This window comes from Pomacea canaliculata, linkage group LG13, assembly GCF_003073045.1.
Source record: "Pomacea canaliculata isolate SZHN2017 linkage group LG13, ASM307304v1, whole genome shotgun sequence".
Classification (NCBI taxonomy): domain Eukaryota; kingdom Metazoa; phylum Mollusca; class Gastropoda; order Architaenioglossa; family Ampullariidae; genus Pomacea; species Pomacea canaliculata.
The window spans coordinates 14,312,714-14,384,369 of NC_037602.1; the positions used below are offsets into that span (position 1 = coordinate 14,312,714).

General features: G+C 39.8%; 4 protein-coding genes across 6 annotated transcripts; 3 read left to right on the forward strand and 1 right to left on the reverse strand.

Annotated features, from left to right (window-relative positions):
* The first annotated feature begins 10,347 nt into the window (after positions 1-10,347).
* LOC112554205 lies at positions 10,348-26,141 on the forward strand. Of its 2 annotated transcripts, XM_025221857.1 has the most exons (6): positions 10,400-10,415; positions 10,720-10,768; positions 12,719-12,907; positions 13,152-15,426; positions 21,885-22,063; positions 23,337-26,141. In XM_025221857.1, exons 3-6 carry the CDS (start codon positions 12,805-12,807, stop codon positions 23,657-23,659), a joined length of 2,880 nt encoding a protein of 959 aa, XP_025077642.1. In that variant the 5' UTR covers positions 10,400-10,415; positions 10,720-10,768; positions 12,719-12,804; the 3' UTR covers positions 23,660-26,141. The 2 variants fall into 2 exon arrangements, with proteins under 2 accessions (XP_025077640.1, XP_025077642.1); XM_025221855.1 differs by lacking the exon at positions 10,720-10,768 and having other exon boundaries at positions 10,348-10,415.
* Positions 26,142-26,786: 645 nt separating this feature from the next.
* LOC112554021 lies at positions 26,787-29,534 on the forward strand. 2 transcript variants are annotated; one of them, XM_025221589.1, is made up of 3 exons: positions 26,787-26,821; positions 27,785-27,875; positions 28,223-29,534. In XM_025221589.1, exons 1-3 carry the CDS (start codon positions 26,801-26,803, stop codon positions 28,963-28,965), a joined length of 855 nt encoding a protein of 284 aa, XP_025077374.1. In that variant the 5' UTR covers positions 26,787-26,800; the 3' UTR covers positions 28,966-29,534. The 2 variants fall into 2 exon arrangements, with proteins under 2 accessions (XP_025077374.1, XP_025077373.1); XM_025221588.1 differs by lacking the exon at positions 26,787-26,821 and adding an exon at positions 27,310-27,405.
* Positions 29,535-43,611: 14,077 nt separating this feature from the next.
* On the forward strand, positions 43,612-47,014 carry LOC112554051 (pancreatic triacylglycerol lipase-like). Its single transcript, XM_025221631.1, has 6 exons — positions 43,612-43,796; positions 44,113-44,411; positions 44,729-44,954; positions 45,203-45,319; positions 46,115-46,234; positions 46,459-47,014. Exons 1-6 carry the CDS (start codon positions 43,742-43,744, stop codon positions 46,680-46,682), a joined length of 1,041 nt encoding a protein of 346 aa, XP_025077416.1. The 5' UTR covers positions 43,612-43,741; the 3' UTR covers positions 46,683-47,014.
* A 7,094-nt stretch (positions 47,015-54,108) lies between these two features.
* LOC112554118 (gonadotropin-releasing hormone II receptor-like) lies at positions 54,109-59,552 on the reverse strand. Its single transcript, XM_025221719.1, has 5 exons — positions 59,305-59,552; positions 58,821-58,940; positions 58,175-58,238; positions 57,229-57,320; positions 54,109-56,911 (listed from the first exon to the last, which is right to left on the reverse strand). Exons 1-5 carry the CDS (start codon positions 59,399-59,401, stop codon positions 56,829-56,831), a joined length of 456 nt encoding a protein of 151 aa, XP_025077504.1. The 5' UTR covers positions 59,402-59,552; the 3' UTR covers positions 54,109-56,828.
* Positions 59,553-71,656: the final 12,104 nt, after the last annotated feature.

A 71,656-nucleotide genomic window follows, 5' to 3' on the forward strand; every position in this document is an offset into this window, starting at 1 on the left:
AATTTTAGAATTGAAACTATTATCATATATAATATCTGTTTTAGGTACAATGCAGATATGAACATGTAAAATAGACATGTGAATTTGTAGTGTCCCGTCTTAACAAGAGAGCCTCCTAACCCTCAACACTTGCCCATGCCTGTTGGTTTTTTTTTGTCATTGTAAGATATGTCTTGATAATTTCCACATTACTACATCAGTTTTGTGGGAGTGGATTGCGGGATGGGTTTGGCTGCCTTGATTCCATTCACGATTGCTGTCAAATTTGTTTTTATAGTCAGGTTATAGCTTTCAATTTGTTTCTGCTTGGGATTTTGTTTTTATTCTTATCATTTACAGCCACCCTTACATCCTTAGAAAGAGAAAAATAAAATTGCTGGGAGTAATTGCAGACAACTAGACATAGCCACGAGGTTACTGTAAATGAAAAGAATATTCTCCAAATTTGGGTATGGATTTACACAGGTTGCTCAACCACTGCCTGCCATACGTTCTGCCTTATTGTTAACATTATTATAAGATGGCTATTTAAACTGTCTAGACATTTTTTTTGGCACATGCTGGAGCAACTGGAACCTAATTCGCCTAACAGTCCAATGGGTTCGTGGACAATGCTGCCTCTGCTCCTGGTGCAGCCTCCTCTTTGTAAATTACAGATCCACGTTCAATTCTGTGCACGAAAACTTTTTTTGAAAAGCTATTGGCTTTTGATTTCTCGGCAGTTAGCTTCTAGATCCTTTTCCTAATTGCACTGACTCAGAGAGAGTAATTCCTATCCAATACAGTCTGGTGTCGTTACAGGCACACTGCAAGATTGGGTCCTTATCTCTTCCCGATGACCCCATTTGATAGTGAAGTTCGCTGTTAACACCATGGTGGGAAAGCTCTTTTAAACAATGAGCAGTACTGTATACCTAAGTGGGCTCTACTGGTCACCTGTGGCCTGGTTTAGCAAAAAATAACTTTCGCTGGTTAACCATTTCAAGGGTCTTGGGAATACATTTGATGATCTCAGCTGAGACACGTTGTTTGATATCTATTCTCAGAATGCTGTTCTGTGAGTTTCTCTTTCCCACACACAAAAGAAAACATAAGCCACGTGTCCTAAAATATCTTGAATATATACAAAATAAACAATCTGATCCCAACAAATATTTTTTTGATGCTTTTTCTCTTCCTTTTGTTTCTTTGGCCACGGATGACTTGGCTGATTTGAGTCTGTACTTCTTTTTTGCAGCTGGAGCAAAGAGAAGCTGTGGATGATGGAAGACACTTCCCTTTCTGTCCTGCAATTTAAAAAAGTTGAAACTGGAAAACCAAGTATAAGATAAACAAATTTATACAACAACAACCACACAAATGGTTTTTGTTTTTCTGACTAATTTCCACGTGTGTGTTGCTCGTCGACTTTTGATCTTGTCAATTTAATTGTGAGTCAATTTATGTACAGCATTAGTGTCGTGAAGCTTGTACTCTATGGTGCAACCCCCAACCTTCTCTCAACAAGTGCATATGTTCCTGAGTGGTCGGCCATGCAAATTGCTTATATGCTTCCCACCACTTGATCCTATTGCTGGTAGAACAACTCTCTTTCAGTGTGCGATGAAGTGAAAGATAAAATGTTATTCGCGTCCTACACAATGTAAAAGTGTAATTATTGCATCTGTGGCCAGGAATAACAGAATGGAGATTTTGCTCAAAAACAGATACACTAATCAAACCGTAGCTAGCATTCTCAGATTTTAGTGGAATTGGATATAAAGGTTGGATTTTGGATCATCTATCAACATTACCTCAAAAATGCACACACATGACATGCATGACACAAAGGGAAAATATTCTTCTGTTTGGAAAGACGTAAGCAAACGAATAACTCAAGAGACTTGAAAGAAATCAAATATGCACTGGAAGAAAACTGCAGTGAATTATTTTCTCTAACATAATTGTTTTTTTTTTATCCCAACAAGAATTTAAATAATCTCAGCTACTAAAATACTAATAAAATATTAAATTAAACTCGCATATGGTACAGTATCATACTCTTAAAGATGCTCATTTGCACATTAACTGAATAAAGTGATGTATACGTGTGTCATTACTACCAGTTTAAACATGGATTGAATAATGTATTCCCATAATTCTGAAGAAAAGGATTTGCAGGACTATTAATCATAAGTTATTTACTAGATTGTTCTATGATCATATTAATGTAAGGAAAATTCTCTACTGCAAGCCCAACATTCAAAAGTATCACTTCTTACTTTACTCCTTTTCCCCAGGCTATTTATGCCTCAAAATTCCTATACAAATATTCAGCTTGCTCACCTGACCAATTGCACATTGCTCGACGTTTTTGCTCTGTTTCAAGCTCCCGGAGATCTCGTTCTTTGCTGTTTGTTACCAAGACAAAGGAATTATTTTCTCTAGCTGCTTTCCCTGCCGCTTGATTTTTCTACTTGTCGTTCCTTTCTCCATTTTTCTCTTTTCTTCTCTCTCTTTTCTTATCGTGTCTGTTCTTGTCATTTTTACCTTTGATAATTCTCTCTTTAAGCTCTGGCCGTAGGTCAAAAAATGAATGCTCTTTTAACAGAACATGAAAGCTTGTCACTTGTCAGGTTAATGAGTCACATGTAATGCTTGCACGAAAAGAAAAAAAAAAAGGATCATCTTTAGAAAAAAAAAAAAAATACAGCAATATTTTCAGCTGTATTATTTAACAGCTTCGTTTTTTGTTTTTTTGTATTACACTTGGTATTTGTACAACTGAATGGTGCTTTGGTAACTTACCTGAATTTTCTTCAGGTGCAAAGTGAGGCATACTAGACAGCGCCAGGTATGATTTCCTTCCGATACAATAATGCATGTTGGATGATAATCTTGACTTCTGGCATGGACTGAAAACATATGAAATTATTACATATCTTGTCACTTCAGTTAAGACACTTGACATCTTAGCTATTAAATACAGTCTCTAAACTTCGAACTGACTTAGAAGGACATGCAATACTATGGCTAAAAAGATACTTTGTAGCAGAGATATATCACATGAAGTGTAACTTCAATCATAATAAACCCTATTGAAGGCTAAGAAAAACAGTGTTTTTATAAGCTTTGCATTACTTCTACATACTCATAGCAACAGCAAACTTCACACGTCCTGACATGCTTTAATCAAAATTATCTAATCACTTAATTTAAACCTCATCCAATTTCAAGATTTATTAATGATGACTGAAATTTTCATAATTAGGGAAGAATCAATAACTTCTTGACCGATTTCACTAAAAGAAACTACTCCTGGCTTTTGGGTGTGTAGCATAAAATTGAAGAACAGAAAGCGTCCAGCTTGAAGGGGAAGAGAGCCTGCATCATTTTGTTTACCTCTTCATGGCAGATTTCTCTTGCTTCCTCTTCTTCCTGATAAAACAGCTGATAAATGTTTGCAGAGATATGTTCAAACCAATGGCCTTTCCAAGACAGTCTTGCTTTCTAGAATAGTTCACACATGCTTCCAAGACAGTCTTTCATAGCTGATATTTGATAGGGTCTGGCCAGAGAATACTTTTTCTCGTTGCATCTCTTGAACTCAAGTCAATAGTCTCTCTTATGCATTGATAAGGAAACGTAAAAGAATGAAGGTACTTTACCAAGCCCCAGTATCAACCCAGCCTAAGGAAATTATATAAGCAAATTCCCCCTAGTCCCTTCTACTATAATTCACTTCACAAAAGTGTAGACTCATGGTTAATGATAAGTCGAAAAGTGCCTGCTGCACAGCTATAGCAGGTTAGTTAGCAGCATACAGGATCAAGGTGTATGGTGAAAATATTTTTCTGAAAGAATGACTTCAAGAAGGTCGCAGAAAGGCAACTTTTTCAGTCAGATGGGTTTAAGATACCAATCTTAAATATTTATGAAAACAGTTTCGAAAGAATGTCTTTGTCAGGTTTTCAAAACTTTAAGCCTGTGTTTTAAGAGTATCTTTCCTGTTCATAAATTTCGATCCGAGGATATCTTTGCTTTTCTCTTGGTCCAAGTGAAGTTCTCTTCTTAAATCTCAAACACTTCTTTCCTGTCAATGTCTTTTCGCTTACGCTACTAACTCATACTTATGCCTCCATGTACTACGCATGGGGCCAAAGACTTGCAGAAAAAAATAAAAAAAAGAAGAAGGATTTATATGTGTGTTAAAGATAAATCACTGTTCAGCGCTGAGCTGTGAAACATTATGGGCAATTGGCGGTTGAGTATAGTAGGTGTAAAGTAGCTAGCCACATATTAAAGCGGGTTGCTGTGGAGGTCCACAATTAGTCGGGCGGACTTGTTTTGCATCGAGTAATGAGATTTTATTTATACGACAGAGCAGAATGGAAAAGGGAAACATATAATTAACTGGTTGCCCCAGCATTACTGTCCCAAGTTAAAATAAGGCGTTTGCTATTTTTTTTTTGGGTTGTTTCAGAATATCGAAGTGAATGTGGGTCAGGAAGTTGTGGGGGTCGCTCTGTAGCCCCCAACATGTTTGCTTCGAGGGCGGCGCAGTTTTTGGTATAGTTTGTATATGATGCCCCTGGTGTCCTTAGCGGGAGCAGGGGGTATCAAACACACTGGCCTGCAGGCCACATTCCAGCCGTCAAAACTTTTACTGGCCCGTGAAAGAATTTTGTTAATCCTGTTAATGACCCGGCGACAAGAAATGCAAACAACAGAAAAGTTCACGTCGAACACAGCAAGTTGATGTGATGATTGTGAGAAAACATGTTTTCCACTTTTAGTGAACACCACACATGCATGGTCTCAAGTTACCACGCTCTTGTTAATGAACTGAAAGTTATGGCAATGAGGTGGCCCATAAATCTGAGCTGCGTCACGTGACACGCTGGCCTAAACAGCACAGCAGCAGGTTGAATGATTTTATGAATCTAAGATCACAGCAGAGAATTTTTCACTATAGTAACAACAACAAAGTGAAGCTGCTGTGAGAGCAAGTTTAATTGTGGCGAGAGGAGATCGCTGTCAGCCGGCTGACACAGCGATACTTTTAACTAACACTTTAGAGTGTAATCCAACTAAATTTTCATCTTCACCCCAAAAAGCTCCAACTTTTTACTCTGCAATAATTTACTAAACACATTACCTTATCTTTGATGCGTTGCTTAATTAACTTCAAGCTTCATTGTAGTTTCTTCTGAATATTTTCTGGAGCTGTAGAATTACAAAAAACTTAAAGACCACTTCCCATTGCATAAATTTTAACTGTCTTAAAGAAATCAAACTGCAAAGTGAATAAATTCTTTGGTATCGTGCAGATATTTTTTTACTGTCTCTTACTACTCTGTAGAAATGTTACCATTATATATACTATATTACTAATACATATTTTCTGTGGTCTTTGCATTTTAAAATAGGCAGATGAAGTAAGTGATCTCCACAAACATCTTCCTCTTTGGTGTCTAAGCAACTCTCTCCAGACATAAGGGCTCATTCTCTCTACTTAATCTTTTTTTTTTTTGTCTTTAACTACTAAGCAATGTAAGAAGTGGACAGTTTGTGATTAGACAGCAAGTACCCAGTCTGTAGAGGCCAAGAGAAAACTCAGTGAGGTAGATAAGATGGCCCCATAACACATGGGTCAACAAAACTGATTACCCAATGACTGCAGTGTTATGGACTACCGTTCCCATGTAAAATAGTGTTGTTTTCTCAACTAATAGCATAATGATGGGTGAGTAGAATTTAGTGGACATTTTACTACAAAAAATCTGCATGTTTAATTCAACACTGAATCAGTTGTTGACCAGCAAACATTTCCGACCTCTGAAAGCTACCTGAACGAACTGTGTGGTCAAGTCAATGGGCTCTCCAGAAGACTGTTCTCTGGCCTCAAGCTGCTGCTGACCTCACCACTCATGCAAACCATGACTTTTGGCTGCAGGCTGGCCTCTTCCATTGTGGAAAATCTGCTTCTGAAGCTAATGTTAAACCAAAAGTTTTAAATAAAAAAAATGCAGAATGCTCACACATCATGATCAAAGGACTATCATAAAAACTTCTTTCAGAGCTGATAAAACTGTTATGACCCAGCAGTATTTCTTTAAGAAAATAGAAGTTCGCCAAGTTTTGCACTACCCTGTAATTAACTGTAGCCCCTTCTGTATATAATCAATGGAAACAGCAAGCGTACTCCTTCACTTACACCTTTAGGAATTATCTCCCTTTCCCAGCAGCAGTGCTCATATTGCTCCCACTAACAGATCAAAAGAGAATTGGAATCCATGCCAGTAGCACCAGCATGAGTTTGCAGCGCAGAATAGCAGAGATGATGTAGATCTTTTCCTGACCAATTAACTCACCTTTTCTTGCCTCTCAAATGTGGATAAAAAGGAGTGGTGCATTTTGAGGGTGAGACATCACGAGATGCATCGTCACTCGCTGTCAGTCACTTTCACTTGAAGCTAGCAACTGAATACAAAGTTTCAAAATAAAAAATTTTCAAATTAATGTTTTAAATTAATTTTCATGTTCTCATACCATCAAGAAAGTTATAAACATTCTCCAGCCATTATTTTAAAGTGCAAAAATGTAAAACAACTTACTAGTGATACATTAACTTTGCAAGTTGTTAGCTTGTCCAAAATCTTTCACCCAAATCAGCCATGAGGGGAAGAATCCACGACAATAACTGTTTACTCTGAGGTAGGAAGTTAAATGCATGAGGAGAAAGTACGTTTCTGTGTTTGGTAACTTTTGTGGTCTGTATGATGGTACCACAAATCATTTTTACATTTGGAGATAAATCTCTTAATTCCTGTTTAAAAAAAAAAACAAAAACAAAAAAAAAACAAAAAAAACACTAATACAAAATAGTGTCATAAAAAATTCTTTTCTCTAAAAACTTAACATAATTAAATTACTTTCTGTATTAAAAACTCCTTACCTTTTATTTCTGGTATTAAATCCTCACGTGAACCGTACTTTCTTTTTTAAATCTGTCCTTCAAATATCACTTTCAAACCTCACCCTTCATGCTTGTGTGCAATAGAGGAAGAGAGAAGAAAATAAACCACAACATATTATTTTTTTCCTCATGATTTAAACAAAGGTAAATGTAGCAGTGACAAACTTATGTTGCCATAAAGTATCTCATTTATTTCATAGGATTATTTAATTACTCATGGCATCTTTAAGAATTTCAAGTAAAATATCCTTTATCAAAAATTCATTCCCAACTATTAGTGACTGTGACAGTAGAATCTTTTTGTGCAACATGTTTATGAAAAAAGAAATAAGCTAATGGTGTGGATTTAACCCCCAACCACCGCCCCCCCCCGCCCCCAAAAAAAAATCCATGGTTATACAAGCTTTTAGCAACAAATTATAAGCCCTGGAACATGAAGCACAAAAGCAAGGGACTCTATGGTTATTAAAAAAATACATTTTAAAAACATGAAAACCACAGGTCCATAATTAAACTTTTAAATGGCAAATCTTATAAAAACAATTTCCTTTAAATTACTGATTAATAAATTCCAAAACCTCTGTGTATAAGATGTACAGCATCCTTCTTAGCCATATATATTTATTATGCTGTCATTAAGGGCAATGTACAGACCAGATGTTTCTTTCTCTTTTTCACTCTTTGTATTGCTGTATTTGCTGCCCTATCATCATCAGGTGGAATCAAAAAGTCGGAGCATACATGGCCACGCACTCTGGAATATAATATTGGCAATGTATCAATATATCTAAAGTAGAAAACACTTCTGCTTCCAAAACAAGTGTTAATTAACACATCAAAAAATATGTGTACTTATGTTTACAAGGCAGGTAATACCATGCAATATTACTAACTGTACGGATTACTATTCTTATTTTTTTTTCATTCCAAAAACAGGCACCAATGTATTGGTGATCTTTCCCCAACACCATATGATATCTGCTAATGTTTAAACGAGGCTATTCTACTCAACTAGCTTTATGCAAATGTTCCTTGGATCTAGTATCTACAGAGCATGAGGAACTTTATCATCCAAGTATTCTTAAAATATTTACTTTGATGACAAATTTACTAGCAATTAATGACTGACTGACTGACCCACAACTTGATAACCCAACAACAAAAGCTAATAGAATCTGAAAAAACTAAATGAGTTACTTATCACAATATTTTCTCACAAACTTTTCACCAAAGAAAACCACAGATATCACAGAAAGTTTATAAAGTACCTCTTCGCTCTTCATCACTCGGAAGCTCACCAAACATATCAACATCTCCGCTTTCTTCTTTCCTCTTCACTGTCAGAGGTTTCTCCCCCTGTTTGCCATCCTTTTGCCTGCTGCCTTATTTCTTTTTACATCTTTCTTGCTGAAGGAATTCCTCCATCTCAGCCAGTTTAAAAAATTTATATCATCCACAGGCGTCCTTTCAGCTCTTTTTGTTGGACTGTTTGATATGAAGACATTTTATAATATATATATATATTATTAAACTAAGTTCACATGGATGTGTTGATCAATGCTTTTATGAAAAACAGATTTTTGATTATAGCCTAAATCTACACACAAATCAGTTGTATGTGTAGATACAGTCAGAAATGATGAATATGTTACTACACTTAAGTTGCAGTGACAACAGCACAAGCTATGGCCCCAAACTTTTTCAGAGCACGAAACAAACTTACATAACTATACCTTTTATCTTTCTTCTCGGCCACATCAAAGCAAAGTCGATATCATTTTCATCATCAGACATTCAAGTCTCCCTATTTCTTGGAGATCACTACCCCGTCCTTGAATAATCTTCATCATCAGAGTCACCATCTGTAAGCTGAGTGTCGGGATTTTTCCTCATTCAGGTCTTTTCTTTATTTGCACAATTTCATCTCAGTATCATCAGTGTCTACATCATTTATCTCGTTTTTCACTCAGCTTCGTAGAAGGTTCTGCTGGTGATATTCCTTTGTGATGTGGTGTCAATTTTGGTTTGCCACTTGCTTCTGACAGCTGAAGGACAATAAGCTTTTTCCAGATTTGATATAGCCAAAGTTTCTAAGAGACCCTTTGCTGTTGAATCATTCTGCAACTCCAAGCTGCTGCCACACCTGCTATCATCAAAATTATCTATAACAGGTTGTCGTTGACGTACACGGAGCTGTAAGTGCTATCGTAATGCGGCAAAATTCATACACATCTTTGGTTACTTTTTTTTAAGAATAGAGGCCCATTTTTGCATCTGGTTGATTCTGGAAAAATATAAGGAGAAAAAAAGTCACAGAATAAACTTTTACCAACAACAATAAACAAACAAGTTATGAAGTGCAGTTCTGGCCTGAATGTGAACATCTGAATGTTATTGTCTATTTTTTTACATTACATAGCTTTAGAGCAATTACACTCTTACTAATTGTCTAATGCTCTAATTATTCACTGTACCTTGAGGACTAATCTTATCTATTGAATATACTTTCCAGCTATTTATCAAATTTTGCTTCCTTCTTCTCCTTAGCTACTTTCTGCTTTGCTTCTGAATTTGGCTCCTCCAGTCTTACAGATGAGGTTTGTAGTAAAATCACCACCATCAACAACAACAAAATAAGTGCCAGCAAATATTAAGTGTCCGATCCAGATGAAACGGATATTTTTTTTTTCGACCAAGAAAAATATACATGGGGTTTTGATCAATGTCCCATCCACTTAGGTACATATCAAACATATACACGTGAAAAACCACACAAACCATGCAGTCCCGAGAATAAAATGCGATCAAAAAGAGATCTTAATATTTCAAAAGATGAAACTTTTTAGCCGATATTACTAACCCAAGTCTGTCGTCTTTTTTTTTTTTGGTTTTTTTTTTTTTTTTTATTTGGTGTTTGGTTGTTTTTTTTTGGGTGGTGTCTCTTTTTTTTTTTTTGGTTGTGTTTTTCTTTTTGTGTTGTGAGTTGGGTGTTTTTTTTTTTTTTTTTTTTTTTTTTGTTGGGTTGGCTTTTATAGCTTCAAAATCTTGTAGAAACGTTAGACACAATGCCTCTAGGAAAGCGCCCATGTTACGGTCCGTGATAGCCGAGACTATTCTCCACTAGAGCTAGAAAGTTTAATAGAGAGATATCTACCTCTCTGGTTATACTTCGATTTAATATTCCATATGATTTATGAGCAAATATAAGACAATTCTTAAATGGATTATTAATGATAATATTAAGTGAAATAGTTTATTGATGTTTTTCAATGAAACGTTGATCGAAAACAAAACTTCAGTATCACAATGGGAGATAATTACATATACACTGGGAATTCCATCCTCAGATCGAAGAACGCTTGTGTGACTCGGAAAATATTAGCGTGGTAAAACGCTCACTATAACAGGAAAGAGTTTTCTATGGTGGCATGTTTCGGAAAGAGAATTAGGTTCATAGGTAAGAAGATAAAGTGCCTTTTAACTGAACTAACGTATTGTTAAAGAAAGTGTGGATAGAACTTCCTGTGTACGAACCTTATGTGGCTCAGGCTCTTTATCGAAGTGTGTGGTGTTTTTCAGCAGCTAAGGTTATTTTTGCGTTATGCGTGTTTGCTAAGGAGAACATGATAATTTCCATACAGACAGTGACTTTATTTCATAATTACACTGTACTGTAGTTGCATTTAAATAACATTCTAAATAAACTAATCCAGTGTTAATATTACTTTCAGTTTACTTAAGTTTTTGTTAATTTTGCACAGATTCAAGAAATGTTACAGTTTGCTTCAAACTCGTTGTTTATAACATAACGTGAGTACAAAGAAGTAAAGAAAATAGGTGAAGAAAGCTATTTTAGTCGTTAGATTTTTCACATTTAAGTTAGCACACATTTATTTTCATTCAATTTCGAGAACCAGCTTTAAAAAAATTATTAAAAAAAAGTTAAGAAACAAATTTATTTCTTAGGAGCATTGTAATAGCTATTAACTTTTCTCCTCTCTGTTCAATAGGATCAACCTATGGCATCCTACCATTACTCTATAAGAAAGTTCTGCCTTAATTGCTAGTAGCATGTAGAGAAGAATTATCTCAATTTTTCACAAATGTCTGTTAAGCCTTAAGTAGTAGTAGCAAAAATAATAATGAGGATTTATATAGCACTCTTTCAATGATTTTTTTCAGAGAGTGCTTTACAAAAATAATAGACAGACTGAATCATCAACAACCTTGCACCTCTATTTGCATATAACAGACATGCTCACTTTTACAACACACCCACTCATACACAAAGCAAATAACAGACACACATTATGCACGCTCATGGTCAGGGAAGGGTCACAGTGAAGTTGCTGTTTTGAAAAGGTGCGTCTTAGGAACAATTCAGTAAGAACAATTTTATTGCATGAAAATGATTTGGAGAATTTAACAGTGTCTGAAGATAAGGAGAATTTAGTAATAGATGTTGGATAATAGAATCCAACTAGTGCATCATTGTTACTCAAAGTTATAATTTTTTGATTTACAATTGCTTGTTGATGTTAAGTGTGGCATTAGCAATATAGGACAGCTTCACAAACAAGTGTCATCCCTGTAAAATGAATAAAGCATTTTAAAATAAATGCTTTTATGAACTTTTTTTCCTTAGGTATGACTATAACACTTTTGAGGGAATTAAAACACAATAAAAAAAAAATATTGTGGGCCTATGCTCCTCAGATGAGCAACAAGGAATAAACTAACTAAACAAAAATTAGGCTTGATGAAATAATGCTAAAGAGCAATGATTTTTGGATCTTCTGTAGCCACATCTATGAAAATCCAGCTGTTTACCAACATGGAAACAGTGTTGATTTAGAGAAGGTATTGCCTTGAAAAATATGAGAAGAAAGCTGATATACGTATAAGTTCTTTTAAACGCAGAAAAGGAACGATATTTATTAAAACACTTGCAAAAGCTGTAGAGATACACAAATACTTTATACAATTGTTTAACTTGTTTGCAAAGAAGTTCTTTGATTTTAATTAAGAGGTGGATATTTCTGGTTGTGCTTAATGATGAATAATAATATTTTATCATATGATCTTTTAAATAAGCAGAATGTGTGTCTGATCTTTGATCACATTCAGGCTGTTCATTGGCACAACCATGAGCACCTGTCACCAGTCCAAGACTGGCTGTCCTGGGTTCAGATCTCATCTTTTTTCACTGATCTTTTTCAGCATGTGGCACTCAGCTCAAAGACTTCAAAATATTCAGCTTATAATTGTGTCTTTACCTTCTCAGCCTTGATCAATGGCACACCATATATTACTTGTCAGATACCTTTGCCACTGTTTTAAACGACATAAATCTGTCAGTAGCTTAACGAAGAAAGATATTTCCATATTGTTATTGTTACTCTCTTTTAATTCAATTGTTTATGCTAACTTGTATTATTAACATGTATGTTATGAATTGTAATATTTTATTCTCAAAATTGTTTGAGCTGTGCTCGTATTCTGTGATGGTGAGGCGGCATGGCCTGAGCAATAAATTTTGCTCATTTGTTTGTTATCTCTCACATACACAGAGGTGGCAGGGAAAGAGGGGAGGGAGCAAGTCTGACTCAGTCAAAGTGATAGATCAAAAGATGGAAAATGTGGAAGAATTAACAGCATAAAACAACCCTGGAAAAATACAGGTAGCCAGTAGGTCAATAATGTGTTCACATGTATATATGTGTGTGTTTATGTGTTCATTGTAATTTGTTTTGATTTCAGTGTTCAGATTCTGCTATGGTTTATTCATTTTGAATATCAAACATAGAGAAACATTTGATAGAGGTATGAGGAGAAAAAAAATCTGAATGGCAGGACATCAGCAGACTGACCAGATGGCAGCATCTCTTGCATCACAAGGATTACAAGAAGATGCAGTTCCTTTTAATTCAACACCTTTGCATCAAAATGGTGAGAAGCCATTCTCTTTTCTTATACTATGTGCTCAGACAGAATTTATTCTTGCATGATTCTCTGATTCTAACTGGGTATTGTAGGCTGTCTTGATGTTTTTGTAACTGTGAAACCTAGGTTTGTAGATATGAATGAAAGGAAAGTTAAAACATAAAAACAGAGTGTAGATGTATACATGAATATGTAGGTACGTGTGTGAGAGAGATATTAAAGAACTTAACTTGTGGTTGGAACATTGCAGTTCCCCAAAGAGGAACAGGAATTGACCTGCAGCAGACAAGGTCATCCTTATCATCAACACCATCTTTTGCTGTACCACCACAAATGCGGACTTCGAGGACTGCTATATCATCGAGTCTTCCATCCCAGAATATGCTGACACAAGAAAGTAGAAGTATTTCTCCAGTTAACCCAAACTCAGGCAGTGATGCATTGTCACTGCAGCAAGATCTTTTGAAGCAAGTTGATCCAAAAGCTGTAAAGGCTGTAACTGGAATCATACCATCCTCAGGATCTTCCATTTCACCATCAATGTCAAGCTCACTTACTGACTTGCCTTCCCTGAAAAAGACTCCGTCTTTGAAAGTTGACGATATCTCAGATGAAGACATTGAGAACTACAAAAAACAGTTTCCGAAGGATATTAGATCAGATATATATGATGCTATGATCATTCATCAAGATGAAGATGTACAAGAGGTATTACAGTTTTTGTCACGAGTTAACAGTGATGTTCAGCTCAGCCAGGGAGAAAAGGCCAAGGTTGTTCTTTATACAGATGTTAGGCCAGATATCGGTACTCCAATTGGTCAGTTAGACGAGAGCTTATCTTTGTGCACATATGTTTTCCTTTATGTCACCAAAAAATTCTGCTCAGATGGTTGGACAGAATTTTCCAGCCAGACTTGTCTTATGGATGCTATTTATAATTCAGAGAAAAAATGGTCAGTGGTTCCAATATTTACTGAACCCAGAAGACAAGCAACCTACAAAATACCAGCAAGCATTCGTTCTCTGAAAGGCATCCAGTACTGGAGTGAAGACAAATTTTATGCAGATTCCCTGCGAAAGTTGCTGGATGACAAGCTGTATGTGCGAAAAAGTAAAGAGGTTGAGCTGAAGCATAAACGAAAAATGTGGATCTTGAAGAAAAAAGCTGAAGAAATACGAGAACAGGACAGAAGAGAACAGGAGACACGGCATGCAGCAGAAGAAGAGATGCTTACACAGTCAATGTATGAGAAAGCAAAGGAGAAGAAAGAATTTCAGCATGTGAAACGCATACAGCTTCTAGATCAGTCACAAATGGAGCAATTGTGTCAAGAATACAGCAGGCATACATATGAAACAGGATATCTGCAATATCTTTCCAAGTGTTTTACAGCACCAGCTAATCTTGATAGCTATATGGGTGCAGATGTTCCACCTGTGTTTCATTCAAGCCTGAGTATGCCACACAAGTCAGCTGTACAAACCCCTTCAGGCACATATCTACCTCGAGAAATGACACAGAGTCTTGAAGGAACCAGCAGTTACATCCCACATTTCACTGTAAGTAATTTATCATCTGACTCTGAACTTTCAAAGAGCATGGATGATTCAAATACATTTCCCTCTTTGACAGCACCACAAGCCCAAATATCAAAATCTTCAGGTACTGAACTGTGTCCTCTATCTGTATCGTCAGACCATTCGAGCCCATTGTCATCTGGGTCAGGGTCAATGTCAAGAATTTATTCACAGACGCATTATAATAACCCAAAAGTAACAACACTGGGTACGGGTAGTGAATCTGTCCTTAGAGGCAATGAGATGGATAAGCATTACAAATATTTTGATCTTCCAGCTACTGATCATAATAAAACTATGGCAAGTCCAGGTAGCATGGCTGTTTCACAGAGGCGTGGAGGAAACAGCCAAGAATCCATCTTGCATTTAACTGAAGATACTTCTGCACAGCAGCAAAGAGGGTTATTACTGCCAGCTGGTTCAGAGAGATTGTCGGCAAGTCCTGACATTGAAGAGGATATTCCTCCAGCCTCTCGAGTCAGTACTGGCAACCTAGGAGAGGTACAAATGCTTCAGCAAGTCAGTGGCACACAGATAAACAGTGCTAATACTGCATCTGTGCTACCTAGACAAAGTCACTTACCATCACAGGCTCCAGGGAATATCATGGCTGGTCCCACAAACCCATTCACAGAACACCAACATGGCCCACATGTTGGCAGTCATCATTCCCCTTTGATGGCAGCATCTCAGTATGTATCAGGTCTTCAGTACATCCCACCTGAAAGATTCCCAACCAGTGCCTCAGTGCCAGGGCATTATAACCCTTATCTTCACTTGGGTCAGCAGGTAAAGGAGATTCACCACCACCACTATGTTAACCCCTATGTGCCTCCAACTATCAATATCAAGAAGGTGGAAAATGTAATGGTGGGAGAAACAGTTCAGATTACCCAAAAAGACAACAGACGTGGGAGACATAAGGCAGATTATCAGTCACCAGTCAGGTGAGCAATATAAACATTTTTAATAAACATGGCTTGGCAGTAAATGAGTATAGAAACTATTGGAGCATTTTTCAGTGTAAATTTTGATCCTTTTTTTGCAAATTTTTAAATGTAAAGAATTTGATCACGAAATTCCCAAATATAAAAATCCTTGATGAGGAATTAAAGAAGCGTATGTAGATAGTAGTTCCAGATCATGTGTGCTGGATCCTGCTCCTTCCTTCTTTTCTGCATGTAGATTGTATTGATGTCGTGTTGCTTGTAGATTGTCTTGATGTTCCTGTTGAACTGGTGAGTTCAAGTCTTCTGTTGTTTACTCACTTATAAAGGAGTCAGGGTTTGTAGATTGTATTGATGTCGTGTTGCTTGTAGATTGTCTTGATGTTCCTGTTGAACTGGTGAGTTCAAGTCTTCTGTTGTTTACTCACTTATAAAGGAGTCATCTCAGGATCAGAACTGTTTGAGCAGTTGCAGTCCAATTTTAGACGTCTTTTCTGTTCAAGATTTTGGACAAGATTGTTTTTTCTCATTTTCTTGTACACGTGGAACAAAATTTTCTTCATAATCCATTCCAATCTGCTTACAGAAAGGGTCAAAGTACTGAGAATGTGCTCTTCTGAAGATAATTATCAGTGATCTCAGGGTTCCCAGGTCCTTGCAAGGTCCTTTTAAGTCCTTTTATATTGAATTTTCGCCAAAAGGCCTTTTAAGTCCTTTTATTTGCCATGCGGTCCTTTCAAATTCTCACACAGGTCCTTACATTTTCTCTGTGACCCTTTTAAGTCCTTTTATCGATAAAATATTACAACAAATTTATTTCCGGAGTAGACTTTGGCGCAAAATACCGACGATTTTTCGCTGCATTGCTATTTTAATCACATGACTACCAGTCTCGCTCGCGGCGGGAACGTCCGTTCGGCTTTCGCGAGTTCACTCTCGTCGTGTCGACACATTTCTTGTCTGCTTAACAATTTGAAAAGATGCCGGGAAGTGCTCTTTCAGGAGAAGTGGCTAAAGGAAGACAAGTATAAAGATTGGTTAATAAAAGACTTGAGCAATAAACATTTGGCACGATGTGCTGCCTGCAAAATATCTCTGAATCTTTCATCAATGGGCGAAAGTGTTCTGAAACGCACATGGTTACCGAAAGACACAAAGGCAAATAAAAGTATTTCTGAAAGATGCGCGCTTTTGTGTAACTGATTACTTTCGTCATCGAGAACATCCACAGCCCGCTCAAAATCAGACGGCACCGACCAGCTCTGCAAGTGTGTCCAGTAAGTTGACAATTATTTATCTTTAGCGATTCATTTTAGTAACGATGTGGGTACTTAGAAAAACACATTAAATTAAAGCGTGCATACATTTTGCGGTTTTTTCCACTCTTTATTAAGCCTATCGTCTAATTTACAGTGAAGCCAATAGCTTAAAGATCAGTAATAGCAAAGAATTATTTAAATTAAAAAGTTGAGATTTTCATTTTCTCATGATCGAACTACAAATAGAGTTTTATACAATCACGAATCTTACTACAGCTTTGCTGCAGAAAATTGATCTGAATTTTTGGCATCTGATCAGGAAAGATTAAAAAGAAAGTATAATTAATAATGTATGCTTATTATCCTATTTTACCAGCAAATACATTATTTTTTGGATTTTTAAAATCAAACAATTAACATTAAAGCTAAATCAGTTAGCTGAAAATAACTTCATTTTCAACTATGCTGCCATCTTTATACTTTAACTTAGTTTAGTATTATTTATATTATCATGTCATTAATTATTGCTTTTGAAACCTGTCTTTTATTCAGACAGAACATAATGTTTACAGACATAATGGTAACTTAAATGTTTTCTTTGAATAGGTTTCGTGATGAGCAATGAACGATTGAAGGCAGAGATCCTGTGGACTCTCAAGATTGTGGAATCACACTACAGTTTCAGATCTGCTGAAAAGTCTGCTGAACTGTTTCGACTTATGTCCAGACAGCCAAGTAGCTGCAGAATTTAAGTGCGGTCAAACAAAAGCCAGTTATCTAACTTCATTTGGGCTTGCTCCTCACTTTCGAAATTGCTTCTGGACTGTGTAAATTCGTCACCTGAGTATGTTCTTTGTTTGATGAATCTTCTAACCATAAGACTCAAACTAAACAGCTGGATTTCCATGTTCGTTACTGGAGTGACAATGCTGTAAGGACTCATTACCTGACTCGGAATTTTTGGGTCATTCCGCAGCCATAGACTTCAACAAAAGTTCAGTAAGGTAATTAGCGAATCAAACTTCAAGCAAGCTAATTTACTTCAAATTTCTATGGATGGACCTTCTGTAAACCTAAACCTTCTTGAGAAAATTAATAACGACATGATTACCAATCACAATGTTGGTTTGTTAAATGTGGGCAGCTGTGGACTCCATGTTATGCACAATGCATTTAGGCGTGGGTGCGAGGCTTCTCAATGGGAGCTTGAGTCATTTCTTACATCTGCTTATATCTTGTTCAGAGACAGCCCAGCCAGAAGAGAAGATTATATAAAAGTAACTGGTTCCACATCTTTTCCAGCCAAGTTCTGTGCTCACCGATGGCTGAAAACAATTCTGTTGCTGAAAAAGCAATTGTTATGCTTCCATACTTGGAAAATTTTGTCAAAGCTGCAATGGAGAAAAAAATAACATTGCCAAAGAACAAATCTTTTGATATTGTAAAAGCTGGAGTCTTATCTACCCCTTTGCTTTCATGTCGTCTGGCTTTCTTTAGTTTAATTGCCAGTATACTTGAACCTTTTTTGAGAAAATACCAAGCTGATCAGCCTCTTCTTCCTTTCCTTTGTTTAGACTTACATGACATTATGAAAAATCTGATGCACAAATTTATCAAGTCAAATGTACTTAATAAATGTGAAACTGCCCTCCAACTTGTGCAGGTTGATATATGCAACAGTTCTAACCATGTCAATCTGAGCATGATCGAACTTGGCTTCAGGGTTGATAGACTACTGGCTGTAGCTAAGAAACAGTCATCAGTAAACGATGGAACTCTCATGGCCTTCAGAGCTGAATGCAGAGATTTTTTGAAAGGCAGTTGTTCTAAAATTGCAGATAAATCTCCACTGAAGTACACCCTAGTGAGAAACATAACTTTCTTAAACCCAAGACCATGGGGGAAAAAGACAAATCAATACAAAAAATGAAAAAAGGTTTTGTTGTATTGCCAAGGTGTGAAAAGGTTTGATGATGTGACTTGTGACAAGGTATTGTCAGAGTTCCGTAATTTTCTTGACAGTTCTGCAGGTGAGTGTGGTAGTAAGGCTTTTGACCCTATGACACAAAGACTGGATAGTTGGTTTATGATGCCCTTGCTGGAAAAGCAGAGTTTCAGTGTTGTGGTCTGTTGTCAGACAGTTACTCCTACTCTCTCATGGTCAAGCTACAGTGGAAAGAGGATTTTCATTCAACAAAGAAACAGTAGCTGACAATCTTAGTCAGACTGCACTAAAAGCACGCAGAGTAATTCTTGATCATATTCACAGTGTGGAGGGGTGGAAAATGTTGAGATCTCCAAACCACTGATGATATCCGCTTCTAGTGCCTATGGCAGGTATGAACGTTACTCTCTGAGCAGAAGCAGCAGAAGGAAACAGAAGAAAAGCAGGTCCACAGAAAGAGATTAGGAGATGAGCTGGTAATACTCACAAAAAGGCTAAAGACCACCAGTGCCGAAGAACGACACCTGCTGGAACTGGCTGACAGACATAGTTTCCAGGCTGAAGAGCAAAAAAGTTTTTCACTTATTGAAAGATCTAACAACATGCGTTTGTTAGCCAAAGACAAGAAGAAGGAGATAACAAAGATTCAGTCAGACATTGATAGATTACAGGAAGAAATTAAAGGTGTTGAATTGTGACATTCAGAATTAATGTTTATTTCAGTTTAAATAAGCCTGCACAATTCTGTACATGTATGCTATGGAACATGTTAAAAAACCAGAACTATTTAGAGGAAATTAGGTTGTGTAAAGAAATTGTATTGTTTAGTATTGGTAAAGCTGTAGGGGTGACAAAGAATTGATTTCATCAATGAAACTTTGCTTATAGTAGATGGATTGCTTTGTCATTTTGTAATCTTAATCTTATGTGTATTAGTATATCATGCTGTTTATGTATATGTTTGCATGTGTTACATGTATGTGTAATAAGAATACTTAAATAATATCTCAAGGTTAAAAAAAATGGGCTGTAATGCTTGACAGTTTCGACTCATTCCATCTTTGGTTTAGCATTAGGATCACACTCTTTTCATTCCTCATCTGATCCTCCAATCCTTGGCATTCCTTGTAGTCACAAGAAAAATGTTTGGTCTACACATCTGTACAACACTAGTTGCCCTTCCGTATTCGCAAAAACGCTCTTTTTTTCAAAAGTTCTTTAGAAACTTACTCTTTCTGAACTTTGATCTTCTAGTACTACTGTGCATAGCTCTATTTCTATCTCTCTCTTCCATTAGAGTGTGTGTGCGAGAGAGAGACACGTGAACTGACTTTTGTATTACACAAAGAATGGCTTCAGGTTTTGCAATTATTATTACTTAGATTTCTAGAAAACTTGGAACATTAACGGTGTATGTTATCAGCGCGCTAAGGACACTTTTTAAGTTATCTAATCTAAATATGGCAGACAGGCATCAAAATTAACTCTTTGATTATTTATTACTAGAAATACATGTATTTGAGGAACATAGAGAAGACCACAGATTCATAAATAACATCTTCCGACCACACAAGAGAAAAACTTAAGCATTGATGACTGTCACTTAGGTCCTTTCGAATGCATGAAAGGTCCTTTTAAGGTCCTTTTAAGGTCCTTTTTTGGCACCATCCCTGATCCCTGGGAACCCTGTGATCTGCTTTTGGGTTTTGATGATGATACAGTGTCCTTTCTTGCATCATTAGACTTGTCATTAGATAGCACTGTTTTGGCATTCATGATGCTGCTTTCTCCTAGTTTTGCTCTTTGGTCCTAACTTGACCTGGACTGTGAATGCAAACTCATATTCTTCTGCCTTCTTGTTTGAGGTCCGGCTTGGGTCAGTCTTGGGACCAATAATTATTTTTGTGTGTGCTACATCTGACATTATTAATCACCATAGCATTTCACATGTAAGTTTTGCTGATGATACACAGTTTTATCAGTTGTCTCCAGCTGCTGAAGTTGATGATTGGTGACTTTCTCAGGCATAAAAACTTGAATGTCCAGAACCAACTGCAGCTAAGTTGTTTCCCCAGGGCAAAATGGGGAAGTTGAGGAGAAGCATCTTATTTCCAACATTATAAGGCAGTGTTTAGACCCTGCAGATATTCATGTTTCTTTACCCTAGGAAACCTTTGCCACTACTTTACTACTATAGCTGCAAGAATGAAACAAATGTGGGGTCAGAACACCACTTTATAACTTCTGAAAGAAAATGCTCATGTCTTTGAATTTTTCATAACTTTGGCCCTAGGCTTCATTGGGGCCCATTCACAAAGAATGCACGGACAGAGGTCATTACCACATTCAGACATCAGCATGGAATAAATTACTTGTTAGCTTAGGCCACTCTTTCACCACCTTTATATCCAAACTGAAGGCTTACCTTTTTCAAAATCAGTGATTTTACCCATCCATGTCTGGACTGTGTGTTTGTAATGTATGTGTTTGTGCATGCAAATGAAAGGTTTATATTGGATTAGAATTGTATTATTAATTTTTTTCTTTATGCACATCACATTGATCATATCATTTGGAAAAGCCATACATAAATATTCATCATTATTTATAAAATAAAATTGCAAAGTATAAATGCAGTGTGGTGACAACCTCAGGGTCGTAATAAAAATACATGTAAATTAAATTAAAGTACTCCAGATTATGTAAAAAGTATTTGCCAAGTTCATCAGAAAATCTTAATGATTGGCATCAGGAGTCTGAAGATATAACAGAGTTTAGATGTTTGACATGTAAGTGGATTTGTAATAAATAAATCAGTTACCCTTGAAAGCTGACATTTTCCCAATACATTTTATGAACTGTCGGTGAAAGTGGTGGTAAGGCGCGAAGGTGGTAATTTTTTTAAAGTTTCTTATACCGGTATTAGTGAAATTAGCTTACATTGCTGGCTAAGGGGGGCGTGCGGACGTACCTTTGTTCGTCAGGGGGGCGTCACTAGTAAAAGGTTGAGAACCGCTGCATTAGAACATGTACACTGGTACTTTTTTTGTACATGGTCAACAAAAGCCTCAATATCATGTTTAACTGGAAGGCTTAGGAACTGGTCTAAAAACCCTTGACAATTTTAACTGTGGGTCTGAAAACCCCATTAGTTTTAACTGGGATATGAAAATTTGTTTTATGGATAGGAAACCCTGGAGATAATGAATAACCACAAAAATCTTAATAATGTATTACTTCTTTGTTATGCGTAGGGATAGGGAAGATGGCTTTCAGGATACTACACCAGGGGAGTTTGATCCTGAAGAGCTGGTTTCACGAGGCCCTGACTCTTTGAGCTTGCCATCAAATGTGCCCATCAGTGGACTGACAGGACATGTTACAGCTGATAGGATTCAAAGTCAGCCGGTGTCATCTATGACCAGTCCAGAATGTAAGCCATTGTACAGCAGGGTCTATAATAGCAGAAGTCAGCCAGCATGTGCAAGCCAGAACATGTTGGCCTAATGTGCTTCTTAATCTTTCAAATCTTCTTCCCCTTCTGTGTTATCATACTGCTTCATATATAATGGTACTTTGCTTTCCTGTGGCAGTCCCAATCATCTGTGTTATCATACCGCTGGACATACAGTGAAACCTTGGTTTTCGATGATAATTTGTCCGAAAACAATTGGTGAAATCCAAAAACCGATGAAAACCAAGGCAATTATTTCCATATGAATCAATGTAAATCCAATGAATTCATTCTAGATACTCCAAAATACATACCAAAAAAATTTTTTTTATAGAGAATACAGTGTTTGATACTAAAAACAATAAGGAATTAATATAAAATCAATGGTGTTTATTATAACCATCGTACCACAATGCAGATCGGTCGTCTGCTAGATGTGTGATGCACCAGTCGTCTCCCTCAATCAATAGGTTCAGCAGACACCAGTTACGGAGATGACAGCCCCAGGAGTTGTTTAACCAACTACCCTCTACAAAAATAAAGAAATAATTTAGTGCACTACTAGAGTGCTACACAATAATAAAAAAAGGCTCTAAAACACTGGAAAGCAATGGAATTGTTGGGCTAGATGCATGGGGTGATGCTCACACAAGGAGAAACTGAAGCCACCCCAAGCAGAATATGTGGGTCGCCTTTTGTTTTCGCAAAATTAGCAGCGAGGTCATGGGGGGCATGCTGACAAAATCCTAGGCAATTCTAGGAAAAGAATTGACAATAACTGAATTCAACAAAAACCAAGGTTTCACTATATGATGGTACTTCACTTTTTTGTAGCAGTTTTGTGCAGTTGAGCATTAGCTAGCACTACCAGCTGTCTGCTTGGGACAATGACAGCAGTACATTTGAAGTTATCCTTGTCTGTGCATAACTTGAAAACACAGTTTTCTGCAAAAGGTGCAAGCTTTATTATGACCAGAAATGGTATGATAAACCAGTATAATTAAAAATTTTAATATCACAGATGAAAACAAAATAAGTGTCTGATTTACACCTTAAAAGTTTCTGTTTTTGACAGTGTTTATAGGTCAAAGCAATGATCGAGAAAGACTTGTAGTCCTGTCCTTTATTGGCTATGTTTGATGAGACTGTCTCAGTATGGCCTATTAATGTGGGTAGAGGGAAATATGCTAATAGTTTTTGCTGCTGCTTACATTGTAACAGTTATAATAATTCCTTGTTCGAAAATTTTCAGTGCAAGGAGAAGGATCAAGAAAAAACCTTCAGTATGGCCTTGCAGACCTTCCCAGAGCACATTCTAGTGTGGGAAATGGAAGTATTAGATATCCACCTCCTTCACCACACGAAGGAATACCAGCTATGGCAGTAAAACCTGTGGCAGTCACAAAACCTTTTAATTCGTCTGTAGAAAAGTCACAGTGGAGGAGAGAATATGATGCCCAGCATGAGACTGAAGTCAAGAGACCAGGTGAATCCAGAACAGAAAGTAGAGAACTTGTAGATAGTAATAACAGTGAAACTGAAGAGGAAACCACATTAAAAAGTAAGAGGACATGATGAATAACAGCAATTCTTTTTAAAATTTAATTTTTTTTTGGTGAGGTGGGAGATGGGAGAGTGGTTCAGTAGTGGTGACCTTAGGGCAGCATGGCATGGTATTAAGAATAGGTCCTCTGTTTAGCTTGTGAAATGCTTTTGAAAAAACTGTGGAACTTGGAGGCGTTGATGAGTGTGATCTTCCCAACATGCTTAATTCTTTTTTATGTTTGCTTTGAGAAACACAACTTCTCTCATAATGTTTCCACACTAAAACAGTCCCTGAGGCTGTCATATAGTGGCAGTTTGCTTATGAAATTTGGTTTCAACGGCACTAAAAAATGTACACTTGTTTCTGTACTAGTTTCATTTTGGCTTCTCTGTCTTGTGAGTGGAATTAATAAAAGCTTGGAGATAGTTATTCGTGTGCAAGAAAGCTGTTGACATTGTTTCTAGATACTTTAGGGATGTACCATTGAAGGTTTTCATTTTCAATTTGGAAAACGTGTGCTCAGCTGGCCATCAACATTTCAAACTTGATGGCAGGTAGTCTTTTTGGCATTCAACTATAAATTAGTGGGATAACACAACTAGTTAAATTTACAATGGCATTTTTAGATTTAAAAATTGTACTACGAGCTTTCTCCAAATATTGTTTCTATAATATTATTTGCAAAAATATTGGTCTGGAAACAATTTAAAATGTTTTTGACAGGCTGGTTTAAAAGCTCAAAAGCTGGCATTACTTTTTATAAATTATTAATGTTATTATGCAGGCCTATAATTATGTAAAGCACATTGAGTCTGGCTGATGCTGGATAAAGGCACTATACTAGTGTACTATTTATTATTGCTTCCTGCACTGATGAAAGATCATGCTTAATTTATAGAGACATAATCTTCATCTGTTGATAGAAATATTTTTATTATTTGCAGTGCATGCTTAAAAGCTGTACATATTTATGTTTGACAAATGCTGAAATGTTGATTGAATGATTAACTGTTGTGAATATTTATTGTTCATGTTTTAACATGAACAATTACTTTTATTTCTATGTTCAACTGTTGTACATGAGTAACTCAAATGTTTACAGTTGCGCATACTGCATATATGCATGTTTAACATATGAGTGACTTATAGGTGTAACATTTCTGTGCCATTCTGCAATCATGACTGTCAGTATGATACAGATGTGGCATATTTAGTATACAGTATTGTTATTTTAACTACAGAAGTCTGTTGTACAGATATGGGAGGGGAGGGTATGGAGTGATGGGGTTAGCATTGTGTGTATGGGTTCATATTCATAGTGGTATGGATGAACATGGTAGCATAGACAGTAAAGATGTTGACTTATAAAACATTCATTTATTAAATGCTGCATGAACTGAGAAATTTAGGATGCTTTCAGTGTAATATATGTATATACATATTTTTAATGTGTATATTATGGAGAGAAGCAAAGGGCTTAATGTTAGAAAGGTGAATTGTGTGTTTCAGTCTGTTACTAAATGAGAAACATATACCCAAAAATTTTGATTAAAGGAAGTATGAAACATTCACTATCTGTGCCATCTAGTCTTATCACTGTTATAAATGGAATTTTTTCCTGCTGACTGGTGCTGATGTTTGCATTTTTCAGTGGCTATCTTCATATTTATTTTTTACTGCACAAACCCACTGTCATTGCTGCATCAGGTCTTAGAAAGCTATAGTGTATTACACAATAATCAGACTAACCAGTGACCAAAAGTTTGTACTATTTAGTGTTATGAAATGGATTTCCTTCTTGTTAAGCCACTGGGTTGACCTATTTTCTGGTATCATAGAAAATCATTTGTTATTGGAACAAAAATTCTATCTGGGAAATGATTGTTTCATTTCACAACAGGAAAGAACATACCTTTAAATGTGTGTTTACTCCATTAATTTATCTGGCAACCAATGGTGACATTCTTTGGCCTTCTCTTTGAGGACAGCCCACTTGAAGTTATTTTGAATTTCACGTTTCCAGATAAGAATTTTGCAAACCATTCTTTCACTGTTGAACTGCTGATGCATTATCACTAAAAGTTGTTCACACATTGCAATCTGGTTCTGTTGTTTCATACCCCCCAATGCAGAAAGAGAGTTGGAACTAGCTATTTCTCTCTGTAGCACAATGAAATGTAAAGCCATGACAAGCATGATGACAATACAGATGTCAAACAAAATATCATAAAAACAGCATAAATTATTTAGTTGACCAAATTAATAGCTTGCTTTTTAAAATTTGAAAATGGTCAGCACTTTTGTAACCCGATAATGAAGTTTACAACTGAGAATTGCATTCTACATAGGTCTTTCTAATGTCCTGTTTTTCTGCTTTTTAATGTAAGTTGGTACTTTAGTACATAATGATTACTGCTAAGAGGAAAGTTTTTTTTTTTTACTAAACATCGACAATGTTGTGGATCGTGACAATGTTATATGTTTGTAAAACAATAAAAGAACTGAAAAAACTGCCATTCTGCTGCTTGATCTACTGAGAAAAACTCAAGGTTGCAACAATTAAATGTATTCTTCTCATGCATATATATTTCTTTTCCAAATCAAGACTGCTACATGTATATACTTCACCGATAGTGAAATTTAGATAAATATGATCAAGAGAGGCCTTTACTCATTCCAAATGAAAGCAGTAATACACCTATACGTACATGTAAATCAGCCATCCACTCAACAGTTCACAACTTTGATGTGGTTGAGCATGGTGCGGCAAAAAGCAGGCATCTGGTGCCAGCTGGATGCGAACACCAAGCAATCAGTTAAAATAATTTTCAAACACTAGCTGTTTAAGTGGCTGCTCCATGTAACGCGACTGTCCACTCGTTTTCTATACCAGTAACATATACACCAAAAATGTATCGACTGCAAGAGGTGAAAACTGTAAGTTCTGTGTTCTTGACAACACACCTTTGTTTCGAGTTCGTGCATTGCTGGATAAAAGTCTGTTGTTGAAACACTGCATATTGCTGTGTAATATCATCTAGAAGACAAAATGCACAAAGCTTTATTCGCATTTCTATCGAAATACAAGGTTCTGGCTGTAGTTAGAGCAAGGAGACTGGGGACTAACGACGAGCTCCCCAGGTCAGGGGAAATAACTAACAACTCTCGGAATGAGGAAGGTGGAGGAGAAGGTAAGCAAGCAAATACAGGTATTATGATTTGATTCGGAGGAAAAGCCTCTAATTAAATCAATTTTAAACAAGGCTTAGAAAAGAAAATGAAAACAAACTTAAAACACTGCTAAATAAAGGGGCACCAAGAGGGAAATTGTATAACTTTCTCCCTCTAGTTATCATTTTAAAAAAATAATTACAGAATGGAATTCATAACGAGAGATGAGAGAAAAAAAAAACAACCTTTGGTATTTCATTTATATTATGTTTAGAAGTTACTATCAAATTCATTTTATATATATTCTATAGGTAATTCTATAGCTATAGAATGTATTCTAGGTAGACAATTTAATTCTGTGATTATAAAATGAATGATATAGCTCCCAACATGAATTCTATCGCCATAGAGAAAGAAAATAAAAATTCTCCTCTTGGCACCCAATAGCTAATATTATTTTAGCTTTTGTTGGGTTAAAAAATGTCCCCTAACTTATTTTTGTAGGTCTTGTTGGGGAATGAGATATTGGGGTCCCAGTTTTCTGGGCAAACACCCATCTCTTCCTTTTGGTGCTTTGCCCTTCCTCAACACTCTATGGAGTCAGGTATCCATTCACAACAGCTCTGTCTGAAAGGAGACTGGTCACATTACCCGTTAGCTCACACACGAGTCATCTGAGCGACTTTTGACAATAACGTTATTTCAGAGGGTGATACGAGAGACCCCCACCTACCAACTCCCTTTTTTGCTGATTTGAGCTGGTTGTGAGCGCACTGAGCAATGACAGCATGTCAAAGGGATGTTTCTCTAGTAAGGCGGGTACTGGCCTTGTTAGTTGTTAATAAGTAATTATAAAAGTTGTGGATTAATCTTCGTCTGACATCTGTTTTAAGCTGAGCTGAAATTAATGATTTAAGCTGAGACTCGTAGAAGAGCCAGTATTTGCTAGCCTTGCTATTTTACCTTTGCAATATTTCTTTCAGAAAAATTCAGATATGTCAGTGCCAAAGAATTTGCCAGAAGATGTTACAGATGATGCTGAACCATTTTCTTCAACACCAGAATTTGAAACAGGTGTTAGACCATTTTTGATTCCATAGATCATGTTTATGATTAGCCACTTAAAACCAATAAATTAACTAAATAAATTAGAACAAAGCCTGTAATCAAGTGTAATGTCAGTCTAATGTTTACTGTTATTGTAAAAGAAATCATAGGCCAGTGTCTTTAGATGTGGGTGAGATAGCCTATAAATGCTGTTTTCATTTAAGACATCTACATTTTCAAACTATCAATGAACCCCATCTTCTGTGTTATAAATTTTCAATAATGTTTAGGAAGAAAATACTTTTTAATATAGGGTTGCAAGATCAACGCTAAACAATTTTTTAGAGTGTTGATTCTATTTTTTTGTTTAACAGAGGTCAAAACATTTGGCAGAGGGGATTTACCATCACAATGTTCAAGTCAGTCACCTCAAAGTATAAACCAAGCAAATATCATTGAAAGAAACAGTTTGTCTGGAAGCAGTGACTGCAGTTCTGAAGGGGCCAGATCAAGTAATTCAGGGTTACACAGGAGTGATATACTTCAGAAAATTCCCAAAGAAAACAATATAAGTGATGAAGAAAGGGAAATTCTTCCAGATAATTTAAAAACTGACTACCATGATGCCATAATAGTGTATCATGAAAAAGACTACAATGAGGCAAAGGCTTTTATGTTGAAAATAGAACAAAACATTACGTTCAGTAATGGAGAAAAACCCAGAGTCCAGTTGTATGATTGTATGGGACCAGATACGGGTCTTATACTTTCTCAGCTGGATCACAACTTGAAGTTATGCACATACACATTTATGTATATCACTGAAATCTTTTTAAAAGACCATTTAACATACTTCATGAGTGTAGTTTCCCTAAGTGAGGCTATTTTCAATTCTAACAAAGATTTTTCATATGTACCACTTCTTTCAGATCGTAAGCTGAAGTTACCTTCAAGTATAGCATGTCTGACATCTTTAGAGCTTTGGAACAGTGAAAAAATGATGGACTGTCTTAAAAGATGGTTTCAAAAGGGATACAGTAAGCGGAAAAAGGAAGAGGAAAAATTAGAACATGAACGTTTAAAGTGGATAATTGAAGAAAGGAAGAGGCGAAAATAAGAATATGACAGGAAAGAAAAAGAAGTTCATGCTCTTATAGAAAAGTTAGATTGTAATGATAGAGATAAAAAAGAGAACACTTGACAAGAAAGACTGTCATGTTAAATGCCAGATCCTTTTGAAGCACCGACTTGGAGGACTGTCATATTGAAGGCTGGATCCTTTGAAACACCACTAGCAAAACTGTATTGTTTAAGGACAGATCCTTCTAAACACTTGGCTAGCAAAACTGTCATGTTTAAGGCCAGATCCTTTGAAACACCTGACTAGGAATACTGTTGTGTTCAAGGCCAGATCCTTTTAAACACCTGACTTGGGTTACTGCCATGTTGAAGGCCAAATCCTTTGAAACACCTGACTAGGAAAACTGTCTTGTTGAAGGCCAGGTCATTTTTAAGTGTTTTTCTTCTTGACAAGCAGTCTCATTGAAAGACACTTCCAGTAATACAGCTGATTCATTTTCCTAAAACAGCTGTGATCAAGCCTATCTTAAAGAAGCACAACTTGGACCTGAGCTCGTGTAAAAACTATAGACCTGTGTCGAATTTGCCTTTTGTTTCGAAACTTGTGGAGCGTGTCGTTGCTCAGCAGTTGACATTCCACCTGGATCGCTACAGCTTATTGGATAAATTCCAGTCGGCGTACAGACCCAAGCACAGCTGTGAGACAGCCCTTCTGCGTCTTATGAACGATCTTCTGTGCAGTGCGGATGCAGGGAAAGTGACTCTTATGGTCCTCCTCGATCTGAGTGCGGCCTTCGATGTCATTGATCACACCACTCTTCTGACTCGTCTCCAGATGGAGGTGGGCATTGGTGGTTCCGCCTTGCAGTGGTTCCATTCCTACCTCAGTGACCGCACACAAAGGGTGATGGTCAATCAAGCTTCTTCAGTGACAGTTCCATTGCTGTGCGGTGTCCCGCAGGGCTCTGTTTTGGGCCCGGTTCTATTTTCTATTTACACATCTCAGCTTGGTCCTCTCATTGAGAAGCATAATGTGAACCGTAAGATGTTTGCAGATGACACTGAACTCTATTTTTCATTTAGTACTGACAGTGAGTCGGTGCGTGAGGCAGTTTGTGCTGTAGAAGATTGTTGCTTAGAGGTCAAGTCATGGATGCTGAGGAATAAACTCAAGCTTAATGATGAGAAGACAGAGGCGATGCTATGTGGTTCCAAGCTTAGCCTTAGTAAAGTCTCTCTAGACTCCATCCAAGTGGGTCAAGCTAGAATCCCCCTCTCCAGCTCCGTACGGAACCTTGGACTCTATGTTGACAATCTTCTATGTCTGATCATGTCAGTTCTGTAGTCAAGGCATGTTATTTCCATATCCGCACTCTTGGACGACTCCGACCCAGTCTTAATAAGAAGACTGCAAATGCAGTTGCTGTGTCCCTCATCGGTTCTACATTAGACCAGGGCTTCTGCTAAGGCTAAATTCTTTGGGGTCCCAGGGACCCCTTCTTCAGATTTTTAAGGGGTCCCTGTTCTTCGCCCAACTTTGGAGGGGACCCCATCGACGAAAATTGAAGGGGTCCTCCGAACTTTTAATGCGTACTGTACACAATTTTTTGCGTAAGCAGAAGCCCTGTTAGACTATGCCAACAGCTGCCTCTGGGGGATTTCAAAGAGCGAGTTGTCGAGGCTACAGCGAGTGCAGAATACGGCTGCGAGGATAGTTGCAGGAAAGAAAACAACTGACCATATTACTCCTGTACTTCGTGACCTACATTGGCTTCCTGTGGAGAAGCGAATTGAGCATAAATTGTTAACCTTAACCTATGGCTGTCTTCACGACCTTGCGCCTGTCTATCTCCAAGAACTCATTCGCTGTTACCAACCCCAGCGGAACCTTCGTTCAGCAGCACACTTCAGACTTGAACGACCGAGTGTTCAGTCAGGGAATGCTAACAAGAAGACTGCGGGTTTCAGATCCTTCTCCAATGTAGCCCGCTTTGTGGAACTCGCTTCCCCTCTCGACCAAGAGTCTGATAGTATTGGATCTTCAAGAAAAATCTTAAGACTCACTTGTTTAAACTTTTTTGAAGTTTTCATTGAACCTGCAGTTTGGTGGCTGCTGGGATCACCGCGCATTGAGCGCATCTTTGTGATGCGGATACTAGCGCGTTATAAAACTACATCATCATCATCATTTATACAAATAATGGTGGTGGTGGTGATGATGGTTTTAATGTAACCTTACTCTAGAGCAGGGGTGGGCAATTAATGTTCCCAAGGGGCCGCATGAGAAATTGGGATGGTTTTAGAGGGCCGGACCAATATAGTTAACTCAGTTTTACCCAATACTGTATATATAGTATATATACTGGCGGGCGGGCCAGCGGGCGGGCCGGTCAGAGACAGGAGGCGGGCCGGCCTTTGCCCAGGTCTGCTCTAGAGGGAAACTTCTGGATGCTATCTTTTATGGTACTTTGTGACTTTAACTTGTTTGCAGGCACCCATTCACATATTTTAGTTTTATTTATTCGTGCATATATGTATGCAATTTACTGTTAGCTGAAATGCGATAAAATTGTTTTATTGAGTATGAGCAAAGAAATAAAATTTATAAGCATGCAGCACAGAAGCTTTTTTTTTTTTTTTTAAATAAGGAAGTGATTTGAAGATTATGGGGGATGTTGTAGATCCAGTTACAACAATTTTTAAAAGGCCATTTTTGTAAGGATGAAACTTTTCGTATTTTTGCTGTGCAAACCCACATTTATTGTCACTTCAGGTCTGAGGAAGCTACAGTGGAGGAAACCAGAATCAAATTACCAAGTATTGTTTGGGTTTTGTTTTTTTAAAACTAAAATGTAACATATTTTGTCGTCGATAGGGACAGGGGAACTTCTATAAAGCTATAATACTGTTTGTCGTCGCTGGGGTCAGAGGAACTTAAACTCAGTGAAAATATAACACTTTGTATGTTGTTGCTGTGGACGGACAACTTCTGAGAAACAGAAATCCAATTTACCCTTTATTCTTCGTTGCCGGTTACTGGCAATTTTCACACCCATGTTGTTTTTGTTTTCCTTCATTTTCTTTCCTCTTTTTTTTTTTCTCTCTCTCTCTCTATCCAGATGATCTTCCTCTTTTTTAACGACCTACTTTCACTCTGTCAAAACTCTCTTTCACGTCATGCACACCCATTCGTTCTTTACCCAGGGCTTAGCCTCTAAGCAGGGAAGAGCAACAAACTATAGGCCACGGCGAGGTCCCAACAAAATGTTTTTCATGCATAATTATATCGACTTTGTCCTGTACACTGTAACAAAATGTCCAAGTCTGCTACAGTTGTTGCACTTCTTTTCATGAGCTGAGAAACACTTGTGTTACTGTGTTGTCCGTTCACATTGGTGCGACCACGAACTTGTATCACTGGACTGCTGGCAGACGATTTTTTTTCCAGTTAACTACTAAAACGAGGCAGGAGTGTACAAAGCTTCCGGTTTTGTTACATTCATTGTTAAGGCTCGCCGAGACAACTTCGCCAGAGGCTAAGCGTTGGTCTCGGTAGACAGCAATCCGCCTATACACGTTTGTGGTTGTATTTTCACCTGCTCATGTTGCCGTGCCTTCAAAATGATGCTCTGGAGTCGTCCCTTTTCTCCAGCAATGACGAAGAGTGTGATGGAATTAATCATTGAATTAAAAAAAATGTGAGCACAGTAAAATGTACGGCCAGGAAAGACTACAATTGTTGTTGTATGAACGAACACGTTCGGGTGTATGAGAGAGAGAGAGAGCTTGAGACGCGCACATTAATGCGGTGGTAATGAACCACCATGGACCATGGACAACTGTACTTCAGTTTGGGTGTTGTGATATAAAGTTAAACATTGACACATGGACCCTATCGTCAACACAATCCAATAATTTGTCACTGCGTTCAAAATTACTGAAAACCAATGCAGAAGAGAAGAAGTCCTAAGTACAATGGACAGTTCATTACAACGACAAGAGTTCGTGATCAGCAGTCTTTGAAGTGCAAGCAATCAGTAAAATCTGCTAAGAAAAGAAGCAGTAACTAGGATGGGCTAAATGAAGATGATAGAAGTTGTCTATGCCCTGTTCTGCAATCTCGATGAGACACATGTGCATTGAAGCGACGTCAGGCTTCCCTTAGATTCCCCTTAATCCAGCGTGTGCGAAGCTTACGAAATTCATCTCTCTATGTGGGAGATATTTTTACAAGAGGCCTCTAGAGAACTATGGAAACTATCCTGAAGAATTAACCAAATGTAATTTGTTATTTTGATTATATAATTGGTACAGCGAGAATGAGCAAGTTCATGAGAAATACCTTGACATCATTGAAAAAGTTAGCCAGTGCTAACTTGAAATATAAGAACTAGAGGACTAGACCCAAAGTTCCCTCTCTTCAAAAAGAACTCGATAATATTGATTCATTCCTCGATGTTTTTGAAGCTCATGTCTACGACCTCTATATACACCTACTCCTGTCTAAACCCTTCAGGGAGAATCTGTAAGACTTGATATAAGACTCGTCGAATACGACAAACTGACTTTGCCCTGTGGAGACGACTTATTCTCGTTTCATACAAGGGGCCCCAGGAGGCGAGATCAAAAATAGATAATTAGAAGGAACGTGGAACAGAGTTCACAGGTGAAATGGAGTTTGAAGGTGGTCAGTGAGTCACAAGAAGAGAGAAAGATACAAAAACTGGAGCAGTTGTAAAAGAGCTAATTCAGAAATTTCAGGGCGATACAAAAAGCCAGAAACTTGTGGAATCTCTCAAGGACTACAATCTAAGGGATAAAGAGTGAGCCATATATAGGGAGGTTTCCAAAACATTTGATAACGGGTCATCATGATCCCATAATAGTTTACCGCAAACATGGCTACACTAAGGCAGACTCTTTTGCATTAGAAAATAAATAATTCTTAGAAATGAAGAAAAATGCAGCCTGGTTATATAACCACATGGGATTAGAGGTTCAACTTGATCACAGCCTGAAATATTGCACCTATGTTTCTGTATCACTGATACATTTTAAAAAGATCAGTTAACAAAGCATATGAACAGCGTTCGTCTAGCGGATGCAATTAAAATATCGGATAAATTCAGCTACATCTCCATTTGGTCAGATCCCAAACAGATCGTATACAGGGATTATCCTGCAGATACATGTTGTCTGAAAGTTGTCAAGCTCTGAAAGAATAATAAAAAGAGACTAGTCTATCTTTAAAGATTTTTCGAAGGTGCATTATGATTGGAAAAAAAGGAACATCCTTTTGCTCTGGCCAGGTCATTCTTCACTTTGGTGCTTGACTATGGCTCGTGGAAATATAATTTATGTTGAGGCACAGACCATGACTCAAAAAGAGGGAAAAAGTTTCATTATAGTAAAGTGTTTGTTTTGGTTGTGTTCTCAACGCGCTCAGGACAGAAACAATCGCGCGGACTGATGTTAACAACAGTATAACGACTTCAAACATTGCTCATAAACAAGTCAGAAGGGAGGTAAGAATCATACCTGGTGTGATTCAGAAACATGTTTGTTCTCTCCCCTTCATTGCAGCTTACCTGCCTAGAGTGCAAAATCGTTGCTTTACAAGGGTCATAAAAAATGAACTCTTGTCGCAAACTAGTGGGCATATATTGTCTCACCTTTTATAGTATGGTAAGTGATGGGGATAGGGGGCTATCTCCGGGTGCCACATTGCCCTTTCTTCTTTTCTGCCATTAAAAATGTCGAAATGATCTCATGTTGATCAGTACCTGCTCATCACATCCACAAAAGAACACAAAAACAAACGAGATTTGACGTAGGTGACAGTTATACACAAATAGTAGTGTTCATACTTTGTAAGACAGTGTAAAGCGTGGTGTAGCCTGGTAGTGAACATTTCGTGCACACCGCTGCTGAAATTAATTAAGAAGCCTACATTAGTTTCGTGAGTAGGTTTTTAATTGTCAACAATCTTACACTACAAAGGTTTTTCAGACACTGCACTACGACATCAGGTAATAGATAACGATCGAAGTACAGAATGAAACTAGGACTTCACACCAGCACAGCTTGATGTTATCTGCATTGTCGGTCCCAACCCACCGTTGATAATACCTAAACTCAAAAAAAAAAAAAAAAAAATACGAATGCTCCACAAGAGAGGACTGCCTACAAAAAAAGGACAACAGTCAAGCTTTAGCCAAGATTATGAAGACATGCATTCGTTTTGCAAACAGGGATTAAACGAGATAGGAAGGAGAAGAAAATTTATGAAAATCATACATCCTAGGAATTTTTAACGAGAGATAACTAGGGATTTGAACAAGAGGCGTGATATAAAATGCTGGAATCGCCGTTGATGCTCTTGGCATTTTATCTCAACATCAGCATCCAGAAACTCGTTTTAAACGATTTAAAAAATATTTGCTGATCCGTTTCATAAGATTTAATTCTTGTCAATCCAACCGAGAAACTATAAGCAATGACCTGTCTTGTTTTACGTGTGCGTTTGTATGGCCCATAAATTGTCCTGTCAGCAGCTTTATATACTACAAGGCTGACCTTCCTTTCTTGTGGACAGATGTCATCAATCCTTGAAGTGCCAAATCTTTTTGCTGTCTTGGTGCCACTAGGTTGCTGTAAACAACCTGTTATTTTGTGTTTGCGACGGCGGGTTGTAGGACGGTAGAGGATTGGGTGTTGTGGGGAATCACGAGGCAACTATTAGTGTGTTTTAAAGACATAAAACTACTACTGAAGCTAGGTCGGGACCTGTATGGTAGATCCTCGCTTAGTAGCCCGACCTACTATTCCCCATATAACAAACGGGAAACCAAAACAATGATCTAAAAGACAGAAATTGGCGCATGTTTCACTGACACTGTCTAATGGGATCTTTTAGAAGAAAACATAAAAATTTCAAATAAAACTTTTCTCATTTATCTTCGATATTCATTGCATTGAAAGTTCTATCACTCTCAAGAAATGACTGCCACCTTTGGCCCTTCTCACTTCCACCACTTAGCCCTCACATCGACACAAACGTCTCTTTTATTCAGTGGCTAGCTATAAGATACTGTGTTTTTTGATATGAACTGTCACCATTGATTAATAGCTCTGCTGTTTAAATGTTAGGGAAAGTAAGGAAGGGGACTTGAACATGCAAAAGCAAGGAAAGAATTATTTCCAAAATCCACGGGCGGTCCGGTGGCGCAACGGTTAGCGCCTGAGGGTTGGAAGTCCTGGGTTCAGATCTCGTCTTGGGCACACTGTTCTTTTTCTCCATGTGGCATCTATTTACAGGGCTGGCTGCCTTGATATGGCCATAGTTACTGGCTTGGATATTCATACATTCGCTGTCCATACGGTTTTCCGGAACGAGATACGTTTGGATAGCGAGATTCCACTGACTCTACTATGGGTTGTGCCTGTAATGTTGTTTACCTTCATCTAAAGTTATCTGCGTTGCTTCGTGCTCTTTATGAACTCGTGAAATTCTTCTCTCCGACTATAATTTCGAATGCAGCAGACAGCTGGTATAGCTACAGGGTCACAGAGATTTACTGATTCACGAGTGTAATGCGACACTTGTTTGATTTATTGCTCACACATTCCAGATTATCCCGCTCAAGAAGTAACCCTATTTTCTGAGGTTGAAAGTATATGCATACTGCTTATATGAGTGCTGCACGTAGCACAGTAGGTATCTATGGTCTATCTGAACAGAAGAAGATGAATCCTGATAATAAGGCTATAGAACACTCGGACGGGGTTTTCCGGGATTGCGGATATTAAGTAACTCAATGAACATGTGGAGGTTGAAGAAACGGAAATCATGTGAGGTCCTACCCCTAGCCAATATTTGCTGATAATTACATGTACATGCATTGATCTCAAATATTACATGACGTTCCAAAGCCCAGTGGTTATCTCCACTCTTCATAACACCTCCAAGATGTTACCTCTCCTCACGATGATGATGACGACGACGACGATGATGAGGATGACCAATTAACCCTGATTGGCCGGAAGGGAGACCTAGCGATATTTTTACAAACTTTAGCCACTTTTCTTGATTATTTGTCAGTCTGGAATGCAGCTATTGAGAGGCCAGTCCATTCGTGGAGGATGTCTACCAATTTCTTTCCTTTGAGACTTTCTCTCTTCTTCTTCGAATTTCCTGTCCTGTTCCCTTTAAGATCGTCTTTGCAAGTCTTTGCCCAAACTTGTGCGATTTGTCCAGACCACTTCAGCTCGCGTCTCTTCACTGTGATCAGGTCTTCGCAGGACCTAATTATTTGCTGTATTCTTGTTCCCACTTCCTCATCGGTGATGAGGTTTCTGTAGCAGACATAAAATATCCTCTCTCAACATCTCACTTTCATACCCTGTATTTTCTTTTGCTGTCAGGATCCAAGTCTCTTATAAGTACAGGGAGAAGGAGTTGACAAAGGAGGAGTATTAGCCTGATTTTGGAGTGGAGACAGATATCCTGGTCACTAGATGAGTTTCAGTTTGTCGAACGAACCGCTGTTATAAAAGTACCTCAGGGTCTTAGTCATCCTCTGAAATAATCGACTCAGATACTTGAAGCTTTAGATTGTCTTTCCTTGTCATCCTTGACTTTAATGGATGCTAAAGCCGTTAGTGTTGCTGATTAATGAAGATGTGAGATATCTTGTTTGTATGTTAGTGGAGGAGAGTTTGTTTGTATGTCAGTCGATCTCACTGTCAGGTAAGACATGTCTGTCCATCGATTCATGACCAGAATATTTCCTTTGAGTGTATGTCGGAGTAATTCTTGTGAACTTATTTATACGCAGGCTAGAGAGGTTTGACCTGAGATATCACTATTCATTCGGAATTCAGAAAATGCATTTCATTTCAAAGACAGCCATGTTATTAACTGTTTATTTATCGAAAGACGTCAAACTACCATGTGGAGGGCTATAAATCTTTCTTGTCTCCTCTTTTCCCGAGTTATAATATACAGCGCCTTCTTCATAAAGCAATATTGCTTGGACAAAATGGTGGATGATATCTTTCTATCATACATCATAGAGCACGTGTATGCACACACACACACAAGCAGACAAACATTTAAATTTCGTAAAAGTTGTGAAGACCTCGGAATAGAAAACTAGTTAATGTCATTCTTTTTTCTCACACACATATATTTATTGTGTGTCCGTGTGCGCGCGTCGCTACGCTCTCGAGAGTATGTGCATAAGTAAGAGAAGCTGGGAGGTAGGCAAGCAAAGGTAGAGGGGGGAACAAATATATCAAAAATACTTTGTAAACTCTTTCCATCACTCATATTAAATTGAATATGAATTCAGAGCCAGTTTGAGATATATCTAAGTTATATTGTCTGAATTACAAAACATTCTGACAGCTATAACTCCTTTTTTCATAAATACGAAACTCTATTTTCTAATCCCCGTTCATCATTCTCTCGAGGAAAAATGAACAAAAGAACAGAGAAAAAAGCACCTTCCCTTGCTCTGGTCCCGCAACACGAAAAATGGTTTCTTTTCTGTTTGAACTTGATAAATGGTTGATTTTTTTTTTTTGCCTTTTGAAATGTGAGCAGTTTTAAGATAGTTCGTAAATCAAGCAAACGTGCAATCCTTGAGAACATGCCTCTGTGTCAGAGTGAGTCATAGAAATTACGATTCATTTTAACATCGCAGTTCAAACTTAATAAACATTCTTGAGATATTTTCAAGTTCGTACATTTTTAAAAAGGATATATAGATGTCAAAACGGCATTTCATGATCAGTAACTCTTTAAGTGAAAACGTAAGCAGAAATGATTGGAATACGATGGAACTTCTAATAATCAACTGCTTTCGGCTTGAAAGACCTGTGAGGGAAGGCGAGGACAGATTTTTTTTTTTCAAATTGAAAAATCATATTTTCTGACTAATTACATACCAAACAACGCTGTCAGTGTGTACAGGAAGATGATGAATACACATGCCTGAATACTGTTCAAGTGTCCCAAACACGATGAACTGTCAGCTATGCTCCCCAAAAACCTAGAGGTACTTGTTACCCCCAGGCTCTGTCCACGTCTTGCTTTTGTCTTAAGTGCTGAGAGCATGTTCCTTCATGAGCATGCGTTATATAAAAATCACGTTTTAACAACAACCACCACCACCACCAAACAAACAAACAACAACTCCTCCTCCTCCTCTTGTGAGCCAGCGATGAGATCAGGCATCGCATTTCTCTAGCTGTAATGGTTTATGATTTGTTTAGAGTGCCACTTGTGCCATTTGTTTAGAGGTTTCTACTTGAACGAAAGAACGAGCAAAATCTTTGAGTGATTATCACGAGGTTTTATCCTGTGGATGTTTACACGGGGTCACATTATTACAAATGTAAGTCATGCAGACACGCGCTCTAACTTCGACGGAAAGCCAGGAGAAAAGCTTTCACAAATTTTATGGGGAAGGGAATCATTCTCTGGGCTTATGGCTCGTTACAGGTCACAGCATCATTGAGCATCATTGAATTATCTGCAGAGGAAAAAGCAGAAGAGGCCCAACCGCAAATCATGTGACTCTTCACCGCCCAGGCTCGCATGGTTGCTGTCTTGCAAGGCACCAAGAGAATTGTCTTATCGTGATTGCGTGTTTTTTAAATTCATAAATTGCAAGAGAAAATAAAAACGTCCAGTCATATATGGAACTTTAATATGAGTGACTGGTTTCAACGTTTTTTCCATTCATTTATTTGTTCGTTGATTCATTCATCCATTGGTTCATTCATTAGTTTGTTCATTCATTCTTGGTGTATCCATGGGAGGTGTGTGTTCAAGCGTTGCTGACACTGACTCAAAACTTGAATAATTTTTTTTAAAAAACACGTTCTAAACTTGTCTGCCTCGATCTCAGCAAAGTCTCCTCGTCAAACTGAAGGAAGCACCGCCTGTGTGGATCAAATCCTCCTTCTTCTTCTCCTCCTCCTCCTCCTCATCATCATCATCAAACTTGTACAGCATTGTTCCCAATTCAGGATTATAGAGCTCTGTCAAACACTTTTGTTGCATAGACTGTGTCTCCTCCTTCCCTTCCATTCCCTTTGGTAAACTCATGAGTTTGTTTGTCCTCTGTGCTGGTATCGGTAAGAGGGAAGAAGCAAATGGAGATTATTTGCTAGTCTTGCCTTCGGAACGCAATTCTCCATGCACAGTCGTCACATCGGGTCATGGTCAGCCCACCTCACGGGGGATCAAGAGCGACCCCGAGAGCCAGCCGTCCAAGGGGGAGACGATCTCACCAGGTTTGCGCCGTCGGGAGCAGTTTTCTTCACCGTAATTATTTCATTTCATTGGTAAACAACATCACAACACTCTCCGGCATGCCGATGCTAGAGAGGGAATCAATAACTCTGCCAAGGAAGAAGATGGTAGAGGGATGTTGTATTGAAGTCAGGAAATGAGAGTCAAATTAAGGTGGCATGCTGTTGCCAGACGCCACAATAATTTTCGTGGAGGATGTGGGTCGGAGCACAAAAAAGCGGCTGGAGAGACGGAAGTCTGCTGCTTTCAAAAGACAGTGGCGACGGAGATGAGCACAAGGAGCAGGGCAGAGGCCTTGCAAATGGAGAGAGAGAGCAGCGAAAGTGCCCGTTGGGAATTTTCAGGGGTCTGAGGTCTTTAGGTACAATTTTCTCTCATTTCTTCTGGCTCCATTAACCGTTAAGAAGCACTTAGAGTTTGGAAAGTAGACTGCATCGCAGTTTAGTGCACTATTCGCACTCCAGTTGACTTGTTGATGTGCACGCGCACACACATTCTCCTTCTTTGTCTGTTTCTTTCTTTCTCTCTCTCATACTTGTATGGGTCAATGGGCTAGCAATAAAGAATTTGAGTCTTGAGTCTCTCTTACACGGGCAACTGCTGTCTTTTCGAATGGTAGATTCGAGTGTGTGATAATACTGAGGCCTCTCTGTCAAACCACTTGTAACCATTTGCATGCCTTGTATACAAAGTGTGTCTTAAAAACAAGGTGGCCGACTCCAAGATCAGTTTCTTAAAAACCTTGCTTTCCACGGTAGTACTATGACAACCTGTAGTGAATATTGGCCAATCGTTTGGTTCGCCCCTTATGTATGAGATGCTTGTAAAAAATGTATCTACCTTTTTAACGATTTGCAATAATCTGTAGCTACTTTTTGAAGCAGAAAGTTATTGCCTTCTCAAAGATTCGCATCTATGCGGATCGCTTCATCTCTCTTTGTAAAGAACTTTGATATACATGTAGCTCTTGATGGTAGGGTAAGTTCTCAATAAATCAACTCAATTATCGCTATTGTTTCTGTACCAGTCAGATGCTAGTATAGCAGTTAATTCTTGTGCTTGTTTTTCTTTTTCTCCGCTTATTGTTCTTATTCTTTTGTTTTTTGTTCTTCCTCCTCTTCTTATTTTTCTAAGCTAAAAGACGTTTAAAAACTTTTATTTGAAATGCACTAAAAAGGGTACAATAATTTTACCTATGTCTGGGTATTTTCTTTAATACATAGAACTTGAAATGTAAAAGTGTGAGGGGCACTCTTAGAAATATTTTATAATTAAGTTTATCATTATTAATTACCTTATCAATGAATAAATAAGTTAAAATTTGTGATGATCAGATTTTTAAATATCTTGAGAGAGAGTCCCTACACTCTTATATGTTATATGGAATAAATTTCAGAACTTTAGGACGATGGGAAGTTGCTGAAAAATTGATTACAAATTCGATGGACTAGAATAGTGAAATAAAAAGTACGTAAAAGGTGTTCACACTGTGACCTAATATAGAGGGCTAATTTTTAAGATTGTCCTGATGATGTCCTCGCTCGACCTGGAGCCAATGGGGAGACAGAGGTATTGAGGATATTTCTCCTGGACGTCCCAAAACTTGTTTCGCCATGAAATTTCCTTCTTAGTGGCCTAGTTCGTCTTCAAGTTTTGAGACAGTATCATTTATCTCGGCGTGTCTCCTGGTCAGATTCACAATCGGCTGATTATTGTTTTCGTACACAATCCTTTGTCTTCCTCACATCACGGCACAGATTGTCAACTTTTTTCTTCGTGGCTTCCTGCTCGTCACCACATTGTTTACAAGCTGTCTTCTTGCTGATTCAACAGGCTTTTCTTGTTGTCCAAGGGTTAGAACCTGCGTCAGTCGTCTGCGGAATACTGACCATGCTAGTCTGCAACAACTGTTCCCGGCGGTTTTTATTGCCTATAGTCTTTTTGACATGCCATCGCCTTCCGCAGGACTAGGGTTTGTTGCTCTATCATCATTCAGCTGAATGCAATGTGAGGACAAGGCGTAGCCCTTCATATACATGCCTGACACTAAGGCGGGGAGCCCGGTGACAAGACTTGACAGATGTATGGCACTGCACAACAACCACAAACATCATCAACTCTGCAGCCAAGTCGTAAACAAATCATTTAGTGTCAAAGCTTCTCAACTGCCGCAGGTGACCTTTGCAATGGTGCGAGACATGCACGCCAATGAAAGCGGCCAATTGCGGCTCTCCAAGCTCCTACTTCATTCATTTTCGACAGGTATGTAGTCGAGATATACTATGCTTTTCAATCTGTCACTCACAACAGCGTGATATTTGTCGCTATTACTTCAGTGTCTCAAAATATCTCGTAAAACTGAACGATAAAATTTTGAAGCCATGGCTTGTAGACCGAGTGAGTGAGTGAGTGAGTGAGTGAGTGAGTGAGTGAGTGAGTGAGTGAGTGAGTGAGTGAGTGAGTGAGTGAGTGAGTGAGTGAGTGAGTGAGTGAGTGAGTGAGTGAGTGAGAGAGTGATGGGCAGTAGAGACTCAAAGTTTTATATTGTTTCAAAATATTCAAAAATCATTTTGCTTAAATTCAACAACAGAACCAAATTCTTTGAGTAGCAATAACTTGTTCTTGAACCCGTTCCAACTAACCGACATTTTTGTCTACGTCACAAAGTATTTATTACAGGGACTGTTATTTTGAAGAGAGAAGAGGCTTGAAATGAAGTTGAGAAGAACGTGTCGTGCCTTTGATATTATTAGGAGCAGAGATATAAACCTATCACATTAAAGTGTTGCAGATTTATTGCCTTCAGAAAGGGTGGTCCCGTATACACGACTTCAGGTGCAAATCATTCTAAACAGCTTTACACAACCTTCAATGATATTCTGTTAGAGGATTAGACAAATATTACAACGAAGAAATGTCCAAAATATGTTACAATGTAGTATTACAAGACCAAATGAAATCAGGGTTACATTATTAAAGTAACCCTGTACAGCTTGATTCCTCCTTCACTCTGTGTTTTTATTAGACCATCTAAACTAAAGCTTCCCTTTAGTTCTCTATAATAACATGTAAGGTAGTTGAAAAATAATTACTTCCTGTGACTCATAAGACAGCAAAAGTCGATGTTGCAAGCACAAATTATTAAAAAATTTCTTCGTAGAACTTCCTACAAAGCAAATACTACAGAAGTTGCCTGTAGGACATCATCACCTGGCCAGGAGCATGCAGTCTTCAAACAGCAATGACCCCCTAGCACCAAAAGTGAGGTCATTGCTTTTGTGATAAATGTTTTTGATGAGATTGTAAATTTCAAAGCCGTGATAAATCACATTTTCTAGAGGACCTGTATATATATCTGAGATAAGCTACATCGGGCACTTCATTCGGGGCGAGGCTCAGGTCCTTCCTGCGAGGTCGGTGTGGACAGGGTCATCGGCTATACACGCCATCTTGGTTTGTCCAGAAACTCTCGTCTGTTGCATCCGTCACCATGCTGCTGCGCCTTCTTCTGGGTTTGGCATTCAGCCATCACTTGTTTTGCGAAGGTAAAACAGACAGCATTTATTTTCTATGAGTTAAACATCGTTAGATAATGATGATGAGGAGGAGAAGGAGGAGGAAGAGGAGGAGGAGGACCATGACAATGTTGACAACATTTTCTATGTCGTATTTAAACGCAAATACTACACCCCACTTCTATGCAAAAAGATTGCAAAACACACTGAACAAAAATACATCGTAATATAGCCATACTGAAATCGTTCAGCTGCAATGCATAATGTTTTCTGTCCTTTATTTTCTTTCTTTCTTCCTTTTCTTCTATTTATTTTTAACGCCTGTGTACGAATTGTCATTTCCAAGGTATTCTCAGCACCTGTTTTGACGAGATGCGGTCCGATTTCCGGTGCTACAACCTTTTGCCTCCCTACACCAACACCAACTTTCACCTGCCGCAGTCGCCCACCCAGCAGAACATCCGCTTCCTGCTGTACACCACGGCCAACCCCTCGTCCCCGCACCTCCTCCATTCCCAGGACGCCCGCACCTTCCAGGCGTCCCACTTCGACAAGAACCGCGCCACCAAGATCATCGTGCACGGCTTCACCGACTCCGGCAGCAGCAGCTGGATCCACGAGATGGTGGGCAAGCTGTTGCAGAAGGTAGGCGGCATCGTCCTTCCTTCCTTCTGTTCTTTCTACACAAGGGTATGAGCAAACGAGGAGCACACAAAATCAGAGGGACTCTACAAGCTGGAACGAGGGCTTGAATGTGTTCATTCTGACTGAAAAACAGTCTTGAAAACAGAATAATAAATACATTTGTCTCTTTGTTTTGTGTTCACTCATTCATTCATTCAATCAGATTCGCTTTTATTTCATGCTACCTACAGACATTTCTCTCCTCTACAACTATCACCAAGCCATAGAGCCACATTGTTTGTCACTTCATGTTTTTTTTTTCTCTCTCCATCACCCAGAACGTTAATGTCATCGTCGTGGACTGGCAGACGGGGGCCAAAGGGCCGAACTACTTCCAGGCGGCGGCTAACACCCGCGTAGTTGGCGCAGACATCGCCACACTCATCTTGACAGCCCAGTCGCTGGGGGCAGCCGCCTCATCGTTCCACATCATCGGCCATTCCCTCGGCTCTCACATCGCCGGGTATGCTGGGGAGAAGGTCCATGGTATGGGAAGGATCACAGGTGGGCGAAGATATTATCGAGCATGTTTATTTATTTTTTTAAGCGGAAATTGTCAAGAAGAACATGTCCTTATAAAAGTTGTGGCTTTTGAGATGCCATTATGGATTTTTTTAAAATCGGTCCTGTGGTAAAGTATTTGAGTAAATAAGAACACGCGAGCATATAAATTAACAAGGGAATTTTGGGGTGGGGGTGGACGGATCGATGGAGAAAAAGGAGGAATGAATGACCAAGCTGACTCGTGGCAGGTTTGGACCCCGCTGCCCCGCTGTTCGAGACTTACAGCGAGAGGGTGCGACTGGACAAAAGCGACGCAGCTTTCGTCGACGTCATCCACACGGACGCACAGCCGCTGCACGAAGCTGGTAGGTCACGTGACAAGGCCAGGTAACAAGTCGCTGTTGCGAGTCTTTCATGACACTACTAATGTGAGAAAATTTCTGCCTAACAGACTAAATAAATAAACAAAAAAAAATAAAACTAAAGATGCTAAAATGTTCGAATAAATAAATTTTGTTTACGTGTATCCTGCCTTAGCTCCCCTAAATCTCCAAAACCAAAAAACAAACAAACAAACAAACAAATAAACAAGCAAACAAACAGAGAAAGAAATGAAGAAGACTTGGTTTTGAACAGGGAGATGTGGGTCGCCGGAAGAATACAGCGGACTGACTGCCTGGCGAGGATCCTTTTACACCATGACAGTATCAATCAGGAATTTTATTAAGAAGAAACCAGACGAAAAAAAAAAACTGACTGATAAAAGCTTTTAACAAAGAGATGGCTTTTGCTTTTATTATTTATGAATTAAGCACACGCGTGCACACACACACACAAAGAAAGAACCTATAAAAGCCTATAAATAAAAGAGACAAAAGGTTCACCTTTCTCTGGTAAAAAGACTCAATTTCCGGAGAACGCTGAACGACTAAAACAGACTGCTGGACCTTTGCAGCAGACGGCGAAGGGCTGAAGTCACGTGGTGTTGTTGACCATAGAAGGTGGATCCCCACAGCTGTTCCTAGTCTGCCTTTGTAAAGGCCATTACCTTGCATTATTGCCGGAAGAAATGGTGGTTCTGTGTATCTGTTGTCAACGAGCTAGTAGCTGGTTATCTTTAGATTGTAAAAGTTAACTGTGTGTTTGTTGTTTTCTGAAAGGTGTTGGAATTAGAAACACTCTCGGTCATGTCGACTTCTTCCCCAACGGTGGCGTCAACATGCCTGGCTGTCCGGCTGAAAAAATCAACTGGACAAAGCTCCTGACCGGACAGATCACCAGTAAGTATCGTCTAACATGTGTCAGCAAGTAATTGTGTGAGTTAGTCAATCAGTTTTCGTTCATACAGACAATATCGATAGTTCTGAGCACGTGACTGTCTTGGTGGGTGATCATCACTGTGAAATATTGAAGAATACTTTGAATCCTCTTTAAAAAAGTTTGGAAGTTGGCCATTTTCTTTCTCTTGTGTTCGAAAGCTTCACACCTTTTTTTCCGCTTGCAGCAGTGACATCAGACGTCGCCTGCAGCCACAACATCGCCACCAGGTACTTCACCGCCAGCATCAACGACAACCAGTTCCAAGCCTTCCCCTGCGCCAGCCTGGACGCCTACAGCAAAGGTCAATGCACGAGCTGCGGCAGCGGCTGCAACAACATGGGTTACCACGCGCACACTTCGACCTCTGGCCTCTTTGTCCTGCACACTGCCCCAAGCTATCCTTTCTGATCACACCTTTCTCTGAGCACCCCAGAAAATAACGAGCGCCAGAAAATGTAGTGGACACCAAGTGATGAACACACGCGAGACGGCGGCACCGTACTTCAAAATGGCGGCTGCGAAGGTCCTACCATCTTTACAAGCACAAACTCTTTGAGAAGTAAAGTTAAAAAGTCACTATTATCATTGCATCTGTCTGGCTCCCCTTGATGTTTATCAAAAATGTGTGTCGTACTGTGAAGCATAAAATTATTCTGCATAATTTGAAATCTTTGGAAAAGTCAACACTGAAGGAGAAGAACGAAAACTTTCAGCAATAAAACATTTAACTGTCAATTCAATGATTAGTTCCATCCGCTTTAATTGTGTGTGTGTGTGAGAGAAGGCTTTTATTACCAGGACGAAAAAGAAGAGGGTGGGTATGTTCATTCTCATATGGGGAATAATAGATTTTGATAATCATTAAAAAAGCTGGAAGTTTTATTGGCCCTTAATAGTGAACACTTCACCCTTTGTCTTGTTATTCTTGTCTCCAAGCTCCTGGGCTTTTCACACAACTCGGTGATGAGGACATCCTACTTGTTCGAGTGTCAGGTAATGTGTAGGTGGCGCTACCCTGTAGGTCTGAGTGCCATCGAAATAAGATGCGAAGTACACTCTAGGGACGGCATTCGTCCTTCCTCTAATTGCTTCCCGATCCAGCAATTCATATACTGCTTTTATTATTTCATTGATTTCTAATTTCCCTCAACAAAATCTAAAGAAACAGTTTTTCTTTTATTTAAAGATTAATTTTTTATAATTTCTTTTATAATATAATTTTTTATAATTTTTTAAAAATAATATTTACCTCTCTGTATAAATGAAGCACATACAAGATGGGATAATGAAAATCAGAATTACTGGATAAGGGTGTGCAGGATTTCAAATTCCCTTCAGAAGAGCATGGGAAAAGAGAACTCACTGTATATTACTGTAAACAGTTAATAAATCATCATTTCTGGACAATGAAACAATAATTTATCATATCTGACAGCTCTTGCTCGCTAAAATCTCGTTTCACGCGCGAAACATTGGTTTTCTCATGTAACGCACCCCCGGCGTAGTCAGGTCGTGGGGCAGCTGTTGGTGTAGGTGGCTGTTCCAGTCAAGTGGTCTCCTCCCGCTGCTTTTAGTTGAAGCTCGTTTGACTACTGGCAGCATGGCGTTGAGTCCTAGTGTTTTACACACACATTACACTGTGAAAACTTCTCACAGCCACACAATAATGTTTACAACAATCGACCAGGCGTGGATAGATGGAGTGTAGGAAAGTGGGATGGGGGACATTTTGTCAGGAGATAAAAGTTCTCACGGAAACCTGAACGTGATGTGACAAAGGAGTTGTTGATGCTGAAGGCTTTTTCAGGCTTATTAATGGCGAGATTTATTTATTTATTTTTTTGGGTCTGTTCTGAATGCGAAACAAGTTTGACAGCGGGCTGATGAAGGGAGTTTGGTCTCTTAAACGAACAAGGGACTATTTGTGTGTAACTTCAAGCAGGAATAAAAAGGAATCACATCTGAAAAGAATGATTAATTCCATTTGGATTGTGTGATGTTCAAAGGCTGTTATTGTGAGAGTGGAAAGGAAGGAGAGGGTATGTTCATTCTGATTTGAAGAAAAAGATTTTTATAGTCATGACAACATTGGTACTTGTATCGGTCATTAACAGTAAACCCGCCATTCTATGTCTTGTTATCCTCGTCTCCAAGCTCCCACATCCTTTTGTACAATGATGAGGAATTTCTACTTGTTCTAGTGTTAACATGTAGGTGGCGCTGCACTATAAAGGTCTGAGTGACATCAAAATAAGACACATTGCCTTTTCCTTTCTCACATTACCTCCCGATCCAGCAACTCCCTCCCGTGAAGATTTTGCTACGGGCAACGTGACACAATACTCGTGCTCCGATTGGTCAGAATTATGACATGACTAATCAAGAACCAAGTTTAGTTTTCTTCCAAACATCGGTGGATCCGTAAGATCAGGTGATGATCTCTAGTCACGAGTTCTCTTTGGGCGATAAATAGCCCGGATGTAGTTGTTCTTGTTCATACTTGTCGCCTTGTCGATGTTAACCTCTTTTTTTCTTAGGATAAAATTATTTATTACAGAGATTGTAAAGAGGAGGACGCGTCCTTATTCTTATCAGAAACAGGTGAAAGCAGTAAAACAATGTAATATATTGCCGATTTATTTCTTTTTATTTTATCCTTGTCTGTGAATGTGACGGGGGATCAAAGTCCTTTTAAAGGACATTACTAAGCTTTTGTGTATGCCATTTGTCGGAGGGTAGGAAAAGCACACACACACTGCTTTATTTCACACATTTATTTTCACACAGCCGTTGTATGAAGGTGGTAGTCACGTGACAAGCCATGACCTCATCCCAGCTAAGCTTGAATGGCGCTGTGTGAACGCCAACCGTAATCAGCTAACAATAATAAATAAATCCTGCCTTCACACCAGTAGTTGTCTCAAATAAATAAACAAAGCCTTCATAAATGGGACTTGTGGCCTTAAGTAAAAGAATAAATAACAGATCATGTTGCAGCCTACAGTAATGGCTTTAAAATGAATGCATTAGTGAAGGAAGCAAGAAAAACAGAAAAACGGGATAGGTGGGTTGGAATATGTGAGGCGCCATTTATACAGACGTTTAGCAGCGACCACCTGTTGATGTGGTGGAAATAAGATCCATTCACAGCATTAGTTGCTGTGGCAACGCTAATCAGGAGAAAAAAGAGGGAAATGAGAAAGCTCGCTTAGAATAAGGAAACCAGACGCACACTGCGGGGGATATAGGGGCTCTTTCTAGTCGTTATTTGTGATCACTCACTCACCTACCACCCACCCATTCACCCACCCACTCAGAGACTGAGACTGGCAAGCAGACTGTGAGAGAAAGAAAGACAGAGATATGTATCACTGTATGTAAACCAAAACAAAGTTCTCTCTGGTTGAAAGTGAAGCAATGGCGGGAGAACGCGGAGCGCCAATCGGGGTTCGTGACCTTTCCGATGACAGAGTTCAGCGATGAAAAGTCGTCCTATGCCACTGGCCACTGATGGCGATTCCAACACGACCTTTGTAAAGTTCACTGTATTTTCATTATGAGAATTTGTTGCATAAAGAATAATTCTACTGGCCGCTTATCTTTCAATCTTAAATGTCACTGTCAACTGGATAACTTTTGTCGAAGGTACGGGAAATTGGGAATTTGTCGGCCATGTCGACTTCTTCTCCAGCGGTGACGTTATCATGCCCGGATGTTAAAATAAAAAACAGGCATTCCCTACTAGAAAAAAAAAAACCGAAACAAACAAACGGACTGAACAGATTTGTCGATGGTTGTCCAAGCAATATTTTTGCGCGTGCACACACACACACACACACACAATTTTTTGTCCTAACATGTTAAAGGAAAGAAAGGTCCTTCGAACAGTTGCTGATGGTCTGTCTGTCTGTCTGTCTGTCTGTCTGTCTGTCTGTCTGTCTGTCTGTCTGTCTGTCTGTCTGTCTGTCTGTCTGTCTGTCTGTCTGTCTGTCTGTCTGTCTGTCTGTCTGTCTGTCTGTCATGAACGTCCTTCCAGGACCAGCATGAAAAAAAGTTTTTTTGTTGTTCCAGCCTTACAACTTCTAAGCGCTGGCGTGTGTGAAGGAGATATCATCGCGTGAGTGTCTGAAGTTTGATCGTGTGGAGGTCTGGTTAGTGTTGATCTGTATGGCTGATATGGCTGCGATAGTGTTGATGTCGTGCTTTCCGGGTGTTGATTATTGATTAGTTACAACCATGTGGGATGCTTACTGATTGCTATCAGTAAAAATACAAGTAAAGTATTTTTTAGCCGTACTTCCTTTCTTGTCTCTTCTTTGTATCTGACCGCCTGCGTCAATGCTGCAAAAACACTTTTACTGTCAGAAGGTGCGTCCTGTCTCTCAGTCACATCCTTTGTCTCCACTCTCCTCTCTCGACTGTCAAAGCAAAACATGCATAGAAAACAATTTTTTCATCACAACACTGCAATCCACGATCTGATATGAAGAAGGCCCCCACCCTGACAGCAGCACCCGCCACAACCTGCCTCTCTGGTAGTGGCGCAAGGGATCATGACCCCCTCCTCTGCTTTCACAGTTCGATATGAAGTGTATTCAGGCGAACACTACGACCGATATGCCTATTATATGCAACAATTAAGTTTAAATTATCTTCTAACAGTTGTCGTAAAGCTTTTTAAGCCTAGGCAGACCCTTATAGGCTTGTAGAGAAAAAGAAAGAGGGAGTGAAAGACAGAGAAAGATCACCTAGGCATCTTGAATTGAGTTTATTAAAAGAAGGGTAGCCTTATTGCCTCGCCAACAGGCCTTAATGACTCAAAGGACTGAGCAGGGGTTTGAAAGGCTCCGAGCCTGCAATGGCCGATCTTCTAAGGAACATTAACCGCCACAGCGCCCTCCCGATCCAACCCCTTCCTCGTCTCCCAGGAGAGGACTGCTAGATCACCCGCGATTAAATTTTCACGGAAAGGCGACCTCGTGGGCATGGATGAGCAAGTCCATCAACCGTCGGTTATCTTCCTCATGACGTGGAAAGGTAAACGTCAGAATCGCCGTCTCCTAAAAAAACCGTTGCTGACCTCAAAGACCTGACCCCACTATTGCGGTTGTGCTGTCCTTTGGTCGCACACGTCGCATCGCGATGACCTCTCACTTTGCCCCTGAGCCTCTTGTGAGATAAGTTGTGAAAGTAAATATTTCATGGCTGCAATAAACACGCCAAGCCTTGCGCTTAATTCCCCTTCCCCTTGTCTGAGTTGCCTCCCCTGTAAAGGCTTGTTATTAACACAAATCTCGGAGCATCGGCATCTCTCTTAGTGAGTGTGTGGGTGGAAGAGCTGGCTGTGGGGCTGTTAATGACTCCCCTTCATTCCTTGAACATGTTATTCCCAACGTTTTACGAATGAGAGAAAATGTCAGGACACATTTTCGTAATCCGACTGTGCGCGTCTTGGGTCAATAGAACTCCCCTCAAAAAAAAAGAAAAAAAAAGAAACAAAAGAAACCTCTTAGACACCAAACTTTTAATGACCATTAAACAACTGGCATCAATCTATTACAAACATTAAACTAGCAGTTTAAAGAACATCCACCCCACTGTCGTGTGTCTAGTAACCCTAGTAACCCGCTAAACTCTGTATTAAATGACAGAATTACAAATCTCACATGCTAAACTGTTCTTCTATCAAACTAATATTTGAAATAAAGCCAAACCAACTTTTAAAATTGCGTCAATGCACTAGTTTGTACTTCTTAAACACCTGTGAAACTCACCTTTTAAATGGCACGAATAAAGGGTTCAGCGACTGTTGAAAGACATTTACTTGGTCACAGATGTTTCCAGAAGTTCTGAATTCACTTTAATTTCCTGTGAAACCCAGATTTCAAGCGCCGCAAATATTTTTTACAAGTATAAAAGTTTACTTTTCGTTTTTAATTTTCTTAAAGCAAACTTTTACCTTTGTATTCAGTTATGGCTTAGCTTGGAAATTTTTAAAGTGAAAATTCCCTGGCGTGTGGTTGGACCTAATGAGGTGTTGGTGTATTCCAGGGCAGCAGCTGCAACCCCGTCGGTGCAAAAGTTTTGCCATTGAAAAGAATCTCGGCTACTATGCCCCCAGCGCCTCCATCGCAAGGTTGTGGCCAGCTGCTCTTGACAAGAATACATTGGTGTGTCTGGTCTCAAGGTTCAGCACATATGACCCTCCTATAGGACCAGGTTGCGCTTCTTTACAGACGTGGTCTGGTCTCGAGGGCCTTCGACTGCTCGGTGTGTGTGAGAGAGAGACAAAGAGATTGAGGTGCATACAATAAGAGAGAGAAAGGGAGAATGGTGGGATAATATGTGTATTTGCATGTGTGTGAGAGAGACAGAAAGAATGATGTGCAGACAATGAGAGCGAGGAAGGAGAATGGAGTATAATGTGCGTGTGTGCGTGCGAGAGAGAGAGAGAGAATCACATAGACACAAAGACAGTCTGAACAAAAGATAACGGTAAATGAAGATGCAGAGTGACAGAAAGAAAAGCAGAAATAGAGGGAAGAGACGGAGAAAAAAAGAATGGGAGACTGAGAGGGAAAGAGAGAGAAGAGAGATTGAGAGAGAAAGAATGAGACCGAGGAGACAAAAAAGGGAGATTAAAGAATCTGCTAAGGTACTACTAATTCCAGATCCCATTGCATGTCCCGTGGAGCTCAAATGCGTGTTATCTTGTTTTATTTTGTGGAGACCAGTACAGGGGCACATCCAGCATGGACATTTTTCCATCCGAGGTGAATAACTATAGCAACTTATTAAAACAAATCTGGAAATATTTCATTCTTGCATATTTAAATGTCGGTGAGTGTTTTCCTCCACCTTCCGCCCTCTACCCAGGGTTTCCATGAAAAGCATCTCTATCTTCATCTCATCAGTCACATCACCTTGTCCTGTCCGGTCCTCGCGTGCCGCTTACTGGTCGCCATCTTTCAGGACTCCAGACTCACTCTCGGCAAAGTCAAGTTGCCAGTCCAATGTCGCAAACCTGCTCAGACAATCGAGGTTGGTGAAGTGGCCCACACCCGTCTTGCAGGTTTGTCCCCAGTGTGTCGAGGTCCCGCTAGCTGTGACTGGGGCTCATCAACAGAAATGTGTGCGTGCCTGTGTCGCGTTTGATTCAAGACCTGGCTCCATTGTCGTAAACAGTTGGCATCATCACCATTCCCATGACAAGCCTAATGTGCCTGTTGCAATGACCAGGCCTCTTATCTCTCATCCGCTGCCACACATCATAAACCAAAACGAGGATTTACATCGGTGCATGTTGGGTTCGGCGACAAGGCGGAGAACCGCAGACTGCAAATTCTTGTGAATTGAGACACAATTAATCAGCAGACCGAGTCAGAACCCATGTTTTTTTTCTTCCTTTGTTAAGGAATCGAGTATGGCGGGTAAATCCAGGTGCTAATGTCAGAGGTCCTATACTTCTATGTCGGGGTGTGTCGTCAGGGCTTCGATTGCTCATCATCATCAGAATCCATCATCGATAATCCATCATTCTTTGCTTTGTTATAACGTATATCAAACATACTCAAGCTAAACAAATCTTTAATATACAAACATACAACACATAAAAACGCTTAAAACATGCATACATACTCGCACACAAACAGAAAGAGAAAAATAGGAAGAAAAGACACAGTGAGAAAAATGGTGATGAATCCTTTCTTAAGATTAAAGCAACACAACATGTGGCTTGATGTTCATGGCAGAGAGGGTGAGAGAAAGAGAGATGAGGAACGTGCAACCTTTCCATGCACACCGTGTGTGAACAAGAAACCATGTGTATCATGGAGACAGTTTTATTGGCATAAGATCTGTCAACAGCAGTAACAACAATAGCATGACAGACCGCTCAGTCCAAGAGATTAACATAGTGAGCAAGGCCTTTATTGGTGTGTTTAGTGAAAAGTAGTCGCCGCTCCTCAATATAAGGAGCTTACAGCAGTCAGGGTTAGATGAAAAACCTTCCAAACAGTTGAACATTTACAGTGTTTACTATATACATCGGAGTTATTTGTGTGTGTGTGTGTGTGTGAAAAACAATTTTAATTGTGCGCATGCGCGTCACACTTGAATGAATGCGACACTGCAGGAACTATTTGTGGTGTCGGACACACCAGCAGTTTCACACAAACATATTTCCCTTATATACAATCGACTTCAAAGGTCTGTCATGACGAGGGCAAATTAAAGACACCCACACCCTCTCCCCCTCACAATCTCCCATTAATAAATCCTAAATAAAACAGATAACTGACAGAACAGAACATTGTTGGGGCTGTTATACTCCCATAACCTTTTCATCTTTGTGCAATTGTTTGAACTCATCACAATCTGTTTTCAAACTCTTCTTTTAGTGAGATGCTTTTGTCTTCTCTTCATATCTTCTCATTTCGTCGTCCTCTTCCAGGCTTCGTGTTTAGGTGGAATGTTGCTGGTTATCGCAGCTGCATGCAGTCACGTGATCGGGATAACAAACAGCATAATAAACAAAGAGAGAAGAGTGGGTCGTCACAGGTAACCACTGGTCTGCGCGAACACGCGCTCTACAGGACTGAGAAACGGGTGGGGAAGGTTGCAGGCCGGGTACAGGGGGAAAAGGGAAGCAGCACTGTTCACTGTAGAAGATCAAGAACCTCGGTGTGTCTGTGTTTGCTGAAAACCTTTGTCATATATATCACATTGCACATGGTGAAGGAAATGTGTGTATTTAGATATGTGTGGGTTCTTTCAATCATTTTCTGGCAGATGCATCAAAACGGTTTTTAAAGAGTGGAGATAAGGGTCTATCCGAATACAAATTAATTAAGAATACAGGACAACAACAGCGGAAATGACTAGGTTGAACAAGACCTGCCGCAGTCATAACATCAGGTTTACAGAAGAATAATCTGTAGAAGTCCCTCTGTCCAACCTCACTTTACAGATGTGTCACGTGGAGCCTACTTGCCCGTACTGAAAGGAGAAACCAGAAATTCGAGAACAAGCGGATGAGGAGGCTGCTCCGGATCTCATAACACAGAACACATAAAAACGATGACGAAGTACGGTAGCTACTCTAGAAGAACACCAACAAACCCAATAGGTCAATGGAAGTAAGCTGGTCTGGTTTGACCCAATGACCCGGCACGACCCACACTCTGTCGAGGCTGTTCTTTAAGAGACCTTAGAAGCAAGTCGAAATTGCTTTGTCCAGAGGAAGGATTGACACGAAAGTGAAAGAGTGGACTGGTCCTCCTGAGTCTTCGAGAATAGGAAACATCCTTTTGGTAGTCTTGGCGCATGAGCAAGAGCTTCTTTCCAGGTAGTGATGTTTGGCAAAGACGGCAAAGATGGGGTAACAATCGTTGGCAAAGTGGTTCTCGTCTGACACCCTACAGGTACATAGCGAAGGACTGCAGCAAACTAAGATACAAGAAGTTAGACTACAATCAAGGAACGGGAGAAGGAGGTTACAATCTGCAGTGAAATATTTTCATACAAAAATTTAGACAAAAAATTCCGAAGTTTACCACAAATCATTCGACAAGCACTTTTAGGAATACGATCTTCGTCTTCATCGTTATCCATAACATTAACAAGGAACATAAGCTCAGAAGTGAGACAAATTTTTGTGTACGTAGATTATTTAAGCAACAAAGAAAACTATTTCTAATATTCGATTTACTGTATTGCTTTCCTGTTGTGTTTGTACAATTTGTTAAAAGCCATCAGCCTTTGCTGACCAGTCCTTCTTTAGCGACAGATGATGTACAGCAAGGAGGAATAATTTCCGCAAGAATGATAAAGTATTGTGATTGTCCTGTCTTGTCATATGTCTTTATGTCGCCAGACTAAGATTTGTCTAGGAGTCTTTCCTCCAATCACACAGGACTTCTGTCACGTGTCCCATCAACCGCCCCCATCCAGTCTAGACAGAGATAAAATATTACTTCAGTAGGAAGGAATGCAGGTTTCCTAGTGTAGTCAAGCAGAATAACCTTTGACTTTCCCATATTCTCTGTCTCGGTTTTCCTAAAAGTTCTTCAGTCACTTTTTCTTCACATTCGAGACGTTGTTTTAAAGTAGTATGTTTGACCGGAAGTAGACTCTCAGTAGTTCAGAGGTCACATCCTGTGCACAGCAGCAGATGGGGTGACTACAATTAAGATATTGTCAAGATAATAGCAAAGGCTTGGAGCAATGAACAAAAACATAAAATGAGGGTTAAGCAGAAATATGGGATTATTGGAAACAATTGCATCCTAGTAGACCTTTAACAAGTTGAAGCTTGGGCTCTAAATGAAAAAAAAAGATAGAAAGAAAGTACAAGTAAGGCAGAAAGAGACAAATGGTGGCTGTGTGCACTGAGATGATTAGTGAGCTGACTGAAACTTGTAGATGCAGCTGAAGGGCTCCTCAGTTTGGCGGCGGTCACTTCGCAGACGTCTGAGGTTGAGGTACAACATTTTGAAGGTTTCCCCACCCCTACCCCCATCTCTACCCCCACGCTGCTTTCTCTTCCTTCGTTAGTCAGACCTTGCTCCGGAAACACTGTTTGTACATGTATTCCGCCCACTTCGAAGCTTCCCTTCTGAAGGTGGCCGTGAACATTCCTGGAACAAAAACAAACAGTAGAATCACCGTGTGTCGTGAACTACTCCAAGCTGTTGATAAATGGGAATGGATATACTATTCAGGAAAGGGAGAGGTACTTAAAACATCTTTTTCAGATCCTGGGTGCCCTCACCCTAAGCAAATATTTCCCTTAAAGTTGGAGAACTTTCTTCCTATTAATGCCTGGCTTACATATGCAGACAGAACGAAGGAGATACAATGACGGAGGGACAGAAATTTGACGAGAGGGCGATGAGTGGTATACAGATTAGAGATTAATATAATAATATAAATTATAATAAAGAAAATATAATACCATATATTGCAGGGTCGAAGCAAGAGTTTGAAACTGCGAAGATGAACAGCGCTCTTTGGACTTTGTGGTCGAGTTTTTCCTGTGTCCAGTCCCTGTCGAACAAAAAGTCTGAAAATAGTCTCTGGATGGTGTAGTTAGAACACGGAGCCACACTCACACCCTATGATCTGTATCTAATTTCTCTATCATTGGTCAAGCGAAAGCTTATTAGGCCACAAGTTGTAGCCCACATCTGAATGTTCCTCGCCAAATTATAGATCCCTCATTGCATGGTTGGCTACTGTCTACAGGCAACAGACAACATAAACGTAGGACGACTAGGGAAAATAACCCCAAGAAAGGGGAGGTGATAATTATGTACAAGAAACCTGAGAAAATGCTTCATTGTGACCAGTAGAGAAGAAATTTACGGCTAATTTATTCTGTAAAGCATTGCGCACCAGCTAATATGTGGGACACTGGGTGTTCGACCTCCCAAGGTGCGATGTTCAGCGAACTCTGCAAGGTGTGATTTTATTGTCAACTAAAAAAAAAATCTTCCACTTAATTTGAGTCAAGCTTTCTCGTGCGCGGTGGCCTGTTGAACGAAATGCTGAAGCATTTGTATTGTTCAGGTCTCTAACTTGACAGGACAGGGGAGGACTGGTGGCACAACGGTACCCGAGGTTGTCCACCTCTTCAGTGCGGAGTTCACGTATGTCGCAATTTGTCTGCGTGGTATTGTTCATCTAAAGTCAATGGTAATATGCTACAATAGGAAAATATAAACATGCTAAGTAGAAACGTACAATAACCGAACATACCCTGCAATCAAGTCATAAGCGAAAATTCCTGCTAAACTTTAGGGGGATTGGACAAATGATGTAGATGGGATCAGGTATCAGTCCACGCGCGCGCACGCACAAGTTTGCCACATTCTGACATATTTATACGATTTACCACTTACTTGTGGAACCAGTGCAAGGACAAGATGAAGAAGTAAGGTGTCCAACAGATAATGAAGACGCTCACTGCAATAGACAGGTAGACAGACGCAGTGAATGTTAGCAAAGTGAGAAAGGATATTGAGAAGGAGAAGAGACTATAACTCACACTGACCACAAAGGTGCAAAATAGATAAATAGATAGTATCAATACATTGATATCAGCAAGGTTGGGAGAACTCATTTGGCATAGAAATAATTGCTGACATTTTATCTTTTTTTTAAACAATAATCAACAGATTTCCAATATTTATCTTAGAAAATTTCTTTAAAGGATTTTGGATGAGTAAAGCATTTTCTGTGGAGCATTTTCTGGGGTCAGACGAAACAAGAGATACCCATTTCTGTTTCTGCTGTACCAACTTATTTCCTATCTTTACAGCATGCGCCCCATTTCAACAATTCCACGTATTTTCATCATCTACATTTTAACAACAACAACGAAGACGACGACGACAACAACAACAACAAAAATCATTTTTTCATTTTTAAGCCAACCAACTTTGAGATAACCTGAATATTTGAAACATTGATATGGAAAAAAATCAGGAAATCTAGTCGTCCCCTCTCCCACACAGATAGATAAAGTAGACTGTAATGACTCCTCACCTATCACAAGGGTCATTTTTAAAGTTCGCATCTTGGCCTTGCAGAGTCTCCAGGGAGCAGACGACCGGACGATGAGGCGCGTCCTGACGGCCCCGTCCCGTGTCACGTGGACGATCTCAGCTGTAAGCAGATTGAGTGAGTGGTGTTCATTTCATCCAAGCAGACCTTAGGGTCAGGGACCTATTCACGACTACTTGGTTTGGCGAGAGTGAAGAAAGTAATTTGTTGGTGAAATATACCGCCTGCTGCTTGACAAGAGAAACGCAATCTGTTACTCCTACTCTGGTCGAGACGTAGAATGTGGCTTTCTTTCCAGTTTATTGTCTGTTCCTAAACTATTTGAATTCATAAATATGTCTGTGGGATTGTTAATTATCTTCTCTCTATATGTGTGTTTATTTATATATAAGAGAGAGAGAGAGAAAGAGAGAGAAAGAGAGAGAGAGGACAATATACAAATGAAGGACGCCACCACAACACTCACGTGGGCTGCCCGTGACGTTCCGCATGTTGCGCGTGATCTGCACGAGGATCAGCATGTATGACGTGACGATGACGAGGAGCGGCAGGGCGTAGACCATGATGAAGTTGAAGATGTTGTAGGCCAGTTCGTAGGAGGGTGAAGGAAAGCTGTTGTAAGTGACGCATTGTGTGAACCAGGTGACGTTCGGGTGAGTTTCCACGTGAAAGATGAAGCTCTGATTTACAGAAACACGCACGTGGTTTAACAGATATTTTAGCTAAAGAACGGAGTCAAGATTAAAGATAGATAAATGTCTCAAGAAACAAAAGCCAATAATACTTTTAAAATTACAAACATGCACGACAGACAGAGAGATCGAGAGACAGACAAACAAAGGAACATATGAAAAACCTGAATTCAAATATCAACTATCAACGACATCTGAAAGACAGCTGTCGATAGTGGTTTCGATGTTTTTTTTCAAAGTAAAACAGATTTCCTACTAACTCTGTGTACAGACGCAATCCTGTTTTATTTGTCGAGCTAACAGAACCAAGTAGACAGACAATCCACACCCTCTTCGTCTCCCACCTCACCGTTGAAAACTGTCTTTGGTGTTATTTTTGTTCTCCCTACCCTCTCTTTCGGAAGACACAAGACAACCGACTGTCAATGGAGCCAGAAGGATTGCCCCAGCCTGTGCAGCAGGCAGACACCCATGGGTGTCCACCTCATTAAAGGAATCGTCTGGCTGCGAAACTCCCGCAGTCAACCTAATATTCTGAAGTCTTAAAAGAACGAGCAGACTTATCAGCGATACTTTTTTTTTTAAAGAGGAAAAGTCATGCAAATTCACTCACATAGACAGATACTAACACACGAATGCCAAATATTCACAGGATCACACACGCAAACATACATGACCACTGCCATCGCCCTCGTCAAGGTTTAGACGACAAAAACGCTGGCAACGACAACGCACTCTATTATGCTCACAATAAATCCGTATTCGTATTCGTATTCACAATAAATCCAATTTTGTATTCAAAGAAAAAAGTGGAAGAAAGAGAGGAGGAAAAAGAATCAGAAAAATACAGGAGGCAGAAAGAGAAGAACACCAAGAAGAAGCAGGGAGACTTGAGGACCAAGATCTTCACTCTCCAATAAGCAAGGGAATGGTCTGGAGCAACAGCTGGTCTGATAATCGCTTCCCCACGCGCGTCTCAAGCCAGACTGTCCAAGCATCTTCCGTCTTCCTTCCGTCACAACACTTTCATAGCAGGCCACAGCAAGAGGCCGGAAGCTTTCTACTGGAATAATACATTCGCTTCATTTAGTCTGACAGCCGTCAGCAGTCGGAGGGCCAAGACCAGGCATATATATTTCACAAGTAGCGGTTAATGTCTCTTTTCATCCAGAGGAGGTCGCGCCTGCTCGCTGCAGCGTGAGACGCAGTGTGATGCCGGCAGGGCGAGATCCTTCCGCCGCACGGAAACCACAGCAACCAACGTCCACAGAAATGGTGAGATAAGATTGCAGCAGATTATAGAGATTGTTAATTTGGAATACCGTCTGAGCCATCTGGCTAGTTCGGTCATTATGATGACAGGGTTAGCTTCCATTAAAGGAAAAGGCGAGATGAATGACAAGTTAAGCTTAATTGATGCATACGGACTCAAACCTTTCCGCTCAAACCTTCCTGTCTGCAAACAACTGTTTAAATGCAAGAACGCTTAAAAAAAAAAAACCTAGAGGACTGCACGGGGTACAGGATATCGCTCACACTGAACGGAAAACTATTCGGGAAAGAAAAAAAGCGAACGACACAACAAAGATTGTTCGCTTGTTTAAAATCCAATATCAATCCGGTGAAGCAGACTCTGATGCTATGTGATTCTATCATTACACCATAATGCACTTGCCAAAGGGAAGGAAGGATTGAGTTTGGCTTTAACATCAACCAACCCTAAGTCACCGTTTGGAGGCTCACAGCGCTCTTGTGAGTGTTTCAAAGAAAGTTTGGAGAAATAAAAATTCAAGATTAAAGGGCTGGAAACTGCGAATAGGAAGGGGCTGGAGGTAGAAGGAGAAAGAGAAAACAATCATTACAGAAATGTTTTATAAAAAAACACACATACACACACGACTATAAATTAAGTTTACGAGACTTGTAAAGCGCACTAATAAAGTGAAGACGGTCAAGGCGATGGGGGAGAACTGGAATCATGTTAAATAGCGGAGACTTTAACAGTCGCTAGAGGCCTGTGGAACACTAGAGAATACAGGAAAAGGAGAGTGGGATGAGAATCCATCATGATGCTTTAATGTCGGTGGTGGAGGTAGTTCTGGAACCGAAAAGGACTGTTCAGTTAATGCCGAAAATCGGAACAACCCCATTCACCTCCTCTTTCCCCTCATCAATTAGTGAGCACAGTCCTCCACTGTTCCTCGACTCTGATTGGTTAAAAGATCAAACACGTTCCCGCTGTTTACTGTCTTGTTAGTATCTGTTGTCAACATGGAGGTAAGAAGGCCAGAACCGTGTGGCTAGTCCTAACACGTGGAAGCGCCATCATGGTGTACTGAAAGAACCTCCACAAAGAAGAGTATTTGCAAATCAAAGAGATGATGGCATCAGTAAGCGAGGGGTGATGGCCGCGGATAGGAGAGCGGATCATCAAAGAAGACAGATCGCTGTTGAAGCAGTTTTTAATGTGCTCATCAGAGAAAATTCTAGCATTGCCCCCGCCCTAAGGCAACAGCTTCCAGAGGAATGTTTGGAGTTCAGCTAATTACCTCTTCGGGGTTTGTTTATTGACAAATTTATTATAGGATCACTATGTTTGATGTATTCGGAGTGAAGCATCCTGTTCCGCAAAATTGTATAGAAGCAAAAAAAAATAAAAAAACAACCAAGGAACTATTTTTCTGTTATCTTTGACTTTTGAGAACAAAACCACAAACACGAAAACGGGTATACATTGAATTATCGTTTGTTTTTAAGCTCTCGGGCTTAAGATAATTCAGAAAAAGTAGTTGAATAAAAGTGTCTCCAGGAAATAGTAGGAACCATAGAAACTTTCCATATTTGATTCGAATCTATGTTAAGAAATGTTGCCTTATTTTATATTTAATTAAATAAATCAAAGCATATAAACACATGTGAACAAAGGACAAACCAAAATCAGGTGAATGCCATCCTTCTGTTGTCTAGATACACGTCTACAGACATCACCATTCACGTCGTTGGTGAGACTCGTGACGTCACGTTTGTACACAGATATAACTGTTAACACATGCCTCAGCACAAATATGTGTTTTAGTGGAGAATAACAAGCATGCCACAGCTTCCCACTGCCCAGACCTTTACTCTCAAAAGTGCGTTCCGGACGATCAGGTAATTTCTAAGGTGGGCGGGCTTCCCTAATGTCGAGCTTCTACCTAATAACAGACTCGCTTTGAGATAACCGGGTATCTTCCCTGTCCGCATATGCATCTCAGCGACCAGAAATACCTTTCTTGTCCATGACCACAACACCGGAAGAAGGTAATTTCCATGTTAACTCTAGAGCCAGACTAAAATAATCCTCTCGAAACCTGACCACGAATAACTTTGATGGGGACGGCTGTCTGGCTGGTCGTAGCACCAGACGTCTTCAAGCCTCGTTTTCCCTGCTCTTGATTAAAGGTTGCGCTTGGTCTTAGTTTCTCTCGTTACACGAGGCACACTTCCAGGAGGCGGTAGGGCCATTATCCTCTAGTTTGAACTCACTAACAAACACCTTAGACAGAGGGTACCCAGTGAACGCACCATGGCACTATCATATCAAGTAATATGTAAGTATCCCAGGAATTGGCTAGACTGATGGAATCTGCATCAAGACCCTGGTTGCCTGGTTTAACAGTATCATCACATGCTGCAGAGCGACTGTTTCAACAGGAAAACAAACCCCATGTCAACACTGCGAGATGAAGTTGTCACCATGCGTCCCCTTCTCCTCCATCCCCCCTCACCCACACACACAGTGAGATCAAGTTAAAGGACAAGAGGAAATAACTTGAGCAGCTTTGTCATTTTCAGCTCGTATTTTATTTTGATCCATCAGTGATTTTACATCGGAAATAATGTCGCCTCTTCCATCAACAATAACCAGACCTGGACCGAGAAAAGTAGCCTCGCATAGCTACCCGTCACAATCGTTGCCATGGTGATTTGGGATGACGGTAGGCAATTTGAACGACTTATTTTAGACTTATTTAGACAAGAAAATCGCGGCTGTCTGCATAGCTGTTAGTCCAAGAAGGTCACATTAAAGACCAACCTGAACGGTTTGCATTCTTTTTATATATCAGTAGATACAGGCGACATAAACCTAACCTGTAAATATCAGCCTTCATAACCCATCTATTAATTAATTATTAGCTACGATTCGCACTTACGATCAACGACCGTTGATAACAATATTCTACGTCACGTTGGTACACCATTCACATTGCCGGCAGTCAACACCAATCAAAAAAACAAAAAAAAAACAAAAACAAAAAACAAAAAACAGAGAGAGAGAGAGAAGGAGCGACAGTTAAGGTTATTCGGACGCTGACAGTCTGCATTTCTCGTGCTAGAGTAGCAGCTTTTCAGAATCACGAGAAATGCAGATTGTCAGCGTCCGAATAACCTTAACTGTCGCTGTGACTGGTGTTGAGGGCCGGCAATGTTGTGAATTGTGTACCAGCGTGACGTAGTAAACTATTAGCCCTATTTCTGTTTAAAAAAAAACACTAATTGAACTGCTTCTAGGATTCAATCTGCGAAAAGCTGACACACCAGATTGGTCTGGCGCATCTTGACAATGGCTCCATTCTTCATTCGCATGAGATTTGTGAGATCACGTGAGGAGCGGCGCGCAACAGGACCCTAGAGAGATAATGTTTATCTCTTTGTTGTTCAGCAACTACTGTTGTGCTCTTAATTTCTCATTATCCTGGAGGTCCTTTTGCGATGAAAGACGAGATAAGAAAAAGAAGAGCATTACTGTATCAATGAACACATTAAATATGTTATAATCAAATTGACAACTGATAAAGGTTCACCATAGCCATTTCAGACAAAGTCAATATTCAGACATGTTTAAAGACAATGGATTTACTTCTTTCGTAATCCTTGAAGAGCATAGGGCCGCAACAACACCTCTCCAGCGGACCCAGTATAGGGCAGCCCCCCTCAGTTGGGCCAATGTGATTCCGGTGTCCTTTGTCTCGCTCTCTACTGTTCTTTTCCAAGTCTGCTTTGGTCTCCCAACTCTCCTCTTCCCCTGAGGGTTCCAGTCAAGTGCCTGTCTGGCAATGGTGTCAGCTAGTTTGCGCAGGGTGTGTCCTATCCATACCAATTTGCGCTTTTTGATGTCTTGGCTAGTGGCATTCTAGTTGGTTCTTTTCCACAAGCTGCTGTTTGAGATCTTTTCAGGCCATCTTATTCTCAAAATATGGCGAAGGCATCGGTTGTTAAAAGTCTGGAGCTTGTTGTTGATGGCGTTTTTCCCTCCCCGGGTTTCAGAACCATACAGTAGGACTGCCATCACATTGGTGTTGAAGATGCTGGTCTTACTGCTGAAAGATAATGATCTGGAGTTCCAGATGGGGCGTAGGCTGTTGAAAGTATGCCTGGCCTTGTTGATGCGGCTTTTGATGTCATCGTCCGCTCCATCGTGCTTGTTGACAATGCTCCCCAGATGCACAAAGCGATCTGTTTTCAGGATGTTTTCTCCTTGATGTTGGATTGGGAGTTCCTGCTTGTTGTTGATCCTCATCACTTCAGTCTTCTTTCTGTTGACCTTTAAGCCAGTCTTCTCTGCTTCCTCTGTTAGCTTAGTTAGTCTGGTTTGTGCATGTTGCTGTTGCTAATGTCATGTGCAAAGTCCAGGTCCTCTAGCTGTTTGGTGATCCACTGGATACCGATGTTATTGTCTTGGGTTGTCTTGCGCATTATTCAGTCTATGACCATCAGGAAGATTGTTGGTGATAATGTTTAACCCTGTCTAACGCCGGTCTTCATTACGAACGGTTTAGTGAGTTTGCCGCTCAAAAGAAAGACTATCTTCGATTTGAATTCATGACAGTTAGTTCGGAAAAAGTTTCAGCAGTTGCTCTTTTGCTAAAGAGAAGTAACAAAGTGGGACTAAGCGTGAAGGGTGCAGCATGAATCTTTAAAAACCTGTGTGAGAGATGACAAATGACATCTGATCATGTTAGAGATGACAAACGGCGTCTGATCAAACAGCAGGACGATTTCCACGAAGCCGTAGTAACGACCTGATTGTAATCGACGAAATGGTTGTCAGAAGTTCATGGCTTCCCATTGCTGCGTGTGTAATGCTGGCAGCTCAACGTTATTTCAACGACGCCAACAGACAAACATTTGCGAATCGGGTTCATCAAAGCTAAGCTTCTCTCTCAAAGTAATCAGAAAACAGAAAATCTAGGATGTGTCGACCGGGAAGGAGTGTCAAGATGTTTTGTAGTCTCCTCTCTCCAGTAGTACCCTCCAAATTTCATGAGGCAAGGAGGAGGTAATTCTTTAAAGGGGCAGCTGAGTGTACGGGTGAGATGCATCTTGTAAAGTTACAATTTGTATTTTTTCGAAGAAATGTGGGAAAAAATATCCGATTTAAATACTGGCTATAGAAACCGTGCGATTGGCAAAACTTTCCAACATGAGGCGCGGGACATGCAAGGGGCGATGACGCGTGAGGATAGCATTACAAAGGGAGATAAAAATGCACGTCAGCGTCCACTAAGCAAACAGCGAAATAAAACTGGTCCAGTGGTTGTCTTCCCCAAAGGACAATGACAGTCATGCTCGCTTGGCGTGGTGATCCCCGTGTTTGACAGAAACCTGTGGGTGGGTGCTACTGAAGCCCAAGTAGCTCTCTAGCTGAGAGAAGGACAGGGACACTTGCGACATGAGTACAGACTGTACAACTCCCTTTTATGTTCAAATTCTGTTGTACATCAAGTGAAACGTGAACTATCATTTCTACAATATTGAAACATCGCAAGTCTGGTTTGGTCATGTGACCACATGTCACGACACAGGGTGGGAGGGTAACTGTCGACGCTTGCAGACGTAAAGGAGTGGACTGGTCATTTCCCGCAGGACCTACTCACTACCGGAGACAAAGCTAACTTGCAAGTCTTGTCAGCCACTGTTTGTCCAGTTGTTTGGACGGAGGAGCAAACCACCACCACAGCTTGTCAAGGTAATTGATGAATGTAAAAACGAATGAAAGTCAAACTCCTTTAATCTGTCAGTCCGTCCAAGACATCCAGCCAGTCACACACCCAACCAATAACACGAAAACCAGTTCTCCTCCTACTTCCTTCCTTCCACTTTTGCATGCTTGCTTGCTTTTTGTACTTTAAAATCTCCCCACGTCCAGCGAATCACTACAAGTCAACATTTTCTTGTAATGCACTTTTGCATTTGTAGCTCTTAGACGGCCTGTTGCACACGGCACCCACATCTGCAGACTTTTGGCCTCCACCCACCCCACAATCTCCTAATTCGCATCCACCTTTCGTTCCCTGAGCCCCTAACCTTCTGAACATCTCTCTCCCACTTCCATCATTCCTAAAAGCCATGCATCTCGTTGACATGCTGTTCACTTCGCAAACTCCGGTTCTTCTTCTCTCTGGACCTGCTCACTAAGTGGAAGCTGCCGTCAAAGTACAAGCCACAGGACCGTCCACTACCCATGTTGGTGCTGACATGAAAGCCAAACTGACTGGAGAGCAAGATTGAAGGAAGATGCGGCAAAAAGCTTTGCAAGATCAATCGTAGGGCAACATTCGGCGCAATCCTCGGCGCCATGAGTGCCACGAACATGTGGCTTGGAGCAAGAAAAATACTTTGTTTACTCCTTCTTCTTATTACTAAATTCACATAAACATAACCAAGGTGACACGTCTCAGAATAAAAGGAAGAAGAAATAAAAGGTATTTTTGTGTGGACGCAGAAGTAGCGGACATGAAAGTCACTTCTGTGGATGTGACGTGGGAGGGAGCAGGCACTGAGACGCTTTCCATACGACGGCGACCACCATCTCAGGCAGGTCTTGACCTCTGCCAGTTCCAAACCACTTATGGATATTTCCTGTAGTTTGTCCCGCTGAGATCGCAAAAAATGTGATCGTCATCAAGTGAAGCATTACTTGATTGCATTCTGGCCGTGGCCCTACACACAGGCCGAACGCAATTCCTCGTCAAAAACACAAGGAAAAGAAGAAATTAAAAAAAAACAAAACAGACATGTCCCACCAGGTGCTTGCCAGCCACGCAGCAAGCTGTAATTTCTCATAACCATTTCGCTTATCTGATTTTACCGCGAAAAGCACAAAAATGACAAGCATATAAATTATTAAACACACACACACACACACACAAACACATCAGAACGACCACCCAGAGGCATCTACCCGGACAATAGCGTGCGAGTGTTTTGTGACCCTCACCACAATCACCGTAAGCTACAAGACTTCAGATTTAGAAGACAAAAAAACAACAAAACAAAAAACAAAAAACAAAAAAAAATAAAAAAAATAAAGAACTAAGCCAGCAATTTCTTTTAAAAATATTAATAGATAAAATATAAATGGTTGTATGATAATATGATCTAAAAATGTCCATTTTATTTATCGGAATTGCAAAAGTACAGAAAACTATGCAGCATCAATTAAGTTTTTTTTACTTGTTAAGTAATGACTTGGTAGGATTATATTTGTGAACACGAGCTCTTCATCTGATTGAAAAATCACCTTTTTAAATTCGATCGCTTTCAGTTAATTCAGAGAAACCTCGCATCAGCCGAACCAAGAAAAGAAGGGAGGTTGATTGACCTCCCGCGATGTAACGGCTTTTACACACGACAACAGTCGGGGGGTCAGTCTTGGATCTCGCCTAGCAGAAGTCAACCAGCCTTGGGTAGAGGGGGATGGATATATCCCCCTTCCCCCTCTTCTCTCCCCATAGCATCACCTAAATTTATTTGTTACCCTAGTGTGTGCGCACTAGTAATTTTGAGAGAGACTGTAGTAATGAAACTATTTTACTACCTTCAGTATTAGTATTACTGATGCTAATCTCTTGGTATCACAAGATACCTTGTAGTTGTATATTTGATAATGAAGTGGGAGGAAAAAGTTTGTATCCTTGAATACAGCAAAGCAAGCATTTTTGAAATCCCTGCCATGAAGGCTGCAGAATGTCTCTCACACACGTTTTTTGGTAATCAAATCCTGAAAACCTGCAGATCACCCTAGTGCCAGACATACCCAGACATACCCAGGGATCTCTTTGTCTGATGCACGAACCTTCTAGACGATCCTTGAGCGATAAATAATCGCTCGATGTCCAGTGTGACGAGAACATGATAGGTCTGACTGCACCCTTCCCAAGCCCCCCTACCCTGCCGGACCAACTATTTCCCCATGTCTGAGAATAGCAAATACTTGAAAACTATACTTTCGTATATATCCGCGTGTTTTTGATACTTTTCCTGAGATGTCTGTGAAAGAAGGAAAAAAGCTACCATGACTAAGACCAGTCCACTTCGTCAGGCCGGCGCAAGCACACTCACACTCACACACTTCCCTCCAACTCCCTATGATTAGTTCATCATAAGTGGAATATCCATTATTGAAAAAGAAATCGGAGATGATCTTGAACTCACCACTCTACCTCCCCTAGTCAACGACTCAAGAGCACAGTCACTTCAAGAACACAACATGATGAGTAGCAACCATAAAACTACACACTTCCTCTTTCGAAAACAGAAGGGAGACTATGTTCATCCAGATTTGGATTTGTGGAAATGATATCTTGCACTGAACTTTGTCTGGTCGTTAGGAGAATATTTAGCATTCAAATAGGTCGGTGTGTGCAACCATTCACCAGACAGAGACCTCGTTACAGTCAAAGAACTTTGGACTGTTCAGAAAAAGCAACAGTTTGATTGACATAACACAAGCGTCCCCTTGACTACGAAGAACTTGAAGTGACCAAAGAAGCGATGTGCCAAGAAATAAGACGAAGTGCTAGACCTACAATACTATTTACAGGCATCTTTAAGGGGCAAAAGGTCGTGGTAATGATAAGTTCCACTGCATCCTTCATGGATGTTGAAAGGTGACATACTAAATACCTTTCATTTGGATGACAGCACGAGCATCTCTTCAACTCTTTAAAGAGAGAAGCAGGTCAAATGATAACATCTCCAAGTTAAAAGTTCATTGCATTCTCTGGTAGTGTTCAGAAGAAGGTGAATGCCATCAGGGATGCGGTCTGTAGTCTTGCCATTGGTTGAAATCTTCGATGAGTCAATAAATGTTTGAGTTGAAAAGTATCTGAAAGTTATGATGACCTTTGTATAAAAGAGTTTTCTTAAAGAGATGAGTATTGAGGACGGATCTGAAGGCTTTAAATGTCGACTCAGTTCGAAGACAAAGGGGAGAGAATTACAATAAGTCGGACCTGAGAAGAAAAGGAAGATTTGCCAAATTTCTCCCCCCTGATTCATGGTAGAGACAGAAGGACAACACAAGCAGACCGAAGAGACCAATTGAGATGGCAAAGTGTCAGTCGTTTAGACAGGTATGATGGAGCGAGGCTGTGAGGACACGGGTACCACAGTGTGACCATCTTGTACTCAATGCCAGCTGGGACTGGCAGCCAGACGAGGAAGTCTCAAGGTCCTCTTGCCACCTTCAGAAGGCAATACGAGCGGCATTGTTGTGAGCCCTTTGAAGTTTGTCCAGCAGGCGTTTTGGGAGATGGAAGACGAGAGTTGCGGGAATCCAGCCGGGACATCACAAAGTCAGACATCAACATCTTGATGACAGAAGATGACAGGAAGGGTGACTGGTCCTGTCAAGCTCAAGAAAAACGGATTTGCAGACTGCGTGGATGTGAGATGTACGACAGACAGTCCGGGGGGAGGATTGTTGTCAAAACACTGGCATCTTGGAACTGATGGTGGTGCAGTGATGGAAAGTTGTAAGAAGTGAAGAATCTCGGTGTGACAGAAAAAGAAACTTAGAGAAACTGATTTCTGTGCAGCTGACGGAAACGGTTTCTTCCCTCGGATTTATTTTGATCAGCTCCTAAACTGTTTTGTTTCTCTTAATGTAAACATTAAAAGAAGTGTTTACACATTTATCTGGCAGTTCAAGTACATTCTGCTTTTTAAAAGATTAGTGATATCACACACTTTCTCTCTTTGAGAAAATCAAAACAAAACCAGAGGAAACAAAAAGATTTCTGTTATTGAGATTTAGCGAGTTAATTTATGGTATCAACACCTCGGTTGTCAGAAGAAACCAAAAATCCACAGGCTTATAGGAAATCGTGACACTAGCAAAGTATGTTTCAGCATGTTTGGTTTTGTGTCACAAATTAAACATATCAGATTTAATGATGATATCAAATAAACAGTTTTTTCATCACAAGATATAACACCGAAAGGATTTTTGTAAAAGAATACTGAAAACTTCAATACTCAGAACAATTAAATATTTAAAATCATTTAATGACGATGGTCAATTATCCGTCCATTATGAATCCTTGTTTTATTTTTAGAATTAAATTGAAAATTCTATCTTCAAATAATTATGTAAATAGTCTTTTGATCCTTCTCTTTTCAGTAAAAAAATGGCTTTAAAACTTTCTATGATTTTAGAGAAGCGGATAAAAGCACCGGGTCCAGTTACTGCGAGATACCCAAAGACTTTTATATCAGATTGATGAACGAGCAGGCGGATAAGACAGATAAAAGAAGACAGAACGGAAAAGGATGAGAGGTTGTTTTTCAGAAATTAAGGATTGTAGAAAGGTTGCAGTGTTTCCTACAGAACCCTGGCTGAGGACGCGCCCAGAGGATTAGTTTAATAGATACTTCCCCCAGACTCGCTGACAGGTCAACGATTAAATAAATTCTTGAAGCCAGACTATGAGATTTTCTTCTGGGTTCTCTTATTGTAGAATCCAGGTGATTGGTTCGCATCAGGTGGCAGGAGGAGAAAAGAATTTATTTCCCCTGAGTAGATTTGGCTCCATCTCTGACTCGCTCTCTTACAGTTTTTCGATTTAGAGTTAGTTTCCCCAAATTACGAAGGACTAAGAAGGAAAGGACGAATCCGAAGGACAGAATGGAAGAAGAAGAAAAGAAAGTCACCAGTCATTCATTCGTCCCTTGATTGGTACCTGTTGTAAGGGGTAGAACATGGATAGAGGCGACAGTTGATAAGGCATGATTGTAGTATGATTGTGAGCAGGTCATACACAGGACGACACATCCACTCCTTGACATTGCAAGTCATTGTCC

Coding starts and splice junctions, on each gene's coding strand:
- LOC112554205 (XM_025221855.1), top strand. CDS start 12,805: ATGGCAGGACATCAGCAGACTGACCAGATGGCAGCATCTCTTGCATCA. Junction 12,908..13,151: donor AACACCTTTGCATCAAAATG/GTGAGAAGCCAT, acceptor GGAACATTGCAG/TTCCCCAAAGAGGAACAGGA. Junction 15,427..21,884: donor GATTATCAGTCACCAGTCAG/GTGAGCAATATA, acceptor TGTTATGCGTAG/GGATAGGGAAGATGGCTTTC.
- LOC112554021 (XM_025221588.1), top strand. CDS start 27,319: ATGAGATATTGGGGTCCCAGTTTTCTGGGCAAACACCCATCTCTTCCT. Junction 27,406..27,784: donor TCAACACTCTATGGAGTCAG/GTATCCATTCAC, acceptor TATTTCTTTCAG/AAAAATTCAGATATGTCAGT. Junction 27,876..28,222: donor AACACCAGAATTTGAAACAG/GTGTTAGACCAT, acceptor TTTGTTTAACAG/AGGTCAAAACATTTGGCAGA.
- LOC112554051 (XM_025221631.1), top strand. CDS start 43,742: ATGCTGCTGCGCCTTCTTCTGGGTTTGGCATTCAGCCATCACTTGTTT. Junction 44,412..44,728: donor TGGGCAAGCTGTTGCAGAAG/GTAGGCGGCATC, acceptor TCCATCACCCAG/AACGTTAATGTCATCGTCGT. Junction 44,955..45,202: donor TGGTATGGGAAGGATCACAG/GTGGGCGAAGAT, acceptor GACTCGTGGCAG/GTTTGGACCCCGCTGCCCCG.
- LOC112554118 (XM_025221719.1), bottom strand. CDS start 59,401: ATGGTCTACGCCCTGCCGCTCCTCGTCATCGTCACGTCATACATGCTG. Junction 58,239..58,820: donor AAAAATGACCCTTGTGATAG/GTGAGGAGTCAT, acceptor TGTCTATTGCAG/TGAGCGTCTTCATTATCTGT. Junction 57,321..58,174: donor TCCTTGCACTGGTTCCACAA/GTAAGTGGTAAA, acceptor TTTGTTCGACAG/GGACTGGACACAGGAAAAAC.